Genomic DNA, 72,089 nt, shown 5'->3' with positions numbered 1-72,089 from the left:
CAGTGTAGCATTCCTTCAGTACTGCACTGGAGTGTCAGCCTAGGTTTTGCATTAAGTCTCTAGAATGGGACATGATCCTACAATCTTGACTCAGTTTGTAGCAAGTGCTACCAACTGCTCCATGACTGACAATTCAGTTGTAATGGGAGAGTCTGCAACATTACAGTGGAAAGAAAGAACATTTATTTATGTGGCACTTTTAACAATAATAGGACACTCCAAATTGCTTTTGGTTAATTAAGTACTTTTTTGTGTTATTATTGCTCTAATATAGGATACAGGACATTAAATTTGCACACAGCAAAGTCTCACAACCAGCAATTAGATAATTGATCAGATTATCTGTTTTTGATGTTGTTGAGGGATAAATGCGGGTCAGAAAACCAGGAGAACACTCCTGACCTCCACAAATTTCCATCAGATCTTTTGTACCCACTTGAGAGGGCTGAACTTCAGTTTTTAATGTATCAGAAAGATGGCACCTCCAATAGTGTAGCACTCCCTCAATACTGAAATGTTAGACCTACATGCTCAAGTCTCTGGAGTAAAAGTTGAATCTATGATGTTTGATTTAGAGGTAAGAGTGCCACCACTGACATTTGGAATAGGCAATATTGCTTCTATTCTAGAGAGACTAAATACTAAGATTGATAATGTGCTCTGTGGTGTTTCTAGCATTGCAGAACATGATGCTTACTCAGCATTCACTGCACATTGCCCCTGGCAAATCATATCAAAAACACTTTTGCATGCTGTGAGCCCGTGCATGGATTGGAAATAGGTTAATTTAATGTAAGGAAGTGGAAAGAAGTATCATCCATCCTCCCATCAATGGTCAGCAGCTTAAGAGAATTCCAGGGGCTGAAAATCCTAGACTGACCTCTACTCTGTTTGGCTATCAATTAATATGGTTATTAATTGAAATCACTTAAATCATACGTGACACTTATTAAAAGAGGCATAAACAGCATAAACAATGAGTTACACATTTGCCCAGACCTGTTAATGGCAGGCTAATTTCTATGAAGCTCCCAGTACAATTGGGTGACCAGGCATCCTGGTTTTGCACAGACAGTCCTGATTTTTCACGAAACGGCCCGGTGTCCTGACAGTTTTCTCTAAATTGCTCAAAGGACCCAGTTTTCAGCTTCTAACTTCCCTCCTATTTAATAAAAGCAAAATACTGCGGATGCTGGAAATCTGAAACAAAACCAGAAATTGGTGGAAAAACTCAGCAGGTCTGACAGCATCTGAGGAGAGTTAACGTTTCGAGTCCGAATGACTCTTCTTCAGAACTAGAGAGAAGTAAAAATGAAATATATACTGTTTAAGAGGGGTGGAGCAGATGAAGCTGGATAGAGGGCCAGTGATAGGTGAGGGCAAAGGAGAGATTGCAAAAGATGTCATAAACAAAAGGTCAAAGGGGTGTTGATAGTGGTGATACTGGAGTTGTAACGGGACATTAAGAGTAGAAAGCAGGATGAGTAAGTGACAGATGGCCCTAGTGGGGGTAGAGTGGGGTGAGGGTATGGGAGGGGAGAAACGGCTAGGGGAGAAAAGATCGAACTAGGCTAAAAGGTGGGGATAAAACAATGAAGGGAAATAAATTTTAAAAATAATAATAGAAATAGGTGATAAAAAATATATATACATAAAAATTAAAAAATAAATATAAGAAAAAAGGGGATCAAAAATGGAGGAGAGAGTTCATGACCTGAAGTTGTTGAACTCAATGTTAAGTCCAGAAGACTATAAACTGCCTAGTTGGAAGATGAGGTGCTGCTCCTCCAGTTTGCGTTGAGCTTCACTGGAACATTGCAGAAGGCCAAGGACGGACATGTGGGCATGAGAGCAGGATGGTGTGTTGAAATGACAAATGACAGGGAGGTCTGGGTGATGCTTGAGGACAGACGAAAGATGTTCCGCAAAGCAGTCACCCAGTCTGCATTTGGTTTCTCCAGTGTAGAGGAAACCGCAATGGAGCAGCGAATGCAGTAGACCAAATTGAGGAAGTGCAAGTGAAGCTCTGCTTCACTTGAAAGGATTGTTTAGGCCCTTGGACGGTGAGGAGAGGGGAAGTAAAGGGGCAGGTGTTGCACCTTCTGCGATTGCATGGGAAGGTGCCATGGGAGGTGGTTGAGGTGTTTGGGGTGATGGAGGAGTGGACCCGGGTGTCCCGGAGAGAACGGCCCCAAAGGAATGCCAACAGGGGGGTTGAAGGGAAGATGTGTTTGGTTGTGGCATCATGCTGGAGTTGGCAGAAATGGCGGAGAATGATCCTTTGAATGTGGAGGTGGTGGGGTGAAAAGTGAGAACAAGGGGGACCCTATCATGGTTCTGGGAGGGAGAGGAATGTGTGAGGACAGAGGCGTGGGAGATGGGTCGGACACAATTGAGGGCCTTTTCAACTCCCATGGGTGGGAAACCTCGGTTAAGGAAGCATTGTTTTGGAAAGTGGCATCATCGGAACAGATGAGATGGAGACGAAGGAACTGAGAGAATGGAATGGAGTCCTTACAGGAACCAGGGTGTGAGGAGTTGTAGTCAAGGTAGCTGTGGGAGTCGGTGGGCTTGCAATGAATATTGGTGGCCAGTCCATCACCAGAAATTGAGACAGAGAGGTCAAGGAAAGGAAGGGAGATGTCAGTGATGGACCATGTGAAAGTAATGAAGAGGTGGAAATTGGAAAGCAAAATTAATACATTTTTCCAGGTCAGAAGAAGCATGAAGCAGCAGCGAAACAGTCATCAATGTTCCAGAGAAATAGCTGTGAGAGGAGGCCTGAGTAGGACTGGAACAAGGAATGTTCCACATACCCCATAAAGAGACAGGCATAACGGGAGCCCATGCGGGTACCCATAGCCGTACCTTTTATTTGGAGGAAGTGAGACAAGTTTAAGGAGAAATTGTTCAGTGAGAGAACAAGTTTAGCCAGACGGAGGAGAGTGGTGGTGGATGGGGATTGTTCAGGCCTCTGTTCAAGGAAAAAGCGGAGAGCTCTCAGGCCATCCTGATGGGAGATGGAGGTGTAGAGGGATTGGATGTCCATGGCGAAGAGGAAGTGGTTGGGGCCAGGGAACTGGAAATTGTTGACATAATGTAGGGCATCAGTAGAATCGCAGATGTAGGTGGGAAGAGGTTGGACAAGGGGAGAGAGAATGGAGTCAAGATAGGAAGAAATGAGTTCCGTGGGGCAGGAACAGGCTGACACAATCAGTCTACTGGGACAGTTCTGTTTGTAGATTTTGGGGCGGAGATAGAAGCGGGCTGTTTGAGGTTGGGAGATTATGAGGTTGGAAGCCGCAGAGGGAAGATCTCTAGAGGACATGAAGTCAGCGACAGTCCTGGAAACAATGGCTTAATGTTCGATGGTGGGGTCATGGTCCAGGGGGATATAGGAGGAAGTGTCTGCGAGTTGGCACTCAGCCTCTGCGAGGTAGAGATCAATGACAGCACCACCCTTGTCGGCAGGTTTGATAACAAAGTCAGTTTGGACCTGAGAGAAGGGAGTGTGGCAAGTTCAGAAGGAGACAGGTTAGAGTGGGTGAGAGGAGCAGAGAAATTGAGATGGCAGATGTCACGACGACAGGTCTGGACCTGGAAAAATTTATTAATTTTGCTTCCAATTTCCATCCCTCCATCATTTTCACATGGTCCATCAATGACACTTCCCTTCCCTTCCTTGACCTCTCTGTCTCAATTTCTGGTGATAGACTGTCCACCAATATTCATTACAAGCCCACCGACTCCCACAGCTACCTCGACTACAACTCCTCACACCATGCTTCCTGTGAGGACTCCATCCCATTCTCTCAGTTCCTTTGCCTCCATCGTAGCTGTTCCGATGATGCCACTTTCCCAAACAGTGCTTCTGACATGTCTTCCTTCTTCTCTAACCAAGGTTTCCCACCCACTGTGGTTGACAGGGCCCTCAAACGTGTCCAACCCATCTCCCGCACCTCTGCCCTCACACCTTCCTCTCTCTCTCAGAACCATGATAGAGTTTCCTTGTCCTCACTTTTCACCTCACCAGCCCCTGCATTCAAAGGATCATCTTCCGCCATTTCTGCCAACTGCAGCATGATGCCACCACCAAACACATCTTCCCTTCATCCCTCCTATCAGCATTCCTTAGGGACTGTTCCCTCCAGGACACCCTGGTCTACTCCTCCATCACCCCCAACACCTCAACCTTCTCCCACGGCACCTTCCCATGCAATTGCAGAAGGTGCAACAACTGTTCCTTTACTTCCCCCCTCCTCACCATCCAAGGGCCCAAATTCTCCCTTCAAGTAAAGCAGAGCTTCACTTGCACTTCCCTCAATTTGGCCTACTGCATTCGCTGCTCCCAATGTGATCTCCTCTACATTGGACAGACCAAACGCAGCCTGGGTGACTACTTTGCGGAACATCTTTCGTCTGTCCACAAGAATAACCCAAACCTTCCTGTCGCTTGCCAATTCAACACACCACCCTGCTCTCATGCCCACAAATCCGTCCTTGGCCTGCTGCAATGTTCCAGTGAAGCTCAACGCAACCTGGAGGAACAGCACCTCATCTTCCGATTAGGCACTTTACAGCCTTCCGGACTTGACATTGAGTTCAACAACTTCAGATCATGAACTCTCTCCTCCATTTTTGATCCCCTTTTTTCTTATATTTACATAAAAATTAAAAAATAAATATATTTTTTCTCACCTATTTCTATTATTAGTTTTAAAATTTATTTCCCCTCATTAGTTTATCCCCACCTTTTAGCCTATTTCGATCTTTTCTCCCACACCGTCCCTTCCCCCCACTCTAACACTACTAGGGCCATCTGTCACTTGCTCATCCTGCTTTCTACTCTTAATGTCACCGTTAGCACCTCCTTTAGCCAGTATCACCACCATCAACACCCCTTTGACCTTTTGTTTATGACATCTTTTGCAATCTCTCCTTTGCCCCCACCTATCACTGACCATCTAACCAGCTTCACCTGTCCCACCCCCTTAAATAGTATATATTTCACCACATTTTTACTTCTCTTTAGTTCTGAAGAAGTCATATGAGCTCGAAATGTTAATCCTTCTCACAGGCACCCGGCGCCAGGAGGTGCTCATCTCTGGGTGACGACAGGGGATAGCAGTGGTGTCCACCAGCCGCAAGCCTGATTTGATGAGGTAGTCAGACAGTGCACATTGGTAATCCACCAATCAGCGCCGAGTAAGGTGTTGGGCAAGTTCAGCTGAGCTTTGGCACATTCAACCAAACTTCTCATTGAAAGATTGTCTGCTTTCCTGCTTGCAGCTCTGGGGACAAACAAAATCTCCTGCATTTGAAGTACATTTGTTAGTCTAAGATCCAGCTTCTGGCTGAAACATCTAGAACCCAGTTTGTAAATGAAAATAAATGGGGCTTTTAAGTGGAGATTGGTTTTGCCAATGCGTATTGCACTGTAAAGTTCGAGTGGAATAGAGAATTCTGGCTGGGTCCTTGTGTCAAACAAAGCCTTGGTTCAGCTGTTTAGGCAGAAATGTTATTGAAATAAGTCTGTGATTCGTAACTGCTTTCTTCAATAACTGAGTATCTTAATTGGGTTGCTCACTCTAGCTGGACATATTCTGGGAGATGTCAACATGACCTCCTACCTTCAACTACCCATCCCCCAGACTCCTACCATTGATCACCCAACATGAGCATCATTATAGAGCACCATCTTCCCAAGGCTTTTCAATGTGTCCCAGAACCTCAGAATAACAGAGCTGTTATGGTGCAGAAGGAGGCCATTCGGCTCATCATGTCTGCACTGGCTCATTGAATAAGCATAATGACTCAGTGCCATTCTCCTGCCATTTCCCCAGAACCCTGCACATTGTTTCTATTTAAATAATCATCTGATTCCCTCTTGAATGCCTCACTTGAACCTGCCTCCTCCGCACTTCCAGGCAGTGCATTCCAGACCCGAACTATTTGCTGTGTGAAAAAGTTTTTTCTAACATCGCATCTATTTCTTTTGAAAATCACTTTGAATCTGTACCCTCTTGTTCTTGATCCTTTTAATGAGCGGGAACAGTTTCCCCCCTATCTGCTCTGTACAGCCCTCTCAAGATTTTGAACATCTCTGTCAAATCTCCTCTTACGAAAACAGTCCCAACTTCTCCAATCTATCTTCATAACTGAAGTTTTTCATCCCTGCAATCATTTTTGTAAACTTCTTCTGCAGTCTCTCCAATGCATTCACATCCTTCCAAAAGTGTGACACCCAAAACTGTACATGATACTTCAGCTGAGGTCCAACTAATGTCCTGTACAAGTGCAGCGTAACCTCCTTGCTATTGTACTCTATGCCCCTATTAATAAAGCCTAGGTGTATGATTTATTAACTGCTCTCTCCACTTGTTCTGCCACCTTAAATGATTTATGCACGTATACACCCAGGTACCTGTGCTCCTGCAAACCCTTTAGAGTTGCACCCCTTGTTTTATATTGTCTCTCCATGTTCTTCCAAACAAAATGAATCACCTCACACTTCTCTGCACTGAACCTCATCTGCTACCTATCTGCCCACTCCACCAACTTGTCTACGTCCTTTTGAAGTTCTACGCCTTCGTCCTCACAGTTTACAATGCTTCCAAGGTTTGTATCATCTGCAAACTTTGAAATTGTCCCCTGTACACCAAAATCTGGATCATTAATATATAGCAGAAAAAAACAAGGATCCCAATACTGACCCCGGGGAAATTCCACTACAAACCTTCCGCCAGTCTGAAAAATATCCATTAACTAGTACTCGCTATTTCCTTTTACTCAGCCAATTTTGCATCCGCGTTGCTACTGTACTTTTAATTCCATAAGCTATAACTTTTCTCACAAGTCTGTTGTGCAACACTGTATCAAATGCCTTTTGGAAGTCCATGTACACCACATCATCAGCCTTACCCTCATCAACCCTGATACCTCTTCAAAAAAATTCCAGCAAGTTAGTTAAACACAATTTTCCGTTAAGAAATCCATGCTGGCACTTCCTAGTCAATCCACGTTTTTCCATGTGACTAATAATTCTATCCTGAATAACTGTTTCCAAAAGCTTCCCCACCCATGACGTTAAACTGACTGGTCTGCAATTGCTGGCCTTTTCCTTACACCCTTGTCCAAAATAGGTTGTAACATTTGCAATTCTCCAGTCCTCTGGCATCTCCCCTGAGTCTAGGGAAGACAGAAAGATTATGACCAGTGCCCTTGCAATTGCCACTCACAGTTCCTTCAATGTCCTTGGATGCATCTCATCTGGTATGGGTGCCTTGTCAAGTTTAAGTACTGATAGTTTATCCAATACCTCCTCCTTATCAATTTTGAACCTTTCTAGTGATGGTTTCCTCCTCTGTCACTATGACCTGAGTAGCAGCTGCTTCATTGGTAAAGACAGGTACAAAGTATTCATTCAACACCTCAGCCATGCTGCTGTCTCCATGTGTAATTCCCTTTTTTGGTCCCTAATTGGCCCTACTCCTTTTTACTATTTAAGTGCCTATAGAATACTTTGGGATTCTTCTTTATGTTGGCTGTCAGCCTTTTCTCATAATCCCTCTTCACTTCTCTTATTTGCTTCTTTGCCTCTCCTCTGAGCCTTCTGTATTCAGCTTGGTTCTCAGTTGTATTTTCTACCTGTCACCTGTCATAAGCACACTTTTTCTTCTTTATCTTAATTTCTATCTAATTTTTCATCCAGGAAGCTCTGGATTTGTTTGCCCTACCTTTCCCTTTTGAGGGAATATACCTTGACTGTGCCATTTCTTCTTTGAAGGTAGCCCATTGTTCAGCTACAGTTTTACCCACCAACCTTTGGTTCCAGTCAATCTGGCCCAGCTCCGTTCTTACCCCGTGGAAGTTGGCTCTCCCTCAGTTAATTATTCTTACTCCAGATTTCCCATTGTCCTTTTCTACTGTCATCCTAAACCTTATGGTCCAATGATCACTGTCTTCTAAATGTTCCCCCACTGACACTCGATCCACTTGGTCCACCTCATTTCCAAGAAACAGGTCTAGCAGTGCCTCCTTTCTTGTTGGACTGGACACATACTGGTGTAGAAAACTCTCCTGAACACACTCTAAAGGAAAGAGAGGGGCAAGAGTTCCTAAACTACCACTATCCCAGTCTATACCCGAGTAAATAAAGTCCCCCATTATAACTACTCTATAATGTTTGCACCTCTCTGTAATTTCCATGCAGATTTGTTCCTCTACATCCTTCCCACTAGTTGGTGGCCTACAGATGATGCAGAGCAACGTAATTATAGCTTTTTGATCCTTAGCTTTAGCCAAATTGATTCTGCCCTTGAACCCTCTGGGACATGATCTTTCTCCAGCACTGCAATGCTCTCCTTAACCAATACAGCCATTCCTCCTCCTTCTCTTCCTGCCCTATCTTTCCTGAACACCTTGTACCCAGGAAAATTTAACACCCAGTCCTGCCCTTCCTTGAGCCAGGTCTCTGTTATCATCACAACATCATAATTCCACATGGCAATCTGCATCTGTAATTCACCAGTCTTATTTACTATACTCGTGCATTCACATACATACAGTATAACGCTGATTAAGACTTTGTTACTTTCTCCCTTACTCCAACTCTGCCTATTAACTTACTATTTTCTATTCTAGTGTTATCTGTCTCTCCCAGTATTTTATGCACATTGGTATTACTTTCTAATATTCTTTCCTGGTTCCCACAACCTGCCAAGTTAATTTAAGGCCCCCCCTCCGGCCGCAATAGCACTAGCAAAATGCCGTGTAAGGAACTCAGTCCCAGCTTAGTTCAGGGCAACCCGTCCAACTTGTACAGGTGCCTTCTACCCCAGAGCCAGTCCCAGTAGCACAAGAATCTAAAGCCCTCCCTCCTTCACCATCTCTCCAGCCACGCATTCATCTGCCTTATCCTCCTACTTCTGTACTGACTTGCATGCGGCACTGGGAGTAATCCAGAAGTTACTACTTTTGAGGTCCTGCTTGCTAATTTTCTACCTAGCTCCCTAAATTCTTTCTGCAGGACCACATCCTCCTTCCTACCTAAGTTATTGGTACCAACGTGGGCCAAGACCTCTAGCAGTTCACCCTCCCCTAGAAGGATGTTCTGCAGCCACTTAAGGACATCCTTGACCCTGGACAAAGCAGGCAACTTATCATCCTGGAGTCACATCTCCAGCCACAGAAACACCTGCCTGTTTACTGAACTAATGGATCCTCTATCACTATTGCTCTTCCTTTCTCCTTCCTCCCCTCCTGTGCAGCTGAGTCACTTGTGGTGCCACAAACTTGGCTCTGATTGCACTCCTGTGAGGAACCAATGCCCTCACCAGTATCTAAAATGGAAAACCAATTAGCGAGTAGGACCCAGGGGACTCCTGCATCACCTGCTCATTCTCTTGGACTGCTTTCCCTTTCTGGCTCCATGCTCCTAATCTCTGGAGTGACCACCTCTCTGAACATGCTATTCACTTGGCTCTCAGCCTCATGTATGTGCCACAGTGACTCAAGCTGCCACTTGAGGTCTGAAACCCAGAGCTCAAGTTTCTGCAGCTGGCAGCACTTCCTGCACATGAAGTTGTCTAGGTCACCAGTAGTGTCCATGATTTCCCACATATTTCAGGGCACACATTTCACACATCCAAGCTGCCCTGCCATGTCTCAACTTTACTTCCCTTATGTTAATGTTACTTACTTTAGTTTACTTATGTTACTTTATGTTACTGGCCCTGACTTCCCCTTATTCCTAGTGTTTCTTACTCAAATCCAAATAGCTACTTCTTTAAAAAAAATACACTTTTCTAATTTACAGCTATTTAAAGACACTCCCTAACAGCAGTTTATTACCATCCAATGAACTTATGGTTTTCTTGTGATGTCAATGATCGATTTTTTTTCAAACTCAGCTCCGAAGGTGAAGTGTACACCCAGGTCCGTTTCTCTCAGCCGACTTAGAACAATTCCTATTTATATCACATATCTTTATCCCATGCATCAAATTCACATGGGAGCACAACTCAGTCTCTGTTTCACTCTGGCATTGTTATCTGTCTCCTTGCTCGCCTTTCACTTACCTCCCAGTTTTGACTTTTGAAAATCTGGTCACCCTAGAATGCAAGAAGCACTGATGAATAAAAAAAACTTACTTTGCACTATGGTGCGAGTTCCACCTGCCAACTACATGTGTGCACAGCCACTCCACTGTTACAAGTATAAAAGGGGGTGTTTTTGATATTGTAGACTGTTCCAATTTGTCTGTGTATGGCCTAATACTGGAACCCAAATTGCCCTTTCAAAACTGTTTGAATTCGACAGAGATACAAACATCAGGCAACGACTCGGACACTAAATAAGTAATAGTATTGAAGGTTATTGATTATAAGCAAGTTTTAGAAATTTATAAACTAACTAAGAGGTAGAATATAGCAAAAGTAAACTTATCATTGAAACTCTACCAATTCCACACGTTCAAAAACGCAAGCCTGTATTTTAGTGTGAGAGAAAGGCATTGATTGCTCCTCCTCATTTACTATTTGCCCATCAGGATTTCGGATGGTGGTTTTGGTCACTATTACAATAGGCCTTTCCTCCGACTTCTCTACTAATGTGAGTGAAAGATATAGGGCTGGGGGATTAGAAGTAATAGGAGATGCCGGGAAGGGAATCTATGTTTTCAAGCACACCCCTTTCCAATTCACTCATTTCAGCTGGTGATGGTGAGTCTGGCTGGATTCAGTCTGACACACACACTTCAGGTTCTGATGGAAAACCTGGAACTGAATTTCCCCAACTGGTCGCAGTGATGAAAGCATGTTGCTTTTCCTACCTCCTTTCTAACTCATATATTTTTGATTGACAGAGAGAATGGTCTGCCCCCTTCATTGCCTTCAAACATTCCCTTAAAGCAGTCTTCAAGTCTGGCAATTCTGATTTAAGAGACTTAATCTCTTGCTCACCTTGAGCAAGTCTCTGTTTATAATCCTTTGCTTCAGCACTTGCTGAACCCTGCTGATTCAATAAAAATGATGTACGATCAACACCCCACTCCAGATTGCAAATCAGGAGATGTATATCAACCTGCTGTTTTAAAAAGAGTTTGTCCTTTTCTTTAAATTCAAGGATTTCTTGATTCTTAATCCAGATGGCTCTGTTAGCCCATTGTGTACAAAGGAATGCAATATTTTCCCAAAGCATTTTAATTAGAGTCAACTCCCATCTTTGGCTGGAGTTCCGTTCCCATGAAATCTTGTGAAAGGTGAAATCACGAATGGTGAACTCATGCATGCACAGAGATGGCGCAGTGCATGCTTTCTACGTGGGAAAGACGCAAGAAAGGTGACAGTTTAACATTCTAGATTGCAGATGAGCTAAGTTTTGGGGCAGTGAAGTGCGATCTTTGGTGTACATGCACATTTGCGTGAGTAAACAAATTTGTGGCAGGGGGATTGCAAATGATGGGAGTTGACTGTATCTTTACATTCTGCAGCCCGCGTTTCATTCTGTCAGTGATAAATTCACTTTCATTCAAAAAGATGATATAGCTTTCTTTCAAGCACTCAGCATGTAATGCTTGGAACTTTTCACTAAGCCATGCTAGTACGGTTGCAGGATCAATGATTATCCTGGCTGTATCTTACATTTCTGATATCTTCACAATCAGATATGTCTTAGCCTTTTACCTCTGTCCCATCTGGGGTGCCATGGTTACAAGTATAAAAGGGGGTGTTTTTGATATTGTAGACTGTTCCCATTCGGCTGTATGCAGCCTAATACTGGAACTCAAATTGCTCTTTTAAACTGAATTCAACAGAGATATAAACATCAGGCAAAGACTCAGACACCAAATCAGAAATTGAATTGAAGTTTATTGATTGTAAGAAAGTTTTAGAAACTTAACAACTAACTAACAGAGGTAGAATATAGGAAAAGTATACTTAGTAATGAAACTCTACCAACTCCACACTTTCAAATTGGTGATCAATCCAAGATAAGTGGACAACAACTTGAACTCCTCGTGCGACAGAGAAACAGTCACTGCCTCTGAGAAGCACTACGCTTTCCTGGGATTTCTACTGGCAGAGAATCCGTTACTGCTCCAGTCCCAGTACTTACTACACTCAAAACTCAACTGCTCTGAAGTTTATTGGAAATGACTTTCACGCTGACAGGACGCTCAACATCCCCCGAAGAGCTAAACCAGTTCTTCCACACTTGATGTACACAAAGATGGTTCCCTCAACCCCTTTTCTTTATACTCAAAATATGTTGTAATCCCACCTTAGCCAAGTTCCTGGAAATGGTTAATTGGTCCATATTTTGTCAATAATGCGATGAGTTAACTCCATTGGTTCTGGCTAGGTACGCTCATTGTCCTAAACTTAGCTTAAAAAGAAGGCATTGCCCTATGTCTCTTATCTTGATGTATTTACAGGAGTACCATTTATTAAGACAGACTCAGCAATCAAGGATGGTAAAAACAAAAAAACTGCAGATGCTATGTGTTCCTAATAGGGAGGCAGTCCAAGGCTTATGTCATTTCTTTCCCAACTGTTACAGCACTTTAATTTTTTTCATAAGAAATGCTAATAGATAAATACAGAAATATCATAAAGCAACTTCTAATTAACTACCAATTATTAACTACTTATCATTTAATTACCAGGGTAATTGAGGTACATCCTTCTAATGAAATCATCTGATGCTTGTCAGTGACTGCCTTGTAATATTGTTTTGGGTGTTTGCTGAAAAAGGTCAACATCAAAAAGCTTTCATCTCAGTGTTAGTGCAAAATGGAGCTTGACCTTGTTAGCTTATTACAATGTATATAACCTGAATGAATAACCATGAAATTAACCTGAAAAAGGATGTTACACTAAAACCGCTGTTCATATTATTGTTTGATGTGTTTTTACATTGTGATTAATTGCACTGGTTCCTTTTTGACTTGAACACTGCCTTCTGTCAGCAGTTAAGTCTGCTGAACATACTCAGGACTGAGCTGCCTTATTACTTGCAACTGGAGGAGGAACAAATGGTTGGAAAATTGTCCCAAGTAACCACATCAAAAACTTGCGTTGTTGGTATTGTCTGGATAGAAGATCCTTAGGACCTGTGCAGCAAGGAGTGAGTGCGAGAGAGGCTTGGGAGTCAGAGAGACTGAGTGTGCAAAAGAACACAGAGGAGAGATGATAGGCAATACATTTGATTGGGGTTACTGGCAGATAGGGTTTTGGGGTTGTTTGCTTCTACTCATACTCATTGCCATTCCAATCATTCTGCTTCTTTATTGGCATACACTTTATATTTTTGGTTATGGAACGGAAAATGAAACTTTGCTTGTAAATTGTCTCAAGAGAGCAGCTTTTGCTGTCAAGCAACTTTCTTTCTCCACAATGCAATCAACGCCCTCAGTTCCCAAACATGATTCGTTCTGGCCTCAGGTTGCTGTCACTCCGCATCAACAGCCATTTGTGGTTTGAATTAGCACGTGGCCAAGACGTGGGGTTCTGATTGGTTTATTCGCATTCGTCAGCGCGTGAACAGAATTTCCGTTCAACTAAAGCAGCCTGTGATCCCCGATTTGGAGACTCGAGCCGAGAGGAGCCGAGACGAGCCCGAGCGGCGTCCGAAGCCGAGAGGCTGATCGGTCGCAGTAGAATCGTTGTGAAGTAGAGAAGCACTTCTTCAGTGAGAAGGTGAAAGGGCCGCTTGTCCTGCTGCGTTATGTCTATGGACTACTTGGTCACGGTGCAAAAGCGTCGCCTGAGCCCGGAAGCGGCTGTGTGGGAACAATCGGACAATGTGAGTCTACAACAGATCTTTACGGGGATTGTATAATGAATGAACTTAAAGCAGAAACAAGCGAAGGGAAAGAAGAGTATGTTTGTGTTGCGGGAAGGTTCCGTGGAGATGTTTGTCTTAATTGGCGGGTGATCGATGAGACAAACCAGTTTCAGTTGTGATTCTTAACTTTTAGTTTAAACAAACAGAATCTCCGCACTGTACCTCCGGAAGAATGTAAGACGTGTTTATGAGCTACTTACCGCTGAACATTGACCTTTAACACTTTATGTCTGGCATTGATTACTGCATCCTGAAGGTTGAATTTATAGACCACGTTTGATCATCTAGTAAAAATCCTGGAGGATGACAGAAACTTTGCAGATGAGTTTTGAATGGGAGGAAAGGGAAAGAGTTCTTGGGATCCAGCTAACTTCTGTGATCAGTGATGGATAAAAGTGCAATTTCTAACTGAACAGCTTGCCGTAATACTGGAGTGAGACCACAGTAAGCAGCACGGAGTCCACTTCGACATAATACGGCTTCTAGAGTGCAGGTACTGTACTTATTTTTTTATTTATGGGATGTGGGCGTCGCTGGCTGGGCCAGCACTTATTGCCCATCCCCAATTGTCCTTGAGAAGGTGGTGGTGGGCTGCCTCTTGAACCGCTGCAGTCCATGTGATGTGCTATTAGGAAGGGAGTTCCAGGATTTTGACCCAGTGAGTGACATGTAAGGAACGGTAATATATTTCCAAGTCAGGATGGTGAGTGGTTTGGAAGGGAACTTCCAGGTGGTGGCATCTATCTGCTGCCCTTGTCCTTCTAGATGTTAGCAGTCGTGGGTTTGGAAGATGCTGCCTAAGGAGCCTTGGTGAGTTCCTTCAATGCACCCTGTAGATGGTACACACTGCTGCCACTATGTGTCGGTGGTGGAGGGAGTGAATGTTTGTGGATGTGGTGCCAATTAAGCAGGCTTCTATGTCCTGGATGGGGTCAAGCTTCTTGAATGTTGTGGGAGCTGCACTCATTCAGGCAAGTGGAGAGTATTCCATCACACTCCTGACTTGTACCTTGTAGATTGTGGATAGGCTCAGTATTTATATGGCCAGTCCAGTTCAGTTTCTGGTCAATGATAATCCCCAGGATGATGTTAGTGGGGCATTCAGCGATGGTAATGCCATTGAATGTCAAGGGGTGATGGTTAGATTCTCTCTTGTTAGAGATGGTCATTGCCTGACACTTGTGTGGCACAAATGTTACTTGCTGCTTGTCAGCCCAAGCCTGGATATTGTCCAAGTCTTGTTGCATTTGGACATGGACTGCTTCAGTATGTGAAGGTTGCGAATGGTGCTGAGTATTGCGCAATGAACAGCGAACATCCCCACTTCTGATCTTATGATGGAAGGAAGGTCATTTATGAAGCAGCTGAAGATGTTTGGGCCTAGGACATTACCCTGAGGAACTCCTGCAGTGATGTCCTGGAACTGAGACGATTGACCTCCAACCACCACAACCATCTATCTTTGTGCTAGGTATAACTCCAAATTAACTCAGGCATTTGATGAATGAGGGAATTCGGGGTATTTTAAGAGTTGATCTCTTGCTAAAATCTGGACAAGTTGTGCATTTAACTTTGACCAAAACTGTTGTTTCTTTCACAGTGTTAGGCAGTAGCAAACCTTCTGCCTGCTAGTGGCAACTACACAGTTAATTAGATGACTAGTTAGAACTGGTTAGCAGGGGCTGATTTCAGGTCTTTGAAGTTCTTGCTATAATAAATACAGGATGCTTTTCCTAATGCATGGAGTAAATAGCTAGGAGTACACCTTCTACAAAGTACTTAACTTGGGATGGTGAGTGAGGGAATTCACTTGAACTGCGCTGGGCAGGGGTGTTGGGTGGGGAAGTACCAGTGTACTGGTGAATCGAATAGTTAGGGCTGTAGACTAAATAGTAGGGGAAAGGTTCAGGTGACGGGAGATTTAGAAATTTAAAGAGAAAGGATAAGACAATAGTACAGGGTACCGATATGGGTAATGATAACCAGAATGTGACAGGAAGGGACAAAGTAAACAAACGAATGAGTGCACCAGCAAATAGGATAAGATAGGAAAAATGGTAAAAAGACAAAATTAAAGTTTTTTTATCTGAAAGAACGCTGTACTCATAACAAGATAGGTGAATTGATAGTACAAATAGAAATAAAGGAATCATGTGGTTGCAAGGTGACCAAGACTTAGACTGGTAAGTGGTAAATAATACATCAGAAAATGACCATCTCCAACGAGAGAGTCCAAACCACCTCTGCCAGTAAGATAGGTTTACTTTGATTGGCACAGACACCTGATCACAATGCAACCAGCTTTAAGGTGAAAATGTCGAACTTTTGTTTTGTACTATGTTTGGTGACTATATTAAAGAGCCAAGATGGCCTCTCCCAGGATCTCAGCCACCAGAGGGCAATACCAGAGTGGCTTGACCTCTTTTTTTTCTGTCTCACTTGTACATCAAATACCCATCTTGTGCCAACTGACATGCCCAAAACAACAAATGAATACATGTAAACAACATTCACACATGCACTCAAGGTAAACATATGTGCCAAATAGGGCAACACTATAAACCTAAGAAATAAAAACACCTTTGCAAAAGGCATTCTCAGCACATGCATAGGAATTGCAACAAGTGGCTGCATACAACCACATTTCTCAGGGATGACCTACTATGTAGTCACTGCAGTTTATTCAGCACCCGAATACCAGCACCAGCATCAGTCCAGAGGTACGAAATCTACTAGCTTGTCTAGGGGAAGGCTTCTGACAAGTGGAGTGTCTTAAAATGGGCACTTAGGGAACAGGGCTTGTGGTACAGTTAGACGGCTAACTATGTGTGCTAAGTGCTATGTGATCAAGAGCCTGAGCTAGGGAATACGAGGCCGGAGTAGGAGACCAAGACATTGGTCCTGGATCAGATATCAGCATCTCCACATTGTGGGGGGCAGCTCAGGAATCCGTCCCAAAGGCAGTGATGGAGGCAGGATCATGGGGCCCGTCATCGGAGGTTGATTCAATAGCTGACGCTTCTAACACCACTAGGGTTGTGAACAGCAGAGATAGGTCAGCCGGTATGTCAGGTTTCGCAGGAACAAGTTGGACAGGAATGTTCACCATGGGTGGTAGGACCATAGCCAGAATTGAAACCGATTGCAGAACCAGCGGAGATGGAAGGGAACTTGCAGCATTCAGATCTCTTGACTCTTAAGTTGTGGTATGGAGCTGGGAATGAATGAATTTGCGAACATTGCATCAGCTATCATTGATAGAAGTGACCAAGTAGTGTTGGCGGGCCTGTGACTTGTTACAATCGACAAGGTGATCAAACGGGGTGAATGTGCAGGTAATTGACCTGATGGCGCCAATGTTGAGTCACAGTAACCCTTTTGTCAGATAAGGAAATCTGAACATTGGTCAACTGGTCTTTTTGTGTCCATAAATCTCTAGCAGGAAGGCCCTGAGAACGAAGACGAGATTTTGGTGGCCGTGGGTGGGGCTCAAGATGCGATACTCCATGTGGGTCGTGGCATAGGTGCTCATCCTCCAATTATCACGATGACTACTGGGTTCTTGTTGGAGTTCTTCAATCTCATGAGCTCAGTGGCAATGTGGTCTTCCTGAAGCAGCTTGACTCTTAACAGGTTGGAAAAACCAGGGGGTGGGATCAGTCCATATGACAACCAAGGGACTATCCAGTAGTCAAAGCCCAAACCACAACTGGAGGAGAGCATCCATCAAGCTGTCGCGTTGTTTACTGACAATGATGCCATTGGCAGTATAAGAAGTGCCACACTTTTGTACAACCAAAGTAAGCTGTCGCTTACGCTTAAGAATGGCAACAGAAAATGAGATGTCAACCACCTCTGGAGATTTGCTCGAAGACTAGGGGATGACAGTGTCCGGGATGGTCTGGAGGGCAGTGCAAGTATGGTAGCCAGCTGTAACCCATTCAGTGGCATCCACGTTGAGCGCATAGAAGTATCGGTGGGTGACCAATTGAGATGGTGACATGAAGAATGTGTCTAAGCAAGGTGACTGATGGAGCTGAACACTGAGTGCAGCTGATTCCATTGAGATGTCAGCAAGTGCCCCATTCCCTTTGCCTAAAGGAGATGCTCTCCCTATCCTCCTCATCCAAGATAGCAGCTATCTTACAAGCTTTAGCCATGTATTGACAGAAATTTACATTTGCTGAGAAAATGCTTACCTGGTTGGCCTGCTTGCTTCCATAATGGGCAAGACACCTGACAATTAAACAGGAACTTAATTATCCTAATATAGACTGGGATAATAATGGTGCAAAGGGCAGAAGGGTGGCAGACATTCTGAGGTGTGTTCAGGAAGTGCCTGGTTCAGTGAAGAAGGATGCAATGCTGGATATGGTTCTGGCGAATGAGGTGGGTCAAGTTGGAAAAGGTTAGCAATTTTTTAAAAATTAAATCATGTTTTAGAGTTTCTATAGGAATGGCATTGAAAAGTAGAGAAGTTAATGCAAACCTGTATTGAACCTTGATTAAACCACACATACTGTGAGCAGTTCTGATTGCCATAATATTAAAAAAAGGATACAGAGGTACTAGACTAGAGAGGGTGCAGAGAAGATTTATCAGGATCATACCAGATATGTGTGGGTATACATTTCAGGACAGATAGATGCATGCTGGGTCTATTTTCTCTTGGGGTGGTTGGGGGTGCAAAGCTGAGAGGTGACTTTAAAATTAAAAGGTTTTGAAATAGTGGATGCAAAGACAGTGTTTGGCGAAGAGCATATCTAGAGACCAACAATATAAGACAGTCACCAAGAAATCCAATAGGGGAGTCAGAAGAAATTACTTTCCCCAGCAAGTGGTAGGAATGTGGAACTCGCTACCACAGGGAAGTGGTTTGAGTGAATAGTCTAGATGCATTTAAGGGGAATCTAGACAAGTATATGAGGGAGAAGAGAATTACGCTGATAGATTTAGGGAAGAGGTTCAAGTGGAACATAAATGCCATATTGGGCCAAATGACTTGTTTCCATGCTGTATATCCTGTGTAAGTGGATCAAGTGTCAATTGGAGAACTTTTAAGAACAGTGATGATCATAGTATCATAAGGTTTAGGTTAGCTATGGAAAAGGACAAGGAGCAATCTAGAGTGAAAATACTTAATCGGAGGATGCCAATTTCAGTGGGATGAGAATGGATGTCAGGCAAAATGATAAAGGAGAAATGGGTTGCTTTTAAAGAGGAAATGGTTCGGGTACAGTCAGGTATATCCCACAAAGGTAGGGCAACCAAAGCCAGAGCAACCTGGATGAAGAAAAAGATAGAGAGAAGATGAAACACCTAGAGTACTGTGTGCAGCTCTGGTCTCCTCAATTAAGGAGGGACACACTTGCATTGGATGCAGTTCAGAGAAGGTTTACTAGGCTGATTCCTGGGATGAAGGGATTATCTAATGAGGAAAGGTTGAGTGGGTTGGGTCTGTACTCACTGGAGTATAGAAGAATGTGAGTGATTTTATTGAAACACAAGATTCTGAGGGGCCTTGTCAGGAGTTACGGACAGGAGAGAGACTGATAAGCTGCACTGATTTCCTCATCACCTATCTGTAAACAGAAGTTGTTTTGAATTCGTTTTTAAAAATAGGCAGCATGTTTTCCCAATCAGTCCTTTTTTTGTGATCCAATTTACTAATAATCCACACCAAATTCAAGTTAGGATTAATTCAAGATTAAGTTATTTTGCATTCAAAAACCCAGTTGAGGAGTGTCCTCAACATCCCACTCCAAACACACATGCTCACTCACTATAAAGGGGGTGGGTGAGGGGCGGTGGGGGGGTGGGGGGGGGGTGGGGGGAGAGATAGAAAAAAGGGAGTTTTACAGTACAAGAAGCACAGAAATGAATATTGAGACTCTGGAAATCACGTGAACTATGCCAGAGCTAGAGGAATTCTTTCACGTAGGTGTTTGAGTTCACTGGCTGGAGACCGGAGTTTAGTATTCGCTTGTCAGTTGGTGCTGACTGTAAGATGAATTAGGTAAGCAGAGACTGGGTTGGTTCTGTAGACTATAGTAGATAGTCTTCCAGTGGAGAGAGGTTGAGAGGTACAGGCTGTTGTCCTGCCTGGAGGGATCTGATTTGAGTTTTTTGATGAAATAACAAAGAGATGTTGAGGGTAATGTGCTTGATGTGGTCTATATGGACTTCAAAAAGGTGTTTCATAAAGTGCCACATTACACACTTGCCTGTAAAAAAAAAAGTGACAGTGGCAGTGTGAAAAAGAAGATGGCTAGTACCAACTGAGTTTTTTTTTCTTGATGCATCTTAATAACCTAGACTTGGATATACAGAGCATCATTTCAAAATTTGCAAATAACACAAAACTTGGAAGTATTATGAACTGTGGGGAGGATAGTGATAAACTTCGTGAGGACATAGGCTGGTGGATTGGGTAGACACATGGCAGATGAAATGTCATGCTGGGAAGTCTGAAGTGATGCATTTTGGTAGGAAGAATAAGGAGAGGCAATATGAAGTAAAAGATTCAATTCTAATGGGGATAAAGGATTCAGTTCTAATGGGGGTACAGGAACAGTGATACCGTGGTATGGTGGGGCATATATATGCACAAATCATTGAAGGTGGCAGGTCAGGTTGAAAAATTGAGAACGTCATTAAAAAGGCATACAGGATCCTGGGCTTTTTAAATAGAGGCATAGAGTAAAAAAAGCAAGGAAGTTATGATGAACCTTTGTTTCGGTACTAAGTGGAATATTGTGTCCAATCTGGGCACCGCACTTTCATAAAGATGTGAAGGCTTTAGAGAAGGTGCAGAAAAGATTTGTGTGAATGGTTCTAAGGATGAGGAACTTCAGTGATGTGGATAAATTGGAAAACCTGGGTTTGTTTTCCTAAGAGTAGAGAAGGTTAGGAAGAGATTTGAGAGAAGTGCTCAAAACCATGAGTCTAGACAGAGCAGATAGAGAGAAATTGTTCCTGTTGGTGGAGGATTGAAAACCAGAGGTAATTGGCAAAAGGAGCAACAGCGAAATGAAGAAAAATGTTTTCATGCAGTGAGTGGTTAATATTTGGAAGGCATCATCTAAGAGAGTGATAGGGGTAGCTTCAGTCGCAGCTTTCAAAAGGGAATGGAACAGACACCTGAAGAGGCAAAACATGTAAGGCTGTGGGGAAAGGATAAAGGAGTGGGACTAGTTGAGCTGCTCTTGTTAACAAATCCATGCTAGCTGTCCTTGATTAATTTGTGCCTATCTAAATCATAATTTATACTGACCCTCAAAATTTTTAAATAATTTGCCCACCACTGCAGCTGACAGGCCTACTCAACTATACCTTCCTGGCTTTTTAAACAAAGGTACAATATTAGCTGCTCCCCTCCCCACCCCCCGCCCCCTTTGCAGAACTGTTTTATGATGTCTGAGAGTGTAAATAAATTAGATTAATATAGACAGTTGGCAAAATTACTGACCAACTGGATGAATGAGTAGTACAGCTAATGTCTTGTCTTGTGTTTGGCTCTCAAATATGGCTTGGAAATGCCTCCAAGAAAGTTCCTCTGATGATGTCATCGGTACTCATTTAAACAGTGTTGATTTTGAAAAATGTGAAAATTCCAATTTTTAGCATGTGCAATTCTCTTATGTATAACCAGAGGCCTTGGGTTAACTGTATAGCAGTACAAATTGCAGTAGAGAATGGCCTAGCTTTGATTTTAATGTGTGACGTGATGTACAGCATCTGTCCCAAATTGGTAAATACCGTCGTTAAAAAAACTTAATTGGATTCCTTCAGCTCTTAGTCAGTTTTCAATTATGTTTTGTAGTTTTAATAATCAAGTTTTAACAAATTATTTTGAGCACTAAACCAATTATAGATTGAAATGTGGTTGATCGTGCATGAATTTGGGCTATAAGTGTAAGTGTAAGAAATGCACTATAACTAGAAATAATTAATTTGCTGCAATTGCAAATTTTAAAAAATCTAGTCTTGAGCATTTTTCACTCAAGATACTATGTACAGTAAAATTTCTGTTATCTGGCACTCTAATGACCGCAATTCTCTATGAACCAGAATTCTGGGGTCAAGTCGGTTTTTTGATTGGAGTTACCAACTCACTGGTAACAGTTATTGGCGGCCTGTCCTCACTCCGGCCTCAGCCTCCCACTGCTCTGCAGCACCATCTCCCCTCGGTGCTGCTCATTCCATTTGCGCTCTCTCGCACCTCTGGAGACCTCAACCCCCGCGTGATCACCCTGGAGCTTTCTCATTGGATGAAGTTACCTTACATCTCAGTTAAAAGCAAAATACTGCAGATGCTGCAAATCTGAAACAAAAACAAAAATTTCTGGAAAAACTCAGCAGGTCTGACAGCATCTGTGGAGAGAAAGACAGACAGAGTTAACGTTTCGAGTCCGTATGGACTCAAAATGTTAACTCTGTCTTTCTCTCCACAGATGCTGTCAGACCTGCTGAGTTTTTCCAGCAATTTTTGTTTTTGTTGCATCTCAGTTAACCGGCGTATTTGATTAATTGGCACCTCTCAGTCGTAGGTTTCTAGGTAGCAGAGATTTTCCTGTATTTTTAAAGATGTATATTTGAAATAATTGCAGCATATAAAATCACATTTCTCTTTTCCCTCTTTGGATATCCTGTGTGCTATTCTTTGGGTTAAGGTGGAAGGGCACATGCAGGCATCGCGGAAGCTCTTCTGTAATTAACTGTTAAAAAGGTGCGTGTGTGGGTTTCTCTCTTCTCTCTCTTTCAATACGCTTCCCTTCCCACCCCCCAGAATCTGAATTATTTCCAGTTGCAATCTCCATTTGATGATTATATTCTCTGATCAAGTATTCAATATGCGGGAAGTGGGATGAAAATCTGTGTTCTATTCATGAGGTGGAGGTGTATTAGGATGGGAGGGGAAAAATCTCTTTCTTATGCGGAAGAGGTTAAAATATATTTAAATGCTGAAAATGTAAGATGTTGACCTGTGTGTTTCCAGCATTTTCTGTGGCAATTTTAAAGGGAAAATATTGGTTAATGTTTTGGGTGTGGACCCTTTGTTGCAACAGGAAGCTAGGCAAACTGTGAAAATACTAAATGGGGGTAATTGGTGAGCTGCTCAAAGGTAATAGACAGATAAGCTGACTTTTGGCATGAAGAGACAGTTTAATAGTCTGGAAAGTGTTCTTAAAAAGGCTGGCAAGAGTTGTAAAGCTGCTAGATAATATGCAAGGTCATCTCAGTCTGGCAATGAAAAGGTCCTCGAATCAATGTGAAACTTGGGTTTGAAAAAAACTCCTTCTCTTGGTCCCTGTAGAAACAGGGAATTCATTGCTTCTTATAGATATACCTGAACACTAACTTAAATGGGAACTGTATATATTGTTTTTAAAAATTGAACAGTTCATTCAGAAACCAAATCATTGAGTTACAAGTGGTCTGAAGTGTGTGGTAGTACTATGGAGAAATCCAGCTGGGAATATTGCAGTTATTCTTATGATTGGAGGTTTGCTTTGTTTCACTTGTTTTGTGTTCTGAAACGGGGTTATGTAGCTAGCATAGATTTTGTATGCTATAACATTTGCCACAAATTGAGAAAGTTCTATCTATTTTGTTTGAGGAAAAGCTCCTCAGAATACTTATTGTGCAGAGACAGGGCCAAAGCTAAGAATAATTCTGGTCAGAATTTATTAACAAAGAGAGAACTTTTATTCCCATGGTAGTGAAGAAAAATTCACACCCGAAGCTGAGTACAGACACTTCTGTGGATTGACTGCCCTCTTGTGGTAACTTGCAGAGGTCTTTTTCTCCCAATCCAGAAAGAGTGTTATTATTCAGTGTATTATGTATAAATTTTTATTAAGCCATGGCTTCTTGTTGTAGATGCAGGAGGTGAATAACTCACCAGTGTCGGTCAGTAGAGAATAAAAATAATTTGTTGCACCCCTGGATCACTGTTTCTGCTTATTATTCTATGTCTCTATAATCTTTCAAAAACCTTTCCACAAGTTTGAAAAAAAAATAGTGTGCCAAATGTGAATCTTATTTGGGAAGTGAAGGGTGTTATTAACACAGTGGCATTCGTGTGACTGGCTGGTAAACATTTTGTGCATTGGGATAAGAATTTTTACCAGAGAATAAGAAAAGAAACAGGATGTTTTTTAAGAGGCTAGAATACTAAAGCAGGGTCTTGATGTGCGCTTCCAAACTACATGTCTTATTCGGGGTTTAGTCTGCATGCACTTGAAAACTGGGGTAAGAACTGAGAAGAGCCAAGAGCTGTCACGTTGTAACCCTGCCGCTAAATTTGAGAAAGTTGCAGTGCTACTTCCTCCTTTAATAGTGCATTGTAATTTTAAAAACTCCATTCAGAAGGAGAAATTTAAGATTGAATAGAAAGAAAGAGCTCAAATCTAGTTCTGTCGAAATTGCCTTGATGGTTTAGAACATCATTGAACTGTCATATGTACTACTAAGCCAAACAGGATATAAAGGTTTGATCACTGGCCTATGCTGAATTAGCTGATCTCAATTCAAGTAATAATACAATCATAGAATTGTTTCACACTGCTTAACTAAGGATGATGAAAATAGACCAGGGCTGATTGCTCACCAGTTAGAGGATGTGTGTGTGGGGCTTTAATAAGGACAAAATTGGGCTTAATTATGTGATGTCTTTCTACAGTGCAATCCCTCACTAACTCAATATTTAGGCTCTGATAACAAGTTAATGAATAATGCAGCTATTCATCTGAATTTTATACTGTAACATAATAGTTTGTTTCAGTGAGTGAGATAAAAACGTAAAAATGACTTTTCTAAGGAGGCTGAAATTCACAGAGCATGGTAGTTCTGCAAAGGTTTATTCTTTAAAAAAAAGAGCAATTTTGTCCATGTTACGGCTCTCTGCCACATTAATATTGAGTCTAAGGTGAATATTGTAATGAACCTGAAATGTTGCTCGTTGGTCCATTCTGGCTACGTTACACCTGAACCAGTCATGCTTACAATAAACCATGAGTCAGTCATTCTTTTAATTTTACACTTGCATTTTTACTTTGTTTTTAAATTGACATTCTTCATCTACCTGAAAAGGCAGGCAAAGATCCTATTGCAATAGTTGAAGAAGACATGCCATTTTCTTGGCATCTTGGCAAACATTGCTACCTTTCCCAACTCTACCAAAAAAGAGATTAACTTGTTCATTTCATTTGTTGTTTGAAACCTTGCTGTACACTAGACAATATACTTCAAAAGTAATTCATTGGATGTGAAATACTTTGGGACATGACAAGGATATGAGATATATTTTAGAACTTTTTCCTTTTTGCCTGGTTTAGGTTGCCTCCCTATTAACTTCCTCTCCTTTATACCTGCTCCACCTCTTTGCTTTGCCTAATCAGGAGGGATTCATGCTTACGGTCCTGGCCCACCCAGCTTCCTTGACTGATTCAGGTGACCAATTCTGTGCCCAGCAAGAATGAACCTTTTTTGGTAGCTCAGACTGTGACTCAACCTTTCAACCTGACTTGGCACCCACCTGTTTCTTGTAGGTTGACTGCTGTTCTTGTGTTTGCTCTTTTCAGTGCAAGAATTGAGGAGTTCAGTATGAGTTTATACTGCATGTTTCTCTTGACTATTTGGCTTCCTGTTGTATTTGGATAAGAGCACAAAAAATGAGGGTTCATAAAAGCTGCACCCTAATCACTCAAATTATGTATGTGGATATTTCTGTGCAGAAAGGTCTGTGTGTATGCTTGTGTTAGTGTGAATGCAGATGTTGACACCAAAAATATCAAAATACAGAGATTAATATCTGTGTAAAAATGGATATGAGTGGAAAGTCCGCAAAGTTTTTCTAGTTACAGATGGTTCGGTGAGATCTGGAGTGAATCCTGTAAAATTTTGATTTATTTTCAGTGAGAATTCAAAATTATGACAAAGTTGACAAAAAAACCTAGATCCATTTCATAGAACCTGTGATTGTGTGAAACTCAAAAATATCGATAAAACTAGAGAGAAACAGAAGGAAAAATGACAAAATTAGGAGAAACAGTTTCACATCAGGTCTTTCATTTGTGAATAGGGATTGCACAGAATAAGAATAATAAAAAAAAAAGGTGGTTGGGCTTCTATATTAATGGTACATTTCAAACCTTACTCTTTCATCTTCGTAAGATGTACATTATTAAAGGACATTATAAATCAATTTCCTTTTTCAATTTCCCTTTTTTGTTTGGGTCTTTTCAAAAGTACAAGCTTTGAAACTGGCTTAGGTGAAGACCGTTACAATGTACAGCTCTCTTTCCCCAGTACTGATGCCAGTGCCCATGAATCGAAACCTGTTTCTCCCACATCAGTCTTTGAGCAATGCATTCCATTCTCTGATCTTATTTACCGTATGCTAATTTCCTTGTGGCTCAGGCAGTAATCCAGAAATTTGTGGTTCTGGTTTTAAATTTATCTCTTGCTGCTCAAACTCTTCTCAGCAGATTCCTTTAGCCCCAGAACTATTTTGACTACACTTCATCACCCCTTGCTTCCTGTAAGGACTCTATTCCTTTCTCCCAGTTTATCCATCTTGTCACAACAGTTCCAACAATGCACTCTTCCAAAGAAACACTTCCAATATGTCTTCATAATCTCCACCCATACTAATTCAGCTATTAGTTGTTTGGTACTACAGAACTCGAGTATTACTAAAAAAGAGAGGCTGTCAAAGATTTTGTCTTGCACTCATCAGGGCAGATATGCAAGAATACCATTTGTAGAGTGAACAGCAATTTATACTGCATGAGAAGAGAGTGGTTGGCAAGTGGACTTTGGTAGCGGTGTTGCCATGTAGAATGCACCAGGGAACACGTAACTGCCAAGCTTTTGTTTAAATTCAAACCAGACAGGTCGACTCTGATCAAGGCAGTGCCAGGGGGAATGAACCAGGGAATGGCTATTCCCCAAGCTTTTGTTTAGTTGAAAAAGGCTAGTTCATTCCCCATGGCAATACCTTGACCAATCAAGTTGTGGGGAGGTGGTGGTGCAGTGTTAATGTTACCAGGCTAGTAACCCAGAGGCCCAGGCTAATGGTCTGGGGACACACGTCCAAATCCCACCACAGCAACTGGTGGAATTTAAATTACGTTAATAAATATGGAATTAAAAAGCTAGTCTCGGTAATAGTGACCATGAAACCATTGTCAATTAACGTAAAATTCCATCTGATTCACTAATGTCCTTTAGGGAAGGAAATCTGCTGTCCTTATCTGGTCTGGCCTTCACGTGACTCCAGACTCACAGCAATGTGGTTGACTCTTAACTGCCCTCTGAAATGGCCTAGCAAGTCACTCAGTTGTATCAAACTGCTATGAAGAAGGAACGAAACTGAACAGATCACCCGGCATTGACCTAGGCACCAGGAACAACAATGACAAATCAAGCTCTGTTGGCCCTGCAAAGTCCTCCTTGCTAATATCTGGAGCCTTATTGCAAAATTGAGAGAGCTATCCCACAGACTAGTTGAGCAACACTGTGACATAGTCATACTCACAGACAACATCCCAGACATCACCATCATGTCCTGTCCTGCCACCAGGACAGACCCACCAGAGGTGGTGGCACAGTGATATACAATTGGGAGGGAGATGCCCTGGGAATTCTCAACATTGACTCTGGACCCCATGCAGTCTCATGGCATCAGGACAAAGGGCAAGGAAAACTCCGACTGATGAATCAGTACTCCTGCAATGTTGAACATCACTTTGAGGAAGCAATGAGGATGGCTGGAGCACAGAATGTACTCTGGGTGGAGCACTTCAATGTCCATCAGCAGGAGTGGCTTGGTAGCACCATTACTGACCAAGCTGGCTGAGTCCTAAATGACATAGCTGTTAGACTGGGTCTGTGACAGCTGGTGAGGGAACCAACAAGAGGAGAAAACCGACTTGACCTCTCCCTCGTCAGTCTACCTGTCGAAGATGCATGTGTCCATGACCGTATTGATATCTGAGTTGTTGTGAAGCTGACGTTCCGCCTTCACAGCAAGGATATCCTCCATTATGTTGGGTGGCACTGCCATCATGCTAAGTGGGATAGAGTTCAAACAGATCTAGAAACTCAAAACTGAACATCCATGAGGCAGTGTGGACCAGCAACAGAATTGTACATAACCACAACTTGCAACCTCATGGCCCGGCATAATCCCCACTCCATCATTACCTTCAAGCGGGAGGATCAACACTGGTTCAGTAAAGCATGCAGGAGGGCATGTTAGGAGCAGCATATCTAAAAATGAGGTGAAGCTACAGACAGGATGGCTTGCAGCGAAAGCGGCGTGCGATAGACAGAACAAACAATCTGACAACCAACAGATCAGATCTAAACTCTGCAGCTCTGCCACATCCATCCATGAATGGCGATGGACAACTAGCCAGCTAACAGGAGGAGGAAGAGGCTCCACAAATATTCCCATCCTCAGTAATGGAGGAGCCCAGCAGATCAGTGCAAAAGGTAAGGCTGAAGGAATTTACAACAATCTTCAGCCAAAAGTACCAAGTGGATGATCCATTGCAGCCTCCTCCTGAGGTCCCTAGCATCACAGATATCAGTCTTCAACAAACTCGATTCACTCCACATGATATCAATAAAATGCTGAAGCACTGGATACTGCAAACGCTATGGCCCCTGACAATATTCCAGCAATAGTACTGAAGACTTATGCCCCAGAACTAGCTGTGCCCTTAGCCAAAGTTGTTTCAGTACAGCTACAACACTGGCATCTACCCGGCAATGTGGAAAATTGCCCAGGTATGTCCTGCCCACAAAAAGCAGGATAAATCCAACCCAGCCAACTACTGTCAGTCTACTCTTGATTATCAGCAAAATGATGGAAGGTAGTATCAACAGTGATATCAAGCAACACTTATTCAGAAATAACCTGCTCACTGATGCTTGGGTTGGGGTCCACCAGGGCCACTCAGCTCCTGACCTTCATTATAGCCTTAGTTCAAAGATGGACAAAAGATCTAAATTCCACAGTGAGGTGAGAGTGACAGCCCTTGACATCAAGATCACGTTTGATTGAGCATGGCATCAAGGAGCCCTAACAAAACTGGAGTTGATGGGGAAGGGAGAGGGGACTCTGCACTGGTTGGAGTCATAATTGCACAAAGGAAGATGGTTGAGGTTGTTGGCGGTCAATCACCTCCATTCCGGGGCATCACTGCAGAAATTCCTCAGGGTAGTATCTTAGGCCCAAACATCTTCAGCTGCTTCACAGATGACGTTCCTTCCATCGTAAGGTCAGAAGTGGGGATATTCACTGATGATTGCACAATGTTCAGCATTATTTGCGATCCTTAGATACTGAAGCAGTGCATATGCAGTAAGACCTGGACAACTTTCCGGCTGGTTCTGATAAGTGGAAATAACATTCGCACCACACAAGTGCCAGGCAATGACCGTCTCTGACAAATGGAAATCCGACCATCTCCCCATGACATTCCATAACAACACCAAAGCTCTCTCTCACTGCCAACATCCTGGGGGTGTTACCATTGACCAGAAATTGAAATGAACTAGCCATATAAGCACTGTGGCTGCAAGAACAGGTCAGAGGCTGGAAATTCTGCTGCACGTAACTCTCCTCCTGACTTCCCAAAGTCTGTTCACCATCTGCAAGGCACAAGTCAGCAGTGTGATGGAATATTCTCCACTTGCCTGGATGAGTGCAGCTCCATCAGCACTCCAGAACCTCGACACCATCCAGGACAAAGCAGCCAGCTTGACTGGCACCTCATCCATCACCTCCGACATCCATACTCTCCACCACCGAGCACAGTGGCAGCATTGTGTACCATCTACAAGATGCACTACAGCAACTGACCAGCATCTTCCAAATCTGCAACCTCTACCACCTAGAAGGACAAGGATTGTATAGACATGGGAACACCACCACCACCACCTACAAGTTCCCCATCAAGCCTCACAGCATGCTGATAAGGCACTATATGGCCGTTCCTTCACAATCACCAGGTCAAAATCCTGGAAAACTGTCCTAAACAGCACTGTGGGTGTATGTACACAACATGGACTGCAGCGGTTCAAGAAGGCGGCTCACCACCACCATCTCGAGGGCAATTTTTTTCTTTATATTCTGCTTTGCTGGCTGGGCCAGGATTTATTGCCCATCCCTAATGCTGTTAGGAAGTTCCAGGATTTTGACCCAGCAAAGTGAAGGAATGGTGGTATATTTCCAAGTCAGGATGAAAAGTAATTTGGAGGGGAATTTCCAGGTGATGGTGTTCCCATCTATCTGCTGCCCTCATCTTTCTAGATGGTAGTGGTCTTGGGTTTGGAAGGTGCTGTTGAAGGAGCCTTGGTGCAGTGCATTCCTGCAGTGCATCTTGTAGATGGTACGCATTGCTGCTACTCTGCGTCGGTGGTGGATGGAGTGAATGTTTGTAGATGTGGTGCCAATCAAGCAGGCTGCTTTGTCCTGGATGGTGTCAAGCTTCTTGAGTGTTATGGGAGCTGCACTCATCCAGACAAGTGGGGAGTATTTCATCACAATCCTGACTTGTAGATGGTGGACAGGCTTTGGGGAGTGAGGAGGTGAGTTACTCAATGCATGATGCCTAGCCTCTGACCTGCTGCTGTAGCCACAGTATTTATATAGCTGGTCCAGTTCAGTTTCTGGTCAATGGTAACCCCCCAGGATGTTGATAGTGGGGCATTCAGCGATGGTAATGCCATTGAATGTCAAGGGGTGATGGTTGGATTCTCTCTTGTTGGAGATGGTCATTGCCTGACACTTGTGTGGCGTGAATGTTACTTGCCACTTCTCAGTCTAAACCTGGATATTGTTCAGGTCTTGCTGCATTTGGACATGGACAGCTTCAGTACCTGAGGAGTCGCAAATGGTGCTAACCATTATGCAATCATCAGCAAACATCCCCACTTCTGACCTATGATGGAAAGAAGGTCATTGATGGAGCAGCTGAAGATGGTTGGGCCGAGGACACTACCCTGAGGAACTCCTGCAGTGATATCCTGGAGCTAAGATGAGTGACCGCCAACAGCTACAACCATCTTCCTTTGTGCTAGTTATGACCAGTGGAGAGTTTTCCTCCTGACCCCCAGTGACTCCAGTTTTGCTTGAGCTCCTTGATGCCACTCGGTCAAATGCTGCCTTGATATCAAGGGCAGTCACTCTCACCTCACCTCGGGAGCAGAGCTCTTTTGTCCATGTTTGAACTAAGGCTGTAATGAGGTCAGGAGCTGAATGGCCCTAGCAGAACCTAAACTGGGCATCAGTGAGCAGGTTATTGCTAAGCAAGTGCCGCTTGATAGCACCGTTGATGACCCCTTCCATCACTTTACTGATGATCAAGAGTAGACTGATGGGGCGGTAATAGACTGGGTTGGAATTGTCTTCCTTTCTGTGTACAGGACATACCTGGGCAATTTTCCACATAGCCAGGTAGATGCCAGTGTTGTAGCAATTGAGGATGGGCAATAAAAATGCTGTTTTGGCAATATTGCCTCCCTTTTAAATTCAAACTCTGTTATAGCCAACTCAGGAGTGGGACATAGAGATGGTTCAGTTCACCCCTGCTAACCTGCCCGTTACACTGGTCATAACCTGTGTGAATGTTGCTTGCCACTTATCAGTCTGAGACTGAATGTTGTCCAGGTCTTGCTGCAAACATGCACGATTGCTGCAGTATCTGAGGAGTTGTGAATGGTACTAAACACAGAGCAATCATCAACGGACATCCCCACTTCTGACCTAATGTTGGAGGGAAAGTCATTAATGAAACAGCTGAAGAAGTTGTGCCTCAGATACTACCCTGAGGAACTCTTGCAGCAATGTTTTGGAGCTGAGATGATCAGCCTCCAACAACCACAAACATTTCCCTTTGTGCTACATATGACAACAAGCATGTGGCGATTTTTCTCCTGATTCCCATTGATTTCAATTTTGCTAGGGCTCCTTGCTATTGCCCTCGGTAAAACGCTGCGCTGATATCAAGGGCAGTCACTCTCCTCTAATCTCTGGAATTCAGTTTTCTTGTTCATCTTTGTACAAAGTTCTATTTGTATAAAGCTAAGGATTTACATATATATCTATGCATTGTCAACTTTAAAACTGCAAAATTTGTGCATGATTGCTACAATTGTCAGCTTCTAATTGATACAATTAAATATATTCTCAAGTGTCCTGATGGTTGAAATAAATAATTTTCTTATGTCATAAGGTTTCCAATTGGCCTAGTAGAACCATTTGCATTGTGTAATCTCTAACCAAATCATCATTGTTACTGCAGTGGGTAATGATGTAACACAAATTATATAGTATCTGAATTGATCAATTATCATCTCTAGTTTTAGTATTGTACCATGGAGCCATTTGTCAAATACGTTATTAAAACTGTAACTTCATCCAGTGCACTAATGCCAAATGCCAAACATATGTGAGCTATTAAATGTCACTGGTACAGTATTCTATTGAATTGAAAAGAGGGCATATTTGTCTTTATGATTTAAAACAGCTTGAGGAACTTTTAGTGCTCTCTAGATAACTGGAAGATAGCACTTACATTATTAGCATTTAACCTACCAATTTTGAGACTAGTTGAAACATACTAACAATGCAATTTTGTGTTTTTCCAATGTGTGTATTTGGCTGAGATTATGTTTTCCAATGACCTGTGATCGTTTGATCTAATTCTATTGGAATACTTAAGCAATAAACATGATTTTAAGTAACAGATTGTAAAGCATTGTGAAACCAGGGTTCTATTGAGGTTCTACCTTTTTTTAAATTCATTCATGGGATATGGGCATCACTGCCTATCTCTATCTGGTCTGAGAATGTGGTGGTGAGCTGCCATCCTGAATTCAACTGCGTACCTTGCCAGGCAGTTCCAGAGAACACATATTGGGCATTAATGAACTACTGTGGATGATGTTTTGAGAATCCGATAATTTCAATACTTTGCCTTAATGCCCCGGACTAGCAGGGGCTGGGGGTCGGTGGGGCGGGGGTGGTTGTTGGGGGCAAATATCAATCTCTATCAGTGCCCAATTTTTTTGTTGTTTAGTACGTTTGTACACACTTTGGTGGCGAAAGGTGTCGCTGAAGCATAATGTCCTTGATCATGCTGAAATTTGTGGTCTAGTCTTGCATATGCATAATAGTTACTGGGATGAGGTACTGGGAGTTTATGAAAGCTGGTGTCTTCAGGTGAGAGGAAACAATTTGAGGGAAAATAAAAATAACAATAGTTCATTTCAAGTCAAAGTTATACATTTGTCACCTCAAATTTGTATGTTATTTTTGAGCTACTTTTTAATGTCCTGTTACAAACAGGGGACCTGAAATTATGCTGTGTTTTACCCAGCTTGAGTAACTAACATTCTCATTTGAAATTCCTGCCTGCACTATTTCAACTCGGTGTGTTGACCATATTCAATAATTTCAAGGTCAAGATTGTCAAAATATCAACCTAAAAAGTAAATGTTACATTATAATTAAAATTTATGGTGGTAACTTCAGTGCTATTGGCACAACCTGCCATTTAGAGATTGGTAGAACATTGCAATCTTGATTCTCTCACATGTGCTTTCTTTAAGCATGGTTCCACATTAAGAGTACTTTATTTACCCTTAACTATAGCTTAAGAGTTTTATTGTCATGTTCAGTACATTTTACAGAATGTTGCTATTAATTAGAACGTTTAAATTTGTATTCACGTATATAGCTGGTGTAAATACACTTTTTTGTTTCAGAAACGGTTTTGCCAAGGATTAGATGGTAGCTTTCCAGTTGAGAATGATGTACCAAATACCCAGCTAAACTGGAGTTCCATAGATCATTGGAATCTACAGAAGCATGTTCATCCTGCAGGACTGCTGAGTAGAACAATTTCAGTCCCTAATGTGGACAAGTTGACTTTTGCGGTACGGCGTTTTTCTTTTTACAGTTGATATCTACTTAGCGCTTGCTATTTGGAAAATGAAATATCTTAAGAGCATAATTGCTTTCAAGATAAGAAATACTTTGCAATGCTACTAAGCTTACTTTACCAGCTAATTTTTGATTTCTCAAACAGAGCTGTAGTAAATATTAATCAATAATCAATGAATCATTTTTAGAATGCTTCACAGTAAGGAACATTCAACAATTTCAAATATTCATGAGTTGCCACTAGGATTTTAGTAAAACATAATGATGGATGCAAAAAGCTTCAAGTTATGTTGAGTTATCTTTATTTGCATAATTTATAGATCTTTGTTCATCCAAACCTAGTTTGGGCTTGGAGAGCATTTTGAGTTATACATAATATCAGGATGAAGTCATGGGAGCAAATTGAAGTACTGAATAAAGGGTGTTGCACAATATTAAAGCATATTGACATAAGTATTATTTTTCCTATTGTTGTTATTTCCCTTCTGTTTCACTATATAACCCTCAACATGAAATAGCTAGTTGTTTCATCTCAAACTTATACTCTGAGCATGGTTCCCTTCTGGAAATGTGAGATCATAAAAATACCCATAGAATGGGTGATTTAAAATTAATTAGAGTCAAATCAATCTAAAGCAAATTCTAACATAATCTACAATTGGAATATGTTAAATCATTAATTTTGTTAAAAAAACAAATTGCAGCCTAATTATTTTTTTGTGTATTTATCACCCGAGATAAGCATACTGTACCACATTCACACTCATCACATAGAGAAAAAGAAAATAGGAACAGGAGTGGGCCATTCGACCATTCAAGCCTGCTGTATCATTCAGTATGATCATGGCTGATCCTCTATCTCAATGCCACTCTTGCACTCTCCCCATACCCCTTGATGCCTTTAGAGTCCAGAAATCTATCTATTCAGTGACTTGGCCTCCACAGCCTTCCGTGGTAGAGAATTCCATAGCTTCACCACCCTCTGAGTGAAGAAGTTTCTCCTCATCTCAGTCCTAAATGGTCTACCTCATATCCTGAGACTGTGACCCCTTGTTCTAATCACCGCAGCCAGAGGAAACATCATCCCTGCATCCAGTCTGCCCATCCCTGTCAGAATTTTATACATTTCAATGAGATCCCATCTCATTCTTCTAAACTTCAGTGAATAGCCTGGTCGGCCCAATCTCTCCTCATACCACAATCCTGTCATCCCAGGAATCAGTCTGGTGAACCTTCGCTACACCCTCTATGGCAAATATATAGTTTCTTAGGCAAGGAGACCAAAACTGCACACAATAGATCACTTAATAATATTTGCAAACTTTCCTCTTTCACTTCAGATTTATCATATTTGAGGATAAAAACAGAATTTGTTGGGAGTACAGGCTATTCTGGTGTGCTCCAGTAAAGGGTCTACACCTGAAATATTAACCTTTTTTGCTTTATAGACTGATCGAACTGTTACATATTTCCAGTGTTTTCTGTTTTTGTCATTATTCCTATTGGGGGATATTAATCTAAAAGAAAAAGGGTGCTTTTCCCTTCTCTCCATAATTTAAAAAAAAGACATAGGATAATTTTCACCTTTATATGGGCAGTAAGCGAATGAAGTAATTCACTTATCTGATAGAGAACCTGACTAGTTTTTATTTCCAGTTACTTCATTGGTTTATTGTTAGAGAAGGTGAGACTATTTCCCAGCCAAGAAGGTGGTAGGCATCCTGTTCAGAATACTCTAATTTCCCTCACTCCTTCCACTTAGCTATACCACAGGAGAAAGAGAGTGCTAAGTCACACCTACCACTCTGTAATACAGTATGTTGGAGCACTAATACACAAGGAACCACTTGTAAATTTTCATTATAATACATCTATCCACGTGCAGTCTTCCAGGCAATTATTGACTTTTATGAAGTATCCCAAAAGGCTATCAATGATTATTGAAGATTATTTGATAGTTGACATTATCTTACCAAATTTAATATTTACATTAGCATTTCTTTTCAAAGATGCAACAAAACCATGAACAAGTGGGCACATCAAAGCCTTGTCCCCGATGTTTGGCTGGTGAATCTGTAAGTACTTTTATTATTTCCTAAGAACTACTAAACCCACAAATATCCCGTCTTTATAAACAGAGAATAGAATACCTGAATGAAGGTTGAAACTGATCATCGAACACCAAATATTTTCTTTAAATTAATCATAAATTTAATAAAATGGTACTGAAACTCCCATGTTAAAAGATAGAAAAACCTTTAGGGAATGGCTGGTCCAGGCTAGCCCACCATACACTAAGGTAACTGCTCAATTTTGTGGGGTCAGCTTATTTGCATGACTGATATGGCTCTCAGCACAGCTTCAGCCTTCCATTGGCAGCTAATGTGGGGCAGTTAGCTAATGACTGCAGTGTTGCATTCCATTGACAAATCTTCTGATAATTAAGCACTCCATGTCCACCTGATTTAGACATCATCCAGAATTAGGAGAAAAAATGACAGTAAAGTTTAAGCCACATTAGTAACAAGAAATGGCTATCTCCATCAAGAGAGAACCTGACCACCTTCCCATGATATTCAATGCTATTCTGATTGCTGAGCCCTCCACCATCAATATCTTGGGGATCACTATTGACCAGAAACTGGAGTGGCTGCATAAATGTCATGGCTGCTCAAACAGATCATAGGCTAGGTCTTCTGCAATAACTTATCTCCTGACTTCCCAAAGCCTTTTCACCACCTACAAGGCACACATCAAGAGTGTGATGGAATACTCATCATTTATCTAGATGGAAGCAGCTTCAGCAACACTCAAGATGTTTGACAACATCCAGGTGCGTGCAGTCTGTTTGGTCAGCACCCAGCTCTCTGTCTTAAATATCCACTCTGTGCACCACTGGTATAAGTTACTGCAACTATTTATAAGATGCAGTGCAGCAATTCACCAAGACCTAAGCAGCAACACCTCCCAAGCCACGACCTCCACCAACTAGAAAGATATCATCTGATTCATGGGAACACATCACCCTTCCAGTCACACACCATTCATTACTTGGGCTTTTATCGTCATTCCTTCATTGTTGGTGTGTCAAAAGACTGGAACTCCATACCTAATGGTATGATGGGAGTACCTTTACCATACAGATTACAGCTGTTCATGAAGTGGCTTATCAACCACTTTCCTGAGCATCTAGCGATGGCTAATAAATACTCATATCCCAGAGAACTCCGAAATAAAATGTGCAAACCTCACCTAAGTAAAAGCCATGCAGTGTAAACGTGGTTTTGTCTGGCTGAAACCTGTATCTCTGCTACTGATCTCAGACTGGCAGCAGCATGTAGATGTACTTTCAAAGTGAAAGAAGGATGTATAGGAGTTTCTACTTTTATAAAACACCCCACCCATGAATTACAAGAGAACAAATTGACTCATGCGGAATGTTGTAATGCTTAATGGTTAGTTTATTTGCACCCATGATTACAGATTTAACATGGGCACACTTTCTCCCTCTGTGTGTCTCTCTCTGTCTCTCTCTTCTCAAAGCAGAATCCCCAATTATAATATGTGGCCTTTGTTTAAACCATGATTTGAATTTGTATAGAAAGTTATCCTTTTCTTTTGCTTTCTCCAGAAATTTTCCATTGTGTGAAGCCCTTTATACTCGGTTTCCCACAAAAGATATTTTGCTAGAACACCCTATCTCAATTCAAGGCTTTCAAAACTAAAACATCAGTGGTTCTGGCTGGCCTGTAATCTGTTCATTTCCTTGATGGCATTAGTGTCTCAGCTTGGTGAGTCTTACTTTAGAAAAACTGTTTAGAAGTTTTGGAATCACTTACAATCTTCAGCTAGAAGGGCCGAATGGATGATCCATTTCTGCCTTCTTCTGAGGTCTCCAAACATAACAGATGCCAGTTTCTCAGCCAATTAGATTCATTCTGCATGATATCAAGAGACGGCTGAAGGCAGTGAATATGGCAAAGGCTATGGGCCCTGACAGCATCTCAGCAGTAGGACTGAAGATTTGTGCTCTAGAACTAGCCGCGCCCCTAACCAAGCTCTTCCAGTACAGCTTCAACATTGGCATCTACCCAGCAATGTGGCAAATTGCCCAGGTATGTTTTGTCCACAGAAAGCAGGAATAATCCAACTTGACTAATTACTGCATCATCAGTCTACTCTCAATCATCAGCACAGTGGTGGAAGGTGTCATTGACACAGCTATGAAGCAGCATTTACACAGCAATAATCTGCTTACTGATGCTCAGTTTGTTTCCACCATGGCCATTTGGCTCCTGACCTCATTTCACCTTTAGTTGAAATGTAGACAAGGGAGCTCAAGGTGAGGTGAGAGTGACTGTCCTTGACATCAAACCAGCGTTTAAGCGAAGGTAGCATCAAGGAGCCCTAGAAAAATTGGAGTCAATGGGAATCCGGATGGAAAGCTCTCCATTGGTTAGAGTCATATCTTGCGCAAAAGATGATTATGGTTGTTGAAGGTCAATAATGTCAGTCCTAGGACATCACTGTAAGAGTCCCTCAGGGTAGTGTCCTAGGTCCAATCATCTTCAGCTGCTCCATCAATGATCTTCCTTCCACTGTAAGGTTAGAAGTGGGGATGTTCGCTGATGATTGTGCAATGTTCACCATTCGCGAATCCAGAGATACTGAAGCAGGCTGTGTACATATGCGGCAAGACCTGGACAACATGCAGGCTTGGCTAAGGCAAGTGCCAAGCAATGATCATCTCCAACCATCTCCTCATGACATTCAATTCCATTACCATCTCTGAATCCCCTAGTATCAATATCCTGAGAGTTACCATTGACCAGAAACTGAACTGGAACAGCCATATAAATACTGTGGCTAGAAGGACAGGCCAGAGGCTGGAAATTGCCAAAGCCTGTCCACCATCTACATGGCAAAGCCAGGAGTGTTATGGAATACTCTCCACTTGCCTGGATGAGTACAGCCCCAGCAACATTCAAGAAGCTCAACACCATCCAGGATAAAAGCAGCCAGCTTGATTAGCACCCATCTACCACCTTAAATATTCACTCCCTCCACCACCGACGCTCAGTAGCAGCAATGTGTACTATCTACAAAATGCTCTGCAGCAACTTACCAAGGTTCTTCAACATCACCTTCCAAACCCGTGACCTCTACCATCTAGAAGGACAAGACAGCAGATGCATGGGAACACCACCACCTGCAAGTTCGCCTCCAAGTCACACCATCCTGACTTGGAACTATATTGCCGTTCCTTCACTATCACTGGGTTAAAATCCTGGAACTAACTCCCTGACAGCACTGGAGGTATACCTACACCACATAGACTTCAGCAGTTCAGGACAGGTGGCTCACCTCCACCTTCTCAAGGGCTATTATGGATGTGCACCAAATCCTGGCCTATCCAGCGATGCCAGCATTTTGTGAAAGAAAAAAAGTTGCTTTCTCAGTTCAGGACATTTAATGCAAAGTGTGATGAGAAGTTTCATCAATCACTGTTCTGAATTTGTTTTAAAGGTTTTTTTTTTTGGCCTGTAGGTAGCAAAAGACAATTATGGAATGTTGTAATCTTCCTAAATTCCCTAGATTCTGGAAAGGTCGCAGCAGATTGGGAAACTGTAAATGTAACACCACTGTTCAAGAAATTAGGAAAAACAGCATGAAACACTCAGCCAGTTAGTTTTTCATCTGTTATTGGGAAAATGCTAGAATCCATAATTGAAGAGGTAGTAGCAGAACATTAGAAAATCATAATCAGGCAGAGTCAACATAGTTTGGAAAAGGGAAATCATGTTTGACAAATTTATTGGAGTCTTTGAGGATGTATCAAACAGGGTAAGGAGAATCAGTAGATGTAGTGTATTTGGATTTCCAAAAGGCATTTGATAAGATGCCACATAAAAAATTACTATACAAGCTAAGAGTTCATGATATATTAGTATGGATAGAGGATTGGCTAATCAACATGGAACAGAGACAGGATAAATGAGTGATTTTCAGGTGGGCAAACTATAACTAGTGGAGTGCCACGTGGATCAGTGCTAGGCTGTCCACTGTTTATGATCTATGTTGATGACTTGGATGAAAGGACTTACAGCAACTGTATTGTAGCCTAATTTGCTGATGATTTAAAGATAGGCAGGAAAGCAAGTTGTGAGGAGGATGCAAAGAGTCTGCAAAGGAATACAAATAGATTAAGTGAGTGGGCAAAAATTGAGCATATGGAGTATAATGTGGGAAAATATAAGGATGTCCACTCTGGCAGGAAGAACAGAGAAGCAGAATATTATTTAAATGGAGAGAAACTGCAGTATGCTGAAGTACAGAGGGAACTGGGTGTCCTTGTACATGAATTATAAAATGTTAGCATGGAATTATAAAATGTTAGCATGCAGGTACAGCAAGTAATTAGGAATGCAAATTGAATTTTGGCCCTTTTGCAAGGGGGATGTAGGCAAGCCTTACTGTAACTGCACAGGGTATTGGTGAGACTGCACTTTGCACAGTTTTGGTTACCTTACTTAAGGAGGAATATAGTTGCATTGGAAGCAGTTCAAGAAGGTTCACTTGACTGGTTTTCTGGGATGAAGGTATTGTCTTATGAGGAAAGGCTTCGGCCTGTATATATATATATTGGAGTTTAGAAGAATGATAGGTGATCCTATTGAAACACACACAATTCTGAGGGGGCTTGACAGGATAGATGCTGAGAGGATGTTTCCCCTTGTCAGGGAGCCTAGAACAATGAGGCACAGTTTCAAAATAAGAGGCTTCTCTATTAAGACAGAGATAGAAGGAAATTTTTCTCTGAGGATCATTGGTCTTTGAAATTCTCTTCTACAGAGAGTAGTGGAGGTTGGGTCATTGAATATATTCAAGGATGAATTACAGATTTTTGATATACAAGGGAGCTGAATAGGGTTGCCAACTGTGATTAAAATGTATTCCTGGCAATTTCACCACATGACTTGCCCCACAGTCCTGCCATTAGTCGGCCAACCCATCCTGTGACGTCCTGCCTTCCAACACCAATTAGAAAGCGAAAAGACTTATTCCCCAATTGGGTGATGCTTATTTTTAAGAAAAACAGCCTTTCCCTCCAATTTTCAATATTTTTATATCTGGTAAAGAGAAATGCTCAAAGGAAATTACAAAATTTATTTATTTTTTTTATTTCCCACTGATTTTTCTCCAGGATTGCACACAGCAGTGTCCTGAAGATTGATCTTCAATTCCTGGAGATACCAGGTCAATCCTGGAGGGTTGGCAAACCTAAAGTCGAGAATTATGGGGGAAGGCAAAAAAGTGAAGTAAAGGTCACAATTGGATCAACCATGATCTTATTGAATGGAGAAGCAAACTCAATAGGCCGAATGGCCCACTCCTGCTCCTTACTATCTTAAAATATCAGCCTGACACCAGTGCTAGGATTCTTGCCTCTTAGTCAGTAAATTGTGCATTAAAGCTATGCTATACAACTTTGAGGACATATTGACAGTAATATCAGAGAGTCTTGTGGTGACATGTTAAACATGTCTGCCTGTTCAGATGGACATGAAAGGTCCCATGGGACAACTAAACCAATAGCAAGGAAGTTCTAGTCTCCTCTTCAAAATTTAACTGAACCGTCATCACTGAAATGGATTATCTGGTTATTTATCTTACTATTTATCAGTTGGTCGCCACCTCTACTACAAGCAAAACAAGCAGTGGCCACTGTTCAAATGTAATTCATTGGTTTTGAGAGCTTTGGACTACTTTGAGGATGTGAAAGCTAATATATAAATTTAAAGTCTTTTGCTTAGACTTTGACTAAATTTTGTATAGCTTGTACAAATCATTTTCTTAACAGTACATCTTTCTACTATTATTATCTACTATGATGGATTCTCGTATTGATGCATGCAAATAAATGTTTTTAATCATGCCATTTTAAATGGTGAAACCTGTGAAATACCAGATAGATAGCTCCCAAAAAGCACTGAAAATAAATGTAGCATGCTGTCTGGAATTTTGCTTGGCTCAGTGAATGGTGGTGGGATTTGGATTGCTGCACTGTTTCTTAAGCACTTCTCACCAACGAAAGTGAGGGTGGTGTTTTGCAGAATGTCTATTGACACCACTGTGTCAGCGAACGAATTGCACTTTGTCAATCATTGAGTTGGAGATGGCGGAACCTACGGCGGGAGTTTCAGTAAACAAAACAAATTGCAAAGTAAGCAAATCTCACTACATAAAATCTATTTCGCAAAAGAGTCTATAAACAGCAGCAAACAGAACTTCGTGACCAAAACTGTAGCAATTTCTCCCGATTTAAAGGCACAGTGATTTCTCCAGCATAGTACAGTGAGTGGAGGATAGTTACAAAATATAAATTGTGGCCAGCATCTTCCGGTCGGCGAGCAGGGGCGGAACCTGCTCGCCGATGCGTAAAATGATGCGGGGTGACGTCGGGCTTGCGTCCTGACGTCACCCCATGTCATTTAGATTGCCAGTTCGGTGGGCGCACATCCGACATGTCAACAGCCTATTAAAGCCATTAAAAAACCAATTGAACTTCAGGCTGGGAACCCAGGCGGGCTTGTGAAAAAACATGAAACCTCATCCACGAGTGGGATGAAATTTCATGAGTGATTTAAAAAATGCAGAATATTTTATAATAAAAGTTATGGACATGTCCCAACTCATGTGAGTGTCACATGAGGGGACTTGGCAGGGAATCTTTTTTCTAATCTTTATTCAAAGTTTTAAATCGGACCCGATCTCTCTGAGGCACCACTTTGCCTCAGGGAGATCTGTGCATTCTTTCATGCACGTGCACGAATAAGCGCATTCCCGGAACCATTTTCATAAATCCTCTCTAAAGCCTTCACATCCTTCCCAAATTGCAGTGTCCAAAATTGGACATAATACTTCAGTTGAAGCAAAATACATGTTTTATAAAGGTTCACCCTAACTTGTTTGCTTTTGTACGCCTGTATTTATAATGCCCACAATCCAGTGGGCCTTACTAACCGCTTTCCCTACCTGTCCTGCCATCTTCAACGAATTGTGCGCATATGCCCCCAGGTCTCTTTGTCCCTCTACCCAATTTAGAGTTGTACCCTTCAGTTTATGTTGCTTCTACTCCTTCCTACCAAAATGTATCACTTCATACTTCTCTGCATTAAATTTCACCTGCCTCGTGTCTGCCTGTTCCACCAGTCTGTCTATGTGCTCGTGAAGTCTGTAACTACTCTCTTCACAATTTACAATAATTCCAGATTTTGTACCATCTACAAATTTTAACATTGTGTCCCTCTGCAACCCAGGTCCAAGTTATTAAAATACATCAAGAAAAGCAATGGTCCTAGTACAGACCCCTGGGGGGTACTCAACAGTCTACCTCCCTTTAGTCTGAAAAACAACCGCTCACCACTGCTCTCTATTTCCTGTTACTCAGCCAAACTCTATTCCATGGTGCCACTGTCCATGTTATTTTATGGGCTTCAACTTTGCCGTAGAGCCTATTATTTTGAACTTCTGGTCTTGCCTGCAAGTGGAAACTACCCTATCAAATCCTTTCATTATCTTAAAGACCTCTGCTAAGTCAACCTTTAGCCTTCTCCTTTTTCGAAAAGAATCCCAACTCATTCAGCCTTTCCTGATAAGTATGTTCTCACAGTTCTGGTATCATTCCAGTACATTTTTTTTTGCATCCTCTAGGTGCATCTATATTATTTTTTATAAATATGGAGACCAGAACAGTTCACGCTGCTCCCGAGTGTAGGCCAAGGTTCAATACAAGCTTAACATAATTTCTGTCCTTTTCAATTCTATCCCTCTAGAAATGACCCCCATTGCTTTTTGTTTTTTTATAATAGCCTCTTAACCTGCTGCATCACTCTTAGTGATCCCTTTGTTCCCCTATCTCATTTAGAGAATGTGACCTCCTTATATTTCTTACTAAAATGTATTACCTTGCACTTACCTATATTGAAGTTCATTTGACAATTACATGCCCATTCTGCAGAATATTAATGAATTCCTGTATTTTTGGAACCGTCCTCTGCATTAACCAGACTTGCAATTTGAAAATTCTGTAAGGTAATTCCAATTCCCCTGCCAAAATCTACATAATTGCTGAATAACAGTCATCCCAGCTCTGATCTTTAAGAAACATTGCTTCCTGCTATTTGCCATAATATTTCCTGCCATTTGCCAGTCTGAGTAATCACATTGTGAAATGTCTAATTTTTAAAATCCTTCATTTAGGCATTAGAAATTTCAGTTGTTGAGAAAGAAAATAGAGATGAATGATTTTTCAAGAAACTTTTGAGGTGGTCAGATTGTACAATCATGGGATTTGTTACAACTGAAATATCTACTTTATTGTGTGCCACAGGTTGAAACCAGTAGCACTGAAACAGCCTATCATTGCCACTGACAGGAATAATAGATCATAAATCTTTGCAGTACCTAAATCTTTGCAGTACCTATCAATGAAACATGTCCCACGTGCTGAACTTAATATGGTTAGTTTCTTTTTAAGATTAAGTTTTCTGTGTAATTAGGCAACTCATAGGGCAAAAGGATATCATTTTTAAAAAAAAGTTGATGGACTAAAGAATGCCAGATATAATTTAGTGAGTAAACACATGGTCTTGTATTTGGTGGCAAGGATGGAAAAGAGAAATAATTTGGTTGCATGATTTGACCGTTCACTCAAAATATCTACTTACTAAGAGACTTTTGTCAACAGAATTTAACAACACCAAAACATCTTTCATTTATATAGTGCTTTTAACATAGTCAAACACCCCAAGTACTCCAGAGAGGTGTACTAAGCAAAAATGAACCCAGAGACAAAGAAGGAGGCATGGCTAAAGAGGCGAATTTTAAAGAGGGCTCTGAATGAGGAGCGAGAGGGAGGGGGAAAGGTTTAGGAAGGCTTGAGGCTAACCAACTGGTGGAATGACCACTGACAGTGGAGCAAAGGGCGAGGGATACACAAAAGGCCAGATTCTCAGAAACTGAGCATTTGGTTTGATTGCATAGGGTGGAAGAAGTTATAAAACATGTTCAGAAGAGATTTTAAGCATCAGGATGATCACTTTAAACTTGAGGCATTTGGGGACTGGGATCCAATGCAGATCTGTAAGGGTAGAGGTGATGGGTGTGTGGAACTTGATATGGAATCAGCAGAATTTTGAATGAGCTGAAGTTTGGAGAATGGGGAACATTGAAATAATCAAGTCTGGAGGTGACACATGGATGCAGGTTAAAGCAGCAGGTGGACTGAGGCAGGGGCAGAAGAAGGCAGTGTTTGAGTCGGAGCGTGCATGGGGTCAGAAGTTCAACTTAAGGTGTAATAGGATGCTGGGATTTCAAAATTCTGCTTCAGTATCAACTGCAACTTGAGGGTCCTTGTAAACGTAAATAGATCGTGCCTCCACTGGGGAGGTGTCTGTGTTTTTTTGAGGCTGAAGAGTCTAATCTGTAGAATCTCCTGGCGTGAGCCGAACTGCCAGGTTTCTTGGGGAACTGCTTTTGAACTGAGTAGAGGAGGACTGGAATCAGGCCTTTATGCTTTCATTATGGGTCCAGATTTTGCTGTAAAAATAACATTGAGGCTAAAAGTGTGCACTGTTATTTATGTGCAAAATCGGACAGCGAATCTGGCGAGCGTCTAGGCCGTTGAACGCAGAAATCCAAAAATTGTTGTCCAAGATGTCCTGCTTCTCCAAAAGTTGCCTGATTAACGGCTTATTGCCATCTAACTTACCATTCAACTACATTGAATGTCGTGAAGTTCATAGCTGTGGACTAAACTCACCAAAAAATAAATTGGGGCAAGTCTAAGTTCCCATTTAATGGCGTGGTAAGCCTTAACTATTGCCAAACAACTTCTCTGGCACTGCAAATTAACTTTTAAGTATGGGTATCCTTCCTTCAGCTGCTACTTAAGTATTGGGAGATTTAAAAAATAAAAACAACCTGTGTATTCTTCTTTCTGTCTCTTTTATCTCTCCCTCTTAATCTAACCTTTCTTTCCCTCTTTTTATTTCTCCAACAAGAGAGAATCTAACCATCTGCCCTTGATATTCAGTGGCATTGCCATCACTTAATCATCCACTATCAACATCCTGGGGGTTACCATTGACCAGAAACTGAACTGGACCAGCCATATAAATACTGTGGCTACAAGAACAGGTCAGAGGTTGGGAATTCTGCTGAGAGTAACTTGCCTCCTGACTCCTCAAAGCACGTCTACCATGTACAAGCCACAAACCAGGAGTGTGATGGAATACTCACCATTTGCCTGAATGAGTGCAGCTCCAACAACACTCAAGAATCTTGACACCATCCAGGACAAAAGCAGCCCACTTGATTGGGACCTCATCCACCACCATAAACATTAACCTCCTCCAACACTGATGCACAATGGCAGCATTGTGTACCATCTCCAAGATGCACTGCAGCAACTCACCAAGTCTCCTTCAGCAGTACCTTACAAACCCACAATCTCTACCACCTAGAAGGACAAGGGCAGCAGATGCATGGGGACATCACCACCTGCAAATTCCCCATCAAATCAAAAACTATCCTGACTTGGACCTATATCGCTGTTCCTTCATTGTCGCTGGGTCAAAATCCTGGAACTCCCTTCCTAACAGCAGTGGGTGCTCCTAGAACACATGGACTTCAGTGGTTCACGAACGAAGTTCACCATCAGTTCAAGGGCAGTTAGAGATGGGCAATAAATGCTGGTCTAGCCAGTGATGCCCACTGAACAAATAAAGTAAAACTTTCTGTACTTGATTTAATATTGAATTCAGTAACTTGACATTTCCTGGTTTAAACTCTGCACTGCTCATTAATAATTCGGTTTCGTTAAGGAAATAACAGTTGCTTACCTTGTTTACACAAATATCAAATTCCCTGTAGAGGGTGCTGTGCTGTTTGGCTGATAGGCTGACAGCAATTTGACATGCAAACCCCATAGAAAGTCTGTGGGTAACTGTATGTCTAACAAACTGCTGGCAACATTCATTCGCAACTTGCAGCAACTGCACTTTGCAACCGTACCTACAGCAGGCACAATTATACCTGTAAACTGAGAGTTATTAGAATTACATAGAAGGATACTTTCTAGTATCCTAAAGTAGAAAGAATGTAATTATTTATGTATCTTGTCTGGTAAATTTGGTGAAATGTATATGCATTAAATGTCACTCCTGTGAATCTTGTAATAATTGGAGCAGAGCAGTCTGTAAGCTTAATGTATTAATAAGTAAAATCTGAAATAAAAACAAAATTTTGGAAATAAACAACAGATCAGACAGCAGTAAAGAGGAAATGAATCTCTGATTACATACTTTCCATCAGTTTGTCTTTTCTCTTTACAGTTGCTGACTTGTGTATATTATGCATTTTCTATTTTTATTTCTGTTAAAATGGGCTGACTTTTGTTGCACAAACAACTTTGAGACTATTAATACTTAACATTGTCGAAGTGTAAGTCAGACAGCTACTTGCAGCAATTGGATGTGCACAGTTACATGGTATCCAAGAAGTTGCTCTGAGTTCCCACGTTCCCCCAGAAAGTTGCGCTATTGAGACAGTCTCGGCATTCAAGCACATGGAACATCATGAGGTTACTGTACTTTACGTCATTTTTACTCACTAAACTTGCCAGAAAATGTTAGTGTACCCACTGCAGTAAAAGAAAATCAATTTTAATGCAATCAATTTTAATTTAGGGAGGTCAAACAGTTTCAGGGATTACACAATAAATGGGAATATACTAAGAGGGAGGGTTGATGAAGTGAGAGATCTTGGCGTACACGTACACAGGTCCCTGAAGGCAGCAGTTCAAGTAGACAAGGTTGTAAAGAAGGCATATGGAATGCTCTCCTTCAGTGGCAGAGGTATACAATATAAAAGTAAGGATATAATGTTGGAATTGTCTAAAACACTGGTGAGGCCACAACTGGAGTATTGTGTGCAGTTCTGGTCACGACATTACAGGAAGGACATAATAGCTTTGGAGAGAGTGCAGAGGAGGTTTACAAGAATGTTGCCAGGGTTAGAAAAGTGTAACTACGAGGAGAGATTGGATAGGTTGGGGTTATTTTCCTTAGAAGAAAGAAGGCTGAGAGGTGACTTGATTGAGGTGTACAAAATTATGAGGGGAATAGAGTGGACAGGATAAAATTGTTTCCCTTAAGAGTATTCTAGAACCAGGGGACTTGGATTCAAGATAAGTGGCAGAAGATGTACGGGGGACATGGGGAAGAATGTTTTTATGCAGAAGGTAGTGGGTGTCTGGAATTCACTGCCCAAGTTGGTGGTAGAGGCAGAAACTTTAAACTCTTTCAAAAAGTACCTGGATCTGCACTTTAAGTGCTGTAAGCTGCAGGGCTATGGGCTGGGTGCAGGAAGGTGGGATTAGAAAGGGCACCTGGGTGTCCTTGGGCTGGCATGGACAAGATGGGCCAAATGGCCTCCTGTGCTGTAACTTTTCTATGGTTCTAATTACTGATAAACATTCTCTCTGGCACTGAAAGTTTACTGTTATAAACGTAGAGTTGCATTTCTTCAGATTTTAACTGTTGGACATTTTAAAAATATATATTTTTTGTCTCTTATCTCTTAATCCCTTTTCTCTTTCCCTTTATTTTGCTTTCTGTACCTGATTTGATGTCGAATTAAATATTCTGACACTTCTTGGTTCAGAAATTGTGCTGTTCATTTATAATTCTTCAAATCGATTGGCTGAGATACACAGTTGCTTGCCTTATTCTCACAAGCCCCAGATCTCATGTAGTGAGTGCTGTGCCAGTTTTGTTTTTATTTATTCTTTCTTGGGATGTGGACATCACTGGCAAGAACAGCATTTGTTGCTCATTCCTAATTGTCCTTGAGAAGGTGGTGGTGAGCAGCATTCTTGAACCGCTGTAGTCCGTGGTGTAGCAACATCCACAGTGCTGTTAGGGAGGGAGTTCCAGGATTTTGATCCAACAACAGAGAAAGAACAATGATTTAGTTTTAAGTCAGGATGGGTGTGTGGCCTGGAGGGGAACTTGCAGGTGATGGTGTTCTCGCATGCATCTGCTGTCCTTGTCCTTTTAGGACACAGATTTGGAAGGTGCTGTCAAAGGAATCTTGACCAGTTGCTGCAGTACATCTTGTATATGGTACACACTGCTGTTACTGCATGTTAGTGGTGGAGGGAGTGAATGTTGAAGGTGGTGGATAGGGTGCCAATCATACGGGCTGTTTTGTCCTGGATGATGTCAAGCTTCTTGAGTGTTCTTGGAGCCAGGACTCATCCAGGCAAGTGGAGGGTTTTCCATCACACTCCTGACTTGTGCCTTGTAGATGATGGCCATGCTTTGGGAGTCAGGAGGTGAGTTATTCACCCAAGAATTCCCAGCCTCTGACCTGCTTTTGTAGCCACAGTATTTGTATGGCTGATCCAGTTCTGCTTCTAGTCAATGGTAACCCCCAGGGCATTCAGCGATGTCTTTGAATGTCAAGCGGAGATAGTTAGATTCTCTTCTGGGCGATGGTCATTGCTTGGCACTTGTGTGGCATAAATATTACTAGCCACTTATCAGCCCAAGCTTGAATGTTGTCCAGGTCTTGCTGCATATGGACACGGACTGCATCAATATCTGATAACACAAATGGTACTGAACGTTGTGTAATCATTAGTGAACATTGCTTTATAATCACTACAACTTATAGTACAAATCCACAGAGAAAGCCTATGGGCAAGTGTAACTAAAGAATGGCTAGCACCGTTCATTCTTGGTGGAAAGCAAGAACCTAGGCAATTACCTCTAATAATAACATTTTCAGAATAGTGTGTGAGGCGGATCAAAATAAGTATAGTTCATCTATGCATCTTTTTAATGTGCTTTATCAATTAAAGTGCATATGTCACTTATTTTCTTCTTTTTCTGAAGGCATGGACTCCTTGTTTAGGTATAGATTCACACACCCGAGTGACCATTTCTAATTTTACTTGAGCAAAGGAAACTTTGCAGCTGAATCAGATATTATCCTAACTGACCTCTACATACATGCACACTCCTAGCAGGCATTTGCCATGTGGGATTGCTGAGCCCAACAACCAGCTTAGCACAGACTGGGGTGCAAATTTTGGACCTGACTGACTCATCTGTTCACTGGATGAATTCCCTGAGCCATGGGAAAAATCCTAAATTTTAATTGCAAAGGTAAATCAGAAATGCAAGATAATTTACCATAGCTTTTTGAAAATATGAAATGAACATATTTAAAAGCTGCAGCTGCATTATTAGACAGTTCAGTCAATTGGTACAGAAAGTTAACATTCCATAACTTTCACCATGAAATTATGTAAAAAGAAACTATTGAATTTGTAATGGGTTCTTTTTAAGTTCCAGTATTATCCCACTTACACTTCTCTACCTCTTTGCTGTGTTTTCCTCCTTTGAAACACTCTTTAAAACCTTCTTTGACTAAGCTTTTGATCATTTGACCTAATCATCTTATGTGGCTGTGTGTTGTTCTACTTTGTTCTGTAACTGCTCCTATTATGCTAAAGGTGCTACATAAATTTAAGTTGTTGTTTAAAGTCAGCTATTTCAGGGGATTTCAATACTCTCTTTTTGAGGAAGAGCCAAAAATATAACGCAGAATTCTCCCTTTGGCGAGCGGGGCAGGGCCCGCTCACCGACGCATAGATTGATGCGCGGTGGCGTCGGGCGGGCGTCCCAACATCACCTGCGTTATTTAGATTTTCAGTTCAGCTGTGTGCCCGCTGAACTGTCAAAGGCCTGTCAAGGCATATTGAAAAGTAATTAAAAGGTTGAAGGAGCTGCCCGTCCAACCTTAAGGTTGGTGGGCATATGAAGAACCCAGGCGGCCTTCAGAAAAAACATGAAACCTCATTCACGGGCGGGATGAGGTTTCATGAGAGATTTAAAATTTGTGTCACATTTTTAATAAAAGTAATTGACATGCCCCAGCTCAAGTGACAATGTCACATGAGGGGGCACGTCAGTAACATTTTTCTCATTGTTTATTATCTTTTGAAAAGTAACAATGATCTCCCTGAGGCAGCACTTTGAGCGCACTCCAGGCTCAGCATAGCACTTCCTGGTGCATGTCACGCTGGGCAGGCCTTAACTGGCCCGCCCATGTAAAATGGTGGCGTGCTCTTGACTGGGGGTGCCAAATGGGAACCCGCCCTTTTGTGCCGGCTCCCGCACAGCACCCCCCCCCCCCCCACCCACCCCCGATGGGGAGAAAATGCTGCCCATTGAGATGGTTCTTTATCATACCCTCAGGATATCTCAAAATATTTTATAACCAATGAATTGTATTTGAAGTTTAGTCACTGTTACATAGTCAAATGTGGCAAGCAGATTCACAAAATCTGAATGAATGGACGGTTAATTTGTTTTGGTGCTTTTGGCTCAGGGAAGAATGTTGGCCAGGACACTGGCAGAATTACCTGTCCTTCCATGGGTGCCATAGAATCTTTTAGTTCTTTTGAGCAGGCTCTTAGTTTAATATTTTATGTGGATGGCAGCATTTCCTTAGTTATGCACCAAAGTATTTACATAACCTGGGGCAGAATTTTGCCTTTGGTGGGTGGGCTCGGCGGGGCTGTTGGGAAGCTGACCGCCACCTGTGATTGGCACTGGATCACGATTTCACGCTGGCAGGCCCACCCAGCGTGAAATGCGAGTGGCAGCGCTGGGGAGGGGAAAAGGGCGAGCAGGCTGAGCGCAAACTTCGCGCTTCAGGGAGATGAAGACATATATATAAAAAAAAGTAATAAAACATGTCCCCTTATGTGATTCACATGTTATTAATTCAATTGCAAAATTTTTATTTTATTTTTATTTGCTTTTGAAAACCTAATCCCACCAGTGGATGAGGTTTCCAAAAAAATGCAAAGGCCGCTTGGCCTTTTTGCCTGCCCGCCAACCATTAGGTTGGACAGGCAGCGAAAAATTTAGCTTAATTGATTATTTAATGGCCATAACAGGCCTTTTAACTGTCAGCGGGCGCGCTGCCGACTGCGGCGTATGCCCGCTGACTGAACTATCATGCGACTGCGTGTTGACATTGGTACGCTCGGCCAACGTCAATGTGTGTCATTTCATGCTCAAGCGGGTCGGGCACATGTCTACCCGCCGAGTGAAAATTTCTGCCCCTAATCTTGGAATAGAGTTTAACTTGCCAACCTTCCACCAGAGGCCGGAAAGCTACCAGCAGACCCAAGTTGATAGCTAAATGCGCCAGTAAAGAAGGAAACAAATGAGCAGTTTTTTATACACAGCATCTTTCAGAACTTCAGGATGTTCCAAAGTGCTTTTCACTTAATTAAGTACTCATTTTTGAAGTGTAGTCATTGTTGCAATGTAGCAGCCAATTAGGGTTGTCCCTCAAAGCATTGCAATAAACGGCCAGATCAGGGGTGGAATTTCCTGAGAGCATAATTGGAATGTTACACCCAAAATTATGTCATTCTTGTGCACACTATGATGCTATCAATTTACAGCTAAAATTTCTGCGAATGTCACTCACATAGGCTGCAATGTAAAATTTGGCAGATGTGTAAAAAATCAGGGTCCAAGTAAAGTATGAAACTGACACTGTACATTTTTCTAATATGACATTTAAAGTTTCAAGCCATCTCACCATCTTTCATGGACATTAGGCACAGCATGTTTAAGAAAATGCAATTGTTGAAACTTTTCAATTTTTTTTGTGAGTTATACTGAAGGCATAAAAATATTCAAAGGAACAGAAAATAGACAGTGTTGGTCTTGTGAGGGTAAACCTTTGAACTGTGTTTTTTTTAAATTAATATAAGACACCAAAAAAATGGCTATTTCCTGCTACGTCCAAAGTTCTGTGCTGAATTTTGCATTTGTTTTGAACCACTGTAATTGCTTGAAATTTCCTTGTTCAGCTCTTGGGCATGGGCTCAGCCATTATAATGAGTTTGGATATGTTCAGGTACAGGGATCAATAAATGGGCATAAAAGATCAAGGAAGTTCAAGCATAGAATAATTATATGAATAATGCACTTATGCATTAGCTTTCTTGATCTTTTATGCCAGGCATCTTATAATTCTGTGGTTGTAAATATGCAAAGAATTTCATCACAATCTGTTTTAGGTATTGATTAAAGCATAAATGTTGACCAGGACACAGGCGAACTCAGCTGCTCTTCCTCAGTTGGCACTATGGTATCTTTTTGAGATCTTGGATTAACATCTCATCCAACAATGCAGCACTAGCACTCCCACGGTATTGTATTGAAGTGCCTGCCTAAAATACGTGCTGAAGTCTTTGGAGTGGTGCTTGATATTGTGGAGCAGAGATGAACATGTCATCAGAGCCAAATGGCTTTTCTTGAGTCTCTGCACTGGCTCAAGAAGTCTATCTAGTGAGTTGCTGAGCCATACAAACTACAAAGGTCATCTTCATCTTCAATCAGTCCTTCATCTACAGTGATTTGGTTAGGAGAGGAAAATTGCCCAGAGTGTTATCCTCTCTTCATTATCTGTTGAATTTTTACCAAAAGTAAATTTGGATGACAGGCTTAGGACAACGGCTTCTTAGTTTGGGCATGACGGTTCCTTAGTTTGAATGGACTGCCACTGTTTCTTATGGCTTATATGATTAGTAGCCGTTTAGATGAGGAACATAGGAAATTAAGTAATTTGACCCTTCGAACCTGCCCCACCACTCAATAAGATTTTGGCTGATCTGGTTGTGGTCTCAGCTCCACTTTCCTGTCTGCCCCCATTACCCTTGACTTCCTTGCCTAACAAAAACCTGCCCAACTCTACTTTAAATAAACTCAAAGACCCAGCCTCCACTGCTTTCTGGGGAAGAGAATTCTGCGTATCAATTACCCTTTAGGAGAAAAAGTCTCCCCTCATTTCTGTCTTAAATGGGAGACCTCTTATTTTTAAACCACGTCCCCTAATTTTAGCCTTCCCCACAAGAGGAAATGTCCTCCGGGTATCCACCCTATCAAGTCCCCTTAGGATCTTAAATGTTTCAATAAGATCACCTCTCATTCTTCTAAACTCCTATGGACATAGAGCCTGGGAAACCATATCCCAACAAAGAGTCGATGACTCCAGAGGAGGATAGGAAAGAGAAAATAGGTGGAGAGGTGAAGGGAATGGGGGATGGAGAATGAAAGACTGGGCAGGCAGATGTGTTTGCCATGCCCAGAAAGCGTGGCAATCTTTTTTTACCGCTTGTGGCTGATAAGCCTCTAGAAGAAAGTTTTTCAACTTTTTTGCTTGACATGTTACGTGCTATTTTCTGCATTGTATGTTTGTTTTAAAAGATAAACATACTTGTTCTGCCATTGATGCTGTTGAATTTTATAAATTAAGTTATTTGTGAATATGTTTCTGTTTCAGGGTCATATTAATCATATGAGTGGCTAAAAGAAAAAAATGACCATCGTAAAACTGAAGAGACTTTTTAGTGCCATTACCGAGATTCTACAAGAGAAGTCTAAATTGCTTAATTTTATATTACAAGTCACTGATTCCAAGCTTAATCAACATTCACCTAATGAAAACAGCTGGCATTGTTACCTGTTTTACTTGAGTTCTGTAATGAATAATGTTTATTGTACTGAACGCAGAACATTTGTTTTCTAATCAGAGGAAGTTAAATGATTATCAGTTAGGGTCTTTATCCACCAGAGTATGTTTGTAAAAAGTTATAACTTTGAATTTTAAATAAACGCAGATAACACTTGAACATTACAGTATAGAATCGATGACTATGTACTATTTACCGAGTTTTTAAATCACTTTTTATTTAGAAACTTTTGTTTAAAAAAAAGCTTCATCTTCGAATTTAAAAGAAAAATTTTATTGCCATGTTAGTTTTAAAACTATGTAAATTGGTTGTATTTTTCTCTGTATTTTTCGCATTTTATGTGCCAGAATATAACCAACTTAGTGTGGGATTTCATTTACAAACTACAGGTTGTTACTGCTATTTTATCTTTCATTTCCTTCCCTTTTTTAATGAAAAAGGTGGATAATGCTGGTGTACAATTCCTTGGGTTCTGGCAACCCATCAAGTGCCATTCTTTATTTGTAAACCGAGCTAGTGTGTTTCAGCAAACTAAGCAGCTATTTTGTGGAGCTTGACTGTGCCAAACACATTCACTTTCCATTAGGGTGACTAGATGGCAAGCCCACAAGTGCTAAAGTCACTTGTTTTCCCTGTTAGCTGGATGTTCAACATGTGACAAAATGAGGTGAAATCCATCATCTGAACAGCTGCTGTAGTTAACTCTAACCCTAAATCATCAAAAAGAACACATATTTTGAGTAAACCAATTTGCTTCCTCCCATACTTGTTTGTGTTCTTGAACTTGAGAGATGGATCGGCAACCTCTCAGAGGCCTTTGCCACTGTGACATCTGATCTTTAAGAGCATTGCCCAGGTTGATGTGTTCTGATTTATAAATGGGGATAGCATGGAGGTTGGTGGGAGGGAGAGACTGCATCCCTCTGTCCAAAGAGAAATTTGCCTCTTTTTGTTCTGCCTTCAATGGCCTGGCTGAACTGGCAGGCACCAGAATCATCATTTGGGATGGTTTATATTTAGTGCGTTTTTTTAACAATAGGCAAAAAAAAGATTGAAAATTGGATGCCACTTTTGAATACGTATTTGTATTTTTCAAAATACTGCTCAGCAGGAAGCTGTATACTAAATGTTTACTTCACATTATGTTTAGGAAATATCTGCAAGCATTTTGTATCACTTCTGCAAATGATTGTAATTTGAAACTTTATTATGCAAAACTCTGTATGATTTTTTAAAAATCTTATTCTGAAACAAATGTGCTGGACATGTGATTTTTGGTATCTCAAGCATCAAAAACAAATTATAAAGGGAACGTTTTGCACAGATCACAGTGGGAATTGAGTTGGTACAGTTCAAAATGTTTTTATCTACTTTGTTTACAGCTGCATTCAATGGATATATGCTTTCTAGGCTCTTTTTAGATTTAACTAAAACTGGAGCTAAAATAAAATGGGTGCTATAATTTAAGAAGGTGTGATGCTTATTTATAGCAGCCTGTGTTTGTTCAATATCAATTCAGTTGACAATTTTCTTTATTCAAGATTTTCTTTTTCACCTGTTTCTTCTCTTAAACATCACTAATTGAGAGGGCATATAACCTGGGCGACCTATTGAGCCGTTCACTGACAAAAAACTCAGTTAAGTTTTCCAATCCAGGGCATAGGAAGACAAGTGCCTAACCACTATTTACTATTTATTCCTGATGGTATTGAAGAAATTGGGGATAGAATGAGTAACTGTTAAGTCTTACAGTTTTCTGTTCTACAAAAGCACTTTGGGACTGAAAATTATTCAAAGTTCATTCCTCTGAATAAAGTCTCCCAAGCATCATGCATGTAAGGAAACCCAACAATTTGCATCAAGTGGCAATATTGATTTCCACTTTACTGATGTTAGTAACAGGCTGATTGAGTTGGTGGCTGATCTGCTATTGGGATTTGAAGTGTTCTTTTTATTATTTGATGTTGGTTCTGAGCAGGGATTCACTTACTGATGGTGAATCTGAATTAATTCTGAGCAGCAACAACTTCCCTCTACCTAGTGCAAAATTACAGTTACTCTCTCGGGTCATGGTATTGGATTGAAGGTAAAGATTTCTCTGAAAAAACAATTTTTTAGAAATTAATATATTATGTTAATAGAAAGAATTGTTTTTTTTATAGTATTTCCCTCTCCAGCACCGTGCATCCTTTAAGATGTATTTCATTTTTTTTGTTATTGGGGAAATACTGTTTAAACCACCCCATACACCCTCAACATACAAAAATAGCTTTGTGTACTGTGATAGTTGAACTTAGAGTGCACTGCATAGCTGAATATAGTTACTAAACCAAAAAGAAAAGTGATGATTTGAAGACTATTATTTCATCACTCTGTTTCCAAAAGCCTTTGTGGTGGAACAGTTGAACCTAATTCTATTGAAGAAATTGCTCAATGCAAAACTGCCATGATAAGGTGTCATTGATATTTACTTATGGATGACTACCATAGTTATTGGATGAGACAAACAAAGCAGAGATTTACTTGAAAGCATTGTAATACTAGGGTTATATTTGAGATTTGCCTTATGAATGTGACTAACTGGTTTTAATCTGTAACCAAGAAGAAATCATCCTGGAAAAACTGAGTTAGTTAATGGCATGATATTTTTTAAGAATAATTTTGAAGTACAAAAAGATGCAGCAAAGTGTAGAATACCTGATCAAAAACATTTGGAGTAAAGTTAAAATTAGAGCGATTCGGGTGGGTGGGTGGGGGGGGGGCACGGGGTGGGGCAGGATGAGGGGGTCAATGTGGATGTTTAATGGGAGCTTTTGTTCACTTAATTCTGAGATTGCAGATGAAAGGGCCAGACCACTGGATATGGAGTTGCATTTCTTGATTTAAAGCATCTTACTGAAAATTGGAATTGAAAATTGCACTTTTCTGGAAGCCTTAAGAGAGAGAGCCATATAGAATGTCTCCTCTGCTTTCTACACTGATTTCTGACTTCTGCTAATGACTTTTTGCTGTGCTTGGACTGCCTCTATAAGTCTCCACAGTTTAACAACTGTCATCGGTGCTCAGATGGATCTGGGGCGACTAGGGAGAGCATCCAAAAAGAGCGTGGTACAAACTGGGAGAGGAGGAGGATGGCACTGCATGGGAGTTTTCTCCTAGTACATCTTCAAGGATAACAACTATCTTAATTTCACTGAGGAGCAATGTGCCAGATCCCTTCCCTTCACTAAGGAGGCTATCATGCTGCTGATAAACTAGTGGGGGCCAAGGATAGATCCTTGAGGGACACAGAAGTAACAGAGCAGAATGAGAAGCCATTGCAGGCAATTGGCTAAGAATGGAACTGGGGCGAATTTTACACTGGCGGGATTTTACGGTCCCGCCAAAGTCAGTGGATTTTTGAACAGCTCACCGCATTTTGCTGTAAAATTCTGCCCCAGGTGAGTACAGCGCCATCCAGCTGGGTGACAATAAAGATACGTTGGAGGAGGATAATGTCATTAGGTTGAAAAGGATGAACAGGGATAATGTGATGACCTTAAACCTGTAAGGAAAATTTGTGACTAAAATGTCTAGGTTAATCTAGTTTATTTTCAAAAATTCTTAAGAGCTTACATTAATTATAATGGGACCAATTATACCTTTCTTGGATAAGAAATACTGATCAATGTGATCTGGCAACTCTTGACCTGGAAGCAGTACCAACAAGAAGAAGGTTAAATCATGGACACTATGTGATACAACACAAAGGAGAGATGCAGACACAAAAGAGAGCTTCAAGCAAAGGAGCTGGAGGGTGAAGACCCAGATGCAGAGAAAAAGAGGATCACGGAATTCGTGCCAGGGCAAGCCAGCAAAACTCTATGAAAAATTTGGCTTTCTGTTTGGCAGTAGGAAAAAAAAATTCCAGAAGATGCTGGGGAAGCGGTGTACTAGCAAGCTAAAATGGACTGAATCCTATAATGTGGTGCAAAAAGCCCAGGCCTGAGAAAGAGCTGAGAGTTTGTCTCAGAGGATCAAACCATGAATCAGGATGTTATTGGTTGAAAGGGTGCTTGGGAAAGCTATGGCATCAGGACTGTCATGATCTTAGAGGCTTTGTAGAAGTGTGCCTTGTTGATAATTGCACGTGAAACTCGAAGTGAAAGCTGTTGTTTGATAGGACACCTGACCTACTCTGCATGAATATAGAATAGCATATTGTGGATCTGGGCAGCTACATAGCGCACATTCGCATGGGGAGTGATGTGAATCCTTGTGGTTGAGTAATCTTTAATCCAATCTGTAAAACGAAATATACCTTTCTTATTTGAAGTACCATTTGTCTATTAATTCGTGTTTAATTTATGTTAATTCAAATTCTTGTTCAAGTAAAAGTTGCTGAAAGTGTAATCTGGTGGTACTTTCTTCTTCTGGGGGTCATTGGAAAAATTTGGTTATCTTGGTTTATGGTTGCCCCAAGAGGATTGGAACAGATACGTTGCACATAGTGAAGTTGCAGCTATGGGCAAAGAATAAGGGTGCAGAATTCTTACCGTTGAGCATACATTATAATATATCCTGGGAGGTAAACCTTTGATGGTAACTGCCTCAGCAATCTCTTCCCACTAGTGGAGGAATTCTTGCTTAGGGGGTTTTCTCCCACTGCAGGGAACAAAATTCACCTCCCCTCCCGCCTACTGCTTGAATCAGAGTTTCCCATGTTGTATCAGAGAGCATGAACTGTATCTCTTAGAGCCCTTTTTAACTTGTAAAGTTTCCTTTCTGAGATTTCCCTTGAAGAGATGCAGGTTTCCTTTGAGTGGCATCAGTGAAGCCTGATTTCCCAGTGTGTGTGCAGTGTGCACCTGATTTAGAGTGTGATCAATTTTCTAGGCCCATGAGTTTTGAGATGAAATGCTGGATTCGCTCAGCAGTTTTAAAATATAATTATGATTTGAAAATGCTTTGCGAGTCCAAGATTCCATCTCAAAATACATTGGCCTGGAAAACATGGATATGTTAAAAATAAAGATGGCATGAAATGTTTTTGGCATAAATAACACTTTTAGGAATTAGGTTTGTGCATGATTTTTCAATTTTTTGAAATAATTTTGCAACTCTCAAGTAGCATATATACATATGTATTTTATGTATTTAACATAGCAAATACTCCTTTATTTGTCAAAACAAGAAATTCTTCACTTTGTCCGTGTTGACCAAGCACAGTCTAAAACAAAAATGCTTTTCATCTCCACAATATGAATCTAATGTTGCATAACCTATTGATTAATCTAAGCTTTTTTAAAAGAAAAGTTTAATGCAAACTGTTATATAAATTGGATAGTTATGATTTCATTAAGATATATTGGAACCTGATTTTTGAATACATGCAGCTTTCAATTACGTATGTCTCTTAATCTATTTCCAGCTATTGGCTTTCTCTATACAATTAATAACTCACATTATCGAGGACTGATAGTAAATGGCTGCAACACTGGCACGTTTAACAGTCAAGTTCACAGGAGCTCTGGCAGAGCTGACGTTCAACTTGGCAAGACAGCACTCCAAGACCAAAGTGCGTAAATTCCTAAGGAAAACTTTTCCCCCCATTGTGGGAGGAAGAGCGTGAGTGGGGGCTCCTGATTGGTGCCGCCGGTCGGGGGTGCATCGCCATTTTACGTGGACAGGCCAATTAAGGCCCGCCCAGCGTGACGTCTGCCAGGAAGCGCATGCGCACGAAATAGCGCACAGATCTCCTTGAGGCTAAGTGCTGCCTCAGGGAGATTGGCTCCGTTTTGAAACTTTTAATAAAGGAGTTTAAAAATTTTCCCTGCCATGTCCCATCATATGACATGTCCATAACTTTTATTGCAACCTTTCATTAAAATTTAAAAACCCTCATGAGGCCTCATCCTGCCAGTGGATGAGGTTTCATGTTTTTTCACAAGCCCGCCTGGGCCCCTGGCCTGCCCACCAACCTTAAGATTGGACAGGCAGATCCATTAATGAGCTGAATTGGTTTCTTAATGGCCTTAATAGGTCGTTGACAAGTCGGTGGGGGAACAGCCAACTCGGCTGTGCGCAGCCGACCTGAAAACGTAAATGACGTGAAGTGATGTCGGGAGTTCCACCTGACGTCACCCCCACATCATTTTACGCGTCGGCGAGCGGACCCCGCCCCCTGAAAGCCGACGGAAAAATTCTGCCCCTAGTCTGAGTTGCCATTTGCTGATGATTCTACGCTGCCATCCCATACTGAAGTTCACTTGCAATGGCTTGTAGATCGGTTCTCTGGGGCCTGCAAGGAGTTTGGACTGACAATCGGCATCAGGAAGCCCAAAATTATGGGCCAGGATGTAGAGACTTCGCCTTCCATCAGCATTGACAACTTCACTCTACAGGTCGTTGACAGCTTCACATATCTTGGATCAACAATCACCCTCAACCTGTACCTTGATGTCAAAATCAGTACCAGGATTGCCAGGGCAGCAGCGTCATGTTAAAGTTGTGAAGGCAAGTATGGATCAACAGCAAATTAACCGAAAATACAGATCTCCAAGCACCAGGCCTGTGTTCTTAGCATCCTCCTTTACAATAGCAAAGCATGGACAACTTATGCAAGCCAAGAAAAGCAGCTGAACAGCTTCCACCTCCATTGCCTGAGATGAAAATTGGGGATTTCCTTGCCAGAGACTGTGCTGAATATAGTACACCAGAGTGCAGGGTTTTTTTTTAATTCATTTATGGGATGTGGGCATTGCAGGCTAGGCCAGCATTTATTGCCCACGCCCATCTGTAGTTACCCTTGAGAAGGGGGTGGTGAGCTGCCTTCTTAAACCGCTGCAGTCCCTGTGTAGGTACACCCGCAGTGCTGTAAGGGAGGGAGTTCCAGGAATTTGACCCAGTGACAATGAAGAAATAGCGATATATTTCCAAGTCAAGATGGTGTGTGGGTTGGAGGGGAACTTTCAGGTGGTGGTGTTCCCATCTATCTGCTGCCCTTGTCCTAGATGGTAGCAGCTGTGGGTTTGGAAGGTGCTGTCGAACAAGCCTTGAATTCCTGCAGTGCAACTTGTAGATGGTACACACTGCTGCTACTGTGCTTCGGCTGTGGAGGCAGTGAATGTGTGTAGATGGGATGCCAATCAAGCAGGCTGCTTTGTTCTGGATAGTGTCAAGCTTCTTGAGTGTTGTTGGAGCTGCACTCATCCAGGCAAGTGGAGAGTATTCCATCACACTCCTTGACTTGTGCCTTGTAGATGGCGGACAGGCTTTGGGGAGTCAGGAGATGAGTTACTTACCGCAGAATTCCTAGCCTCTGACTTGCTTTTATAACCAGAGAATTTATATGGCTAGTCCAGTTCAGTTTCTGGTCAATAGTAACCCCCAGGATCCCAAGTATGTTTGCCCTCTTGAGTCAGTAGTGACTCTGTTGGCTGGGTCATGAGCGCCAAATGGATGGTGGCCACATCCCCAAAGACATGCTCTATGGTAAGCTGGCTATTGGGACGAGACTAACATCTGTGATACCAGGATTTCCGTGAGCGAGACTTCAAGTTGACTGGGATCAGAGTAAATGCATGGGAAGTCCTTGCTGTTGACTGGAGTGCCTGGCAACAGCAGTCAGGAAGGGCTTGGAAAAAGCAGAGGACTAAAGAACCAGTGGGTGGAAAAGAAAGCCTGGCAGAAGGAAGAAAACGTCAGTTGACCTCGGGCCAATGCTATTGATCTGTGCCAGCTGCAGAAGGGACTGCCACTCGTGTCAGCCCCTACAGCCACAACAGATGATGTTCAATCCAGAAGTGACATACACCCCGGGCACAGTCCATCATCTCCTGAGACAGACGGATGCCTGCTTCACAAGAGACAATTGAAGAGAGCAGTAATCCCTTTGTATGGAGACTAATGACAGCTGGAAATTGCATTTATACATATGAAGTAATCCTATTCAGGATGTATTTTCCTAGCAGGTCATCTTTTGAAACTTCGGTCAACAGCTTGGATTTGTACAGTGCCTTTAATGTAGTAAAATATCGTCCCTCCTATTAATTTTTTACACATGTACAAAGGATTAAAATCAAAAAGTTACTTATGTCAAAATGTTTGAGTTGAAACAAGGTTGTATTTCATTTTTAAAAAGTGCAGATTCCTGTTACATTTTATAAAGCTAATCTCATTAAACTTGGTGCAGTGAGCAGATCTTTCCTACTTTTATAAATAATTTGTGTAATTTTGCTTTATTGCTGAATATTGCAAAAATAGTGGGAACTATTTGATCCGCAACCAGAAGTTTGAATTTAAAATAGCTATTCTAGCATTAGAAAATTAATGCTCATTTCTGAATACTTTAGGTTACACTATGATACCAAATGTTTAATTATGTGTTTTTTTATGTAGTACAAATGCCCTAAATAAAACAGGTCACATTTTAACTGTAAGAAGATACTGATTCTGGAACTTTAAGTTAGTTGAATTGTATCTAACTTTTGATTTCATAATATTATAAGAGGACTATTACATTTCAGTAGATAGTTCCACTGGGTAGGAGTAGGAATTCTAGTCTTGCCTTTAATTACAGTATTAGCCCATTATGTATCATGGACTTGGAAAAACTATTTTCTCTATATCCAAAATCTCTTGTGAAGCATCCATTTAACTGAATTTATATGTTAATACAGCCAAATAGTAACTGAATGCCAGCCATAATTTTCTCAAGGTTCATTTTTATTAAGAATTGCTGAATTTCATATTCATAGAAATTGCATTCTGTTGGAGAGGAATGGCTTTAATTGTTTCTTTGGTGCTGTTCATGTTGGAATTTTCTCTCACTTATTTTGCAATTTAACTAAATTATCATTTTATGCACTGTGTTTTAACCTGCCCTGTGAAGGAATGAGTGCTGAAATATGATGTATTTTCTTAGTTAACATTCAACAATATAAAATAAATTATTTGGAAATGAGTTAATAAATTTGCAAATTAATCTTTCAATTAATTCCTTAATTTATGCATTAATTCATAAATTTGAAAATCAATTCAGAAACCTATTAATTTTGAAATTAAGAGGAAATCTTATTAAGTTGTATTACAAGGAGGATGCTTAGCTTTTCTGCCACTCAGAAGAAATCCAAGAAAAATGGAAAGCATATTCAATATTTTTAGAAAAAGAAATACAAGGCAAGGAACAATCAATTGCCACACTTCACCAGCTTGAATTAAGCCTAGAGTAGGGACCCATTGGTTGTCCTTTCTAAGGCCAAAACAGATGAGTCCAGATGATGTGAGATCCCTGCTATTGCAACCATTGCTGCTATTCAAATGAATGGTCTTTTTTCATTCTTGTTGGAATGATTCAAGATGAGGTGACCAATGCGTGTTTAACTGTACTATAAAAATACTTGAACTCTAAGAGAAGATGGTGTTTATCGTTTTTAAAAAAAACACACTTTTGAAAGTCTCTGATTGTTATGACAGATGTAACATGACCATACAAATATGAAGGTTGAGGTCGTGATTCACGGTCTGTGATGAGCTAACTGATCTCAGTTTACATAATAGGGATGCTATGGGCACGTAATCCTAATGTGTGTATTGTAAGCAGTGGTATTAAATAATCTAAAGACTTGACCCAGAAATGAAAAACAGCTGAATATTGAAATGGAACTACTTGAATTGTTTATTAATTTGAAGCTAAATATTTGAGTACTGAGGATTGGCTGCAGATCATTTTGGCGAAGGGCATCCCGGCTGTACAATGCCAAAGTTTAAAAAAAAGATTATTTCTCAAAACTGTGAATTATGAGATGTGCAATACAATGGTTCTGCACACAATGCAGCATTTGGACAACTCATGATGTAATGTTGGGCAAGGGTTTATATATATATGCTGAGGTGGCATATCACATGATTTCTGTTGTAGGTGTAGAGAGGCATCGTTACGATATTGGAAGATGTGCTTCTACTAAGAAATGCTTATAAACATAGATAATTCAACAGTGTTTCCATGCCAGTTGCAATTTTAAAATCATTTAGCTACTGTTCTTGTTTATTATTAAGATGTTGTATTTACCTATAATTCAATATTATGGCCTAGTGCATTGAGACAAAGCAATCATTTTTCTACAAAGTACAAATTTAAAATGACTATGGGACCTCAGTGGCATTGCACACAGTACGTTGGAGAGTATGGTTTACATCTTGTCAGGTTTGTATTGCTGCCTTTCCAAAAAAAAACTGGCAAGTCAAAAGCAACCCTATGAAAGCAAGCAATTACGCTGAGATAAGCTGATATTATGAAGCCCACATTCTTAGCCTTCAGCTCATATCTCCTATCCTTACCCCTCTTTCTTCCTTGGCCTCTTGACCCCTATCTCTTGGCTGTCAAAAATCTGATTGCAGACCAAAGACAAATGTAGGGAGATTTTGCATCTCTGCACATAAAAGGTCAGGAAAGTGCTGAAGAAAGAATGATTTGGGACCCAGAAGTGCTGACCAGAGTGGCAACCTGTAAAGTGGAGAAAGGCTAGTGAAGGGGATAAGATTTGCAGATCACTGATTCACTCATGGCTAAAGCAATGTTAAGTAGGAAACTGAAGGCCAAATCGACTAAAGCCCCAAGCGCTATGAACATTTGTAAAGTATAGATTGGCCACAGCTGAGAAACTGGTGAAGGTAATAAGTTCATGGAGAGTGAGCAAGCCTTGTCATGCATTGCAATGGGATCAGGAGAAGCAGGGGCAAATTGAAGATCAGTAGCAGGGACCAGAGGGAAAAGGTGAATATAGTAAGACCCGAGCTCAGGGAGTGCGCTGTGGTATATTGCGACAGGGCAGGAGTTTAATTGTAAGAATCTGGAAAAAACTTAAAATAACTTACCTCACTCTTTTTGGGAGGGGGAGGAGAGTGGGTAGGGGTGGATAGAGGAAGGAGGTGAGAAATCATGTGATGAGAAAAGAAAAATGGCAGGTTGATATCGGCAACTTGGGCCATGCTACCATCGAGGCCAAAGCCTGCAACAAGTTGTGACAGACAACTGTTGACATAGGAAAATTGCTTGCATACCGTTTTAACATTATAAATGTTAGCATAAAATCATTGCCAAAAATTGTGACAATAGAAAGTGCATGCTTGTGCAATATTTTTCACTGATAGTTCGCAAAGACCCTGGGGTATTTAAGGAAGATTAATAACTTAGTTAAAAATCTGACTATAAAGTGTGGTATTTTTTCTTTATAGAATTGAAAAATTATAGAATGAAGTATTAATTGGTAATGTTAATCCTTTCTACTGATCTTTCTTTGACCTGGAAGCTAGGTGGGAAATGAATTTCAATAATTGAGTATGTAGTAATCCTGTAAGTACATGACCAGCCTGTCAGGATAACTTATGCCAGATCTGAATTATATTTGGAGGTTGACTTCTATCAGCTATGGATAAAAATAACCAGTTGACAGATCTTTGTACCACAGCCTAATAACTTATTCAACATTTCGTCCCTACCTTGTAGCAAATTAATCAGGAATCAGAAACCTCATTCTCAGATTCAAAATATCCAATCTGGCAATTGGATTATTGGCTCTGACAGTGCAAAAGGCTCAGCACTTCTAATCACTTTGCTGCATTTTCACAAATCTGCCAGTTAAGCTATTGCAAGAAATAACAAAAAGGATATATGTTTTTATCTAAAAAAAGGTTAATTTTGAGCACTGTCAGCCAACTAGGCAAAGGATGGTAATGAATTGTTTATTTAGTGACAGAGCACAAGAAGAAAATCATTAGAAAACTAACTGATATCCCTTTTGTAACACAGGGAGAAAATCTGCCTTTCCCTATAATCATTTTGTTCTTAGCTGTTCCAACTCCTTCCATCACTATGCGTTTTTCTTTTCCTGCATTACTTTGTTTTTTTTCTTCTCTTTCTTTCATTCTCACATGAGAACAAGAAATAGGAGCAGAAATAGGCCATTTAGCCCTTTGAACCTGCTCTGCCATTCAACAAGATCATGGTTGATCATGTACCTTCCACCATCCCACACTATCCCTGTTTAATTTCCTTCATACACAAAAATCAATCGACCTCTCTTTTGCATGTACTCAAAGACAAAGCAGCCACAGCCCACTGGGTTAGATAATTCTCATTCTTGTAAATTATAGGGACTATAGATAGGCTTAAGGAAATTGTAGGCCCCAGTGCTTCTCCTGTTTCTGGGCCCCTTATCCCTTTTCTGCCCTTTAAACTTTGCCCTATTTTTTTTTTTAATCCTTTCAAGATTCATTAATCAATTCACCAAACAAACTCAGAAAGGACCTAGTAAGATGATAACTCACATTACTGGCATCTTGTTACAAACATCGTATCATCTGATATATATACAGCATGAGTCATTAGTATTAAGAGCAGCAATGATATAATGCAGTTGTGAGTGCCTTATAGGTAATCCCACAGTGACTATTAAACAAACCAGAGAGTACAAATTTTAGTTTAACAGTGTTGTGAAATATTGTTAATTTGACAGGAAAATATCCCATTAGTTACTTATAACGCTGTGCAGATGATAACACTGATTTTGGTAACTGCCTCATTAACACGTTCTGTACATTACACCATATGTACGTGCTGACACTAAATTCTAATTTGGGGGAAAGATTCAATACTTGCAACCCAGATTACAAGAAAACCTTGCAGATTTTGTTTTGACTACCTGTTCTTTATAGAAAAGACCGCCTCCATGCAGCAGCTCACGTTGTTTCATTGTTGGAGAGTTGTAGAAGGGAAAGAGGGAGGGGAGGAGAAGAAGGTTCGGTCCCATTGAGTTGCTGCTGCCTGAGCTCCCTCCTCCCTCCCTGGACACACTGACTTGGCACTCACTCACCTCACTCAAAGTAACTCAGTATCACTGAATTCCAGTTCTCTGGAAGTAGCTCGTGCTGCAGACTGGAAAACAGCCGGGTCCAGCCTGGCACGAGGCTGAGTGACAGCTCCCCCAGGCCTGCTCCAGCCTTGTTAACAGTAGAGACTTCGTCCTGTTCCTTAATTTTCTGCTTCTTCTCCTTGGCCTCCAGAAGATGTCACAAATTATTCAGTGTAGCTGAAAGACTCCTGCATGGTGGTCAGTGGGACGTCCAGAATAACTGCTCCAGCTCCTCCAATCACAGGTTCCTTCTCTCCTGCCCTTGCTGCTCCTCCAATCATAGATTCTATCTCTGGAGGAGCAGCAAGATTGGGAGAGAGGGAACCTGTGATTGGAAGGACTAGAGCAATGACTTTCTTGAACAGTGAATCCACAGTCTTGTCTCAGCGGGTTCCCCAATCGATTGCATTCAACAGATCTTAGCAACTTCAAAGGAAGATAACCTGAGAGCTTCAAAAGAAAGTCCTCAGCATACAATCACACCTGCAGATCTGTTCATACATTATAACTTGCTTGTTTGTTTTTCATGTATAAAATGACATGCATTGCTGGATGACCTTTGCTGACCAATCAGCATGAGGGAGAGAGAAACCGACAGCACCACACCACACAGAGTCACTGGAAAAACAGCTTGGCAAGAAATTAGCAGAAATAAAATAATGAAAGGAATATGAAGATGGATGTTATTTTGTTATTTTAAAAATATTTTTGGGAATATGGCAGTATTCTGTAAAGAAGGACGTGTGTGTGTTTGTCTGTCCGTGATTAATTAAACTGGGAGAATGTTAGTAAAGACAGAAACAAAAATACCTGGAAAAACTCAGCAAGTCTGGCAGCATCTGCAGAGAGGAACACAGTTAATGTTTCGAGTCCGAATGACCCTTCAACAGAACTAAGTAAAAATAGAAGAGAGGTGAAATATAAGCTGGTTTAAGTGGGGGAGGCGGGGGTGGGACAAGTAGAGCCAGTGATAGGTGGAGATAACCAAAATATGTCACAGACAAAAGGACAAAGAGGTGTTGAATGCGGTGATAATTAAGGGTAGAAAGCAGGACAAGCAAGGTACAGATAGCCCTAGTGGGGGTGGGATGGGGTGAAGGAATGGAAAAAGGCTAAAAGGTAGAGATAAAAAAATGGATGGAAATACATTTAAAAATAATGGAAGTAGGTGGGAAAAGAAAAATCTATATAAATTATTGGAAAAAAGGGGGGATAGATAATATCACCACCTTCAACACCTCTTTGTCCTTTTGTCTGTGACATCTTTTGGTTATCTCCACCTATCACTGGCTCTACTTGTCCCACCCACCACCCCGCCACCCCCCCGCCCCCCAAGCCAGCTTATATTTCACCTCTCTTCTATTTTTACTTAGTTCTGTTGAAGGGTCATTCGGACTCGAAACGTTAACTGTGTTCCTCTCCGCAGATGCTGCCAGACCTGCTGAGTTTTTCCAGGTATTTTTGTTTTTGTTTTGGATTTCCAGCATCCGCAGTTTTTGGCTTTTATGTTAGTAAAGACAGTTTGTCTGTGGGAACTGAGAGGTGAAAGATAAAGATGCTTGATGCATGCATTTGTAATGAGAGGCTATGGCAAAGTTGGATTTCAACTTTACTCCTCTCCACAGATGCTGTCAGACCTGCTGAGTTTTTCCAGCTATTTTTATTTTTGTTTCAGATTTCCAGCAACCACAGTATTTTGCTTTTATCTTGGATTTCAAGTAAATAGATTGGGTTTGAAATTTGCATTATGAGATAAGTAGGGACTTAACTTTTCAGGTGTTTAATTTCAAAAGAGAATTTAGAAATGACAAGGGACTTTTATTTACAAAGGTTTCATAAGTAAAAAAGAGAAGGTTATTAAATGTTATTTGACCTGAAAGTTGGGGCAACAGAAAAACATTAAAGATTTTTATATTTTGGGAAAGCTGAGTTCAAAGAGGTGCTTAGGACAATGGAATCTAAGATGAAAGGGGAAAAAGATATTTAAGGAAAGATGTTTAGTTGAGTTGTGGTAGCTGTGTGGGAGAGATGTCCTGAGACCAAATCTGTGCTGGGAGAAGGTGTGAACATTGTAAATTTGAAGCAACCATCAAGTTTCCAAGCCAGAGAAGTCTTTGTTTTCAGAAAGCAGTCTGTTTCTGAACCTTTCTCTTGAATTTACGCCCCAGAGTGGAAGTGTTTGAGGAGTTGTTTGGTATTAAGTGACAGCTGTTCTTTGCCTTGGGTAATATTACTGGATTTTAATGATTAAAAATCTGTGATGGAAGTGTTGCCAAGTAGTTTACTTGTGAGTTCTGACCAAGTGGTTTTTCGGGGGGGATGTTTTGTAAGTTTTAACTATGTAACTTTAATCTTTTGTAGTTAAGTTTTTCTTCTTCTTGCTAATAAATCTTTTAATTTTAAAACCCTAAATGTGTTACTGGGATTCTATGCTTCTGGGATTAGTAGTTTTTTACCCTCATTTTCAAAATACAAAGAAAGGTTATGATCTGTAAGACAAGTTTCCCTCTGGGATTTGGCTTGCTCAGCAAATAACATCAGCTGCGGTCTTAACAGGAAGAACTTGCATATATCCAGCAGATAGTGTCAGCAAACAGCTACCTCAACTTCCAATGCATGGAAGCCATGGGGGATGCATCAATGGACTAGATAGACCTGTTTTTAACAGTGCACAACTATTTCCATGATTCAGACTACATTAGGTTACATGGACACTGGGTATTATTACACTTCCTTACAGAGACACTATTAAAACAGAGGTCATTTATATGATGAGAATTTACATGTTCAGTATAAACAGCACCTGAACTGAAAGGTAGTAGTAGTTGACGGTGTGGAGTCCCTGAACTACATTTCCTTCCACCTACAGCCTACAGTTTCTCACAACCTTCAGACAAAACAAATAATCACAATAATAATCCCAACAGAAGAAATTTTTCGACAACTTACCCATTTGCCCGTTTAGCTTTGTAATTACAATACTTCACAGCATTGTCTTTTTCTAAGAGGTGGTCCCCCACAGGACTCAGGGGTAAGAATTGCTCTTGGTTTAAAGGATAAGAGAAGAGTTTGAAGGGTTTGGGCAGAGTTGCATTGAGTCACCCGTTATACAGTCCACTTCCACTTAGTTTCACTTACTTCAATAGGAGTTAATATCAGACATGTGGTATAACGGGAAGCTAAAACAATTCTTCTTGTTTTATGACCCTGACCACTCTCAGCACCATGTGTATCCAAAATAAGCTTTTCAAGGCTAGGAATGCAGTTTTACTTTAATATAGGTGAATAAATCTGCTCCTCAGATTAAGTGGGATCCCAATGACCAGTGTTCTGTAAGACCTTTTGAACATGCTGTGGTGCCTGCTTTACTGACAGGTTTGCTTCCACAGAAAGGAAGCACTCTGTCTACCAGTGAGCTGAGGACCTTAGTCTTTACTGTAGGATGGCACTTGGATTGGAAATGCAAATAACAGTCGTATGTGTGGGTTTTCTATTGACTCAAAGGGCTGAATTTTGCCCTCGTCGGGTGGACATCGTGGACGGGCCCGGGAGAGGCCGCGAATCCGGTCGCCGCCTGTGATCAGACATGGACCATGATTTCACACTGGCAGGCCAATTGAGGCCCGCCCAGCGTGAAATGCAGCTTGTCACTAGCCACGAAGGGCCGAATGGGGGTGGGGCCTGTTAGCCGCCGGGTCCAATGACAACCTGGTGGCCGGTATAAAGAAGGCCCAGAAAGGCTGCCGGGGAAGGAAGTCTGGCTGCCATTCAGATGATGCATTCGATTGCGGCAGCAAATGCCAGGCGGGAGGGCAGGTAAGGTGGGCACTCAGTTCCCCGCTTTTCCAATGAGTGTCTCGCCATCCTGCTGGAGGAGGTGGCTGCCAGGAGGCTCCTTGTCCCCAGAGATGGGAGGAGGAGGCCACTGCACCTCACCAAGAGGGCATGGGAAGAGGTGGCAGCCTGGGTGAGCAGCCATGAGGTGGTGCAGCGCACATGGGAGCAGTGCTGGAAGTCTCAATGATCTGCTGCCCTCAGGGAGGGTGAGTAATGTTTTGGCATGGGTCAGTGTGATAAGGTGCGGCTGCCCCTGTCCCCCCCGTCCTGTCCCCCACCGTGGACCTTGGGGATGCTATAGCCTGAATGCCAACTGTCAATCACGTCGAAGCTGGTCAAGTGAGTGAGCCCTGGCTACTTGGACTGAGTGCCTTGCGGCTCGAGGGCCACGACTCGGATGTGCTCTGTGAGGGTTTCCTCAGCTGGGGTTGGCCAGGCTGGCATGGCGCCACAGGTAGAGAGTGGACTAATCAATGCTCCTCTTCTTTCAGGAGAAGATGAGCCATAACCAAGCAGAGAGGTCACGTACAGGCGGAGGCCCACCCAACCTGCTGCTGCTCTCCTGGTTCGAGCAAGATGCCCTGGAGCTGGAGAGCCAGCACGCTCCCCATGCAACAGGGCACGGAGATGCAGCGGTTCCAGATGAAGGTAAGAGTGCAGTGCACAGAGCTGAGACTCTCGGATTGTGCAACCACTCTAGTGCAGTCTCCTCATTGATGTGAGCCTCAAACCTGGCGTCCCCATTAATCATTGGAAGACAATGGCACCATGATGCAGATCTCCATTGTCTCACCAGGGTGCCCGACAGTGACAGTGTGATGACTTTAACCAATGACATGTCCTTCTTCTCCCTTTTAGGTTCGTCAGCAGGCATCCCGTCTGTAGACATGAAGGGCCACCCCTGACACCAGAGGAC

The 72,089-nt window shown here is 41.5% G+C and overlaps 1 protein-coding gene across 3 annotated transcripts; it reads left to right on the top strand.

Annotated features, from left to right (window-relative positions):
• Positions 1 to 13,544: 13,544 nt before the first annotated feature.
• Positions 13,545 to 55,954, top strand: si:ch211-221j21.3 (uncharacterized protein C10orf143). Of its 3 annotated transcripts, XR_005945603.1 has the most exons (5): positions 13,545 to 13,806; positions 33,634 to 33,804; positions 35,821 to 35,886; positions 41,926 to 42,035; positions 45,877 to 45,934. XR_005945603.1 is itself a non-coding variant. In XM_041209053.1 (4 exons), the coding sequence occupies exons 1-4, from the start codon at positions 13,729 to 13,731 to the stop codon at positions 54,278 to 54,280; spliced, it is 342 nt and encodes a 113-aa protein (XP_041064987.1). In that variant the 5' UTR covers positions 13,545 to 13,728; the 3' UTR covers positions 54,281 to 55,954. The 3 variants fall into 3 exon arrangements, 2 of the variants coding, with proteins under 2 accessions (XP_041064987.1, XP_041064986.1); XM_041209053.1 differs by lacking the exons at positions 41,926 to 42,035; positions 45,877 to 45,934 and adding an exon at positions 54,254 to 55,954; XM_041209052.1 differs by lacking the exons at positions 41,926 to 42,035; positions 45,877 to 45,934 and adding an exon at positions 36,539 to 36,644.
• Positions 55,955 to 72,089: the final 16,135 nt, after the last annotated feature.

Source organism: Carcharodon carcharias, chromosome 17 (assembly GCF_017639515.1).
Source record: "Carcharodon carcharias isolate sCarCar2 chromosome 17, sCarCar2.pri, whole genome shotgun sequence".
Taxonomy (NCBI): domain Eukaryota; kingdom Metazoa; phylum Chordata; class Chondrichthyes; order Lamniformes; family Lamnidae; genus Carcharodon; species Carcharodon carcharias.
The sequence above is the reverse complement of the archived record's forward strand: the minus strand, read 5'-3'. Positions and strand labels throughout refer to the sequence as shown.

What these genes read in the sequence shown, in the direction of transcription:
- si:ch211-221j21.3 (XM_041209052.1), top strand. Translation starts at nt 13,729, where the DNA reads ATGTCTATGGACTACTTGGTCACGGTGCAAAAGCGTCGCCTGAGCCCG. An exon ending in TGTGGGAACAATCGGACAAT is followed by an intron (nt 13,807 to 33,633) that starts GTGAGTCTACAA and finishes TTTTTGTTTCAG; the next exon opens with AAACGGTTTTGCCAAGGATT. An exon ending in GATGTTTGGCTGGTGAATCT is followed by an intron (nt 35,887 to 36,538) that starts GTAAGTACTTTT and finishes GACTTCCCAAAG; the next exon opens with CCTTTTCACCACCTACAAGG.